Source organism: Galendromus occidentalis, unplaced genomic scaffold (genome assembly GCF_000255335.2).
Source record: "Galendromus occidentalis unplaced genomic scaffold, Mocc_1.1 scf7180000077533, whole genome shotgun sequence".
Taxonomy (NCBI): domain Eukaryota; kingdom Metazoa; phylum Arthropoda; class Arachnida; order Mesostigmata; family Phytoseiidae; genus Galendromus; species Galendromus occidentalis.
In genome coordinates, this window is record NW_003805521.1 from 613,915 (window position 1) to 683,637 (window position 69,723).

Here is a 69,723-nt window from a genome sequence, read left to right on the forward strand (position 1 = left end):
GGCGAAAAACTCGCCCGCCAAACGCTTCCCTCTCGCCCTTTCGGTGTGGTGTAGTGGGAGAGTCTCGCAGTCCCTCTTCAAGAGAGCTAACACGAACTTTGTCGTTTGCTCTTGGCGGCATCATTTCAGCTCCCGGCGTCAATCCTCTATCTACTTCCAACAATGGTGAGTGTCCATCGGAAATGTGCGTGAAAGACGCCGCGATCTCTCCGGGACCGTGTCGGTGCGACTGAGTTGCGTGCTCTCGCTACCAGGTCCGCGGACGCGTGAGGCGGTGACGCCGAGGCGTCGTTAGGTCAGGCTGGAGGTTGTCCTCGAAGCCAATGGCGTCGGCGGGGCGTGTGCATGGCGCCGATCGAAGAGCGTCGCTTTGGCTTCAGAATCGAGATACCTTCGCGTGCTAAAGCATCCCGCCGACTGAGAAAAGTCGAAAGCCGCGTCTACGTGGCAGCGTCCTTGAGTCGAGAGCTCGGACTCACGCTGCTCGATTGCCTCAGTCCCGGGGCTCGCGTCGAGGGAGGCCAGGGTTCCGCCGTGGTGATCCTCAGGCCTCGCGTCCGAACCCCGGAGTCTCGCCATATTCAATCGCTCCGAGCCCTATCTGAGGAGCAGCGTACATTTACTGATCGTTTTACCATTCGTTCCAGTCGTACGACCGATCCCGAGACCAATCAAACCGAATTTTCGTCGGTGGCCTGACCGACGGCATCGTCAAAGAGGATTTGGAGCGCGAGTTCTCCAAGTACGGGAAGCTGAACCATGTTTGGGTCGCACAGAACCCTCCGGGCTTCGCTTTCATCGAATTCGACGATGAGCGCGACGCCAGCGAGGCTTGCAACGAGATGAACGGAGCCAACGTGAACGGATGCACCCTCCGCGTGGAACCCTCGCGAGGACGACGCTCCGGTGGCCGGGGCGGTCCGAGAGGAGGCCGAGGAGGAGGAGGAGGAGGAGGAGGGGGTTTCCGCGGTGGACGCGGAGGCTTCGGTGGCTCACGCGGAGGAGGCTACCGTGGTGGCCGAGATTCGTACGGAGATCGTTCCCGCCGTGGAGGATACGGGGGAGGTGGTAACAACGGAGGCAGAGACTTCGGACGTCGAGATGGTGGAGGCCGCCGCGACAACGAGAGACGCTACAGGTCCAGGTCACCTGTGAGCCAGAGGTAAACTACACGTAGCGAGGAGCTTAAGAACTAAACGCGTTCATGATCATTGTCGCTCTCGTGTCGCAGCACGGAGGTCAACGAGTAATTAGAAGCGACTGACCGACCGACCGACCGTCATCGTGAGGTGGCGGTGGCAGCGAAACCAGCGACCGCAGCCTCGCTCTGCGAATTTCGAAGAAGTGGGCCGTCATACGATCGCCATTCGACATCGACAACACTTCTCGTATGAAACACGCTTTTGTCCCCCGATCACTCCGGAGGACGCTGTGACGAGCACGATCTCGAAGCGCTGGCGGCGGCGGTCGTGGTGGTAGTGGTGGCGGCGGCGACGTTATCGAAGGCTCGCTTGTTTGAATCCATCACACGATCTGCTCGAATCGCGGAACATACTCTCGAAGAGATCGTGAGCGCCCTGTTTTTGCGATTTCCACTGATGGGCGAGCAGCATCTCTCTATAATGACGAGTGATCGTTTCTGCTGCATCGTTTACACGAGCTTGCTGGAGAGGAGCCTCGGCTTCGATATTTCGTCTCATTCAGACCGACCGATACGCTTCGATCAGGCTCGAACGGATTCAAATCCCGTCCCGATGCGCGATTTTTACTCTTGAGTTTAGTTTCAGGTTTGGTTGACTTCGTTATCGTATAATTATGATTTACGTTTTACTTCTCGCGTCCGATCTTCGGTGTGTCCGAGCTCTATGGGTTTTCGATGAGAACCGATCGGTCTCCGTATTCCACACCGGTCTTGAACCAGCGAGAGCGAGATATCCACGGGATCCGCCAGACGGAGGAATCGATTGCTTGGTTGATTGATTGACTGATTGATTGGCCGACTGACCGTCCGACAGGCAGCCAGACAGGATGGAGTCGTCTCAGATCGCCCTCGTTTCGAGTTTGACCTCGTTCCTTCGTTTCTTTACTTCCTTCATGCCTCGCTGAAGAAAAAAACCAAAGATTCTCTTACCGAGGTCGTTGGAGAAGAATCTGCTTTGGTCCGTTCATGAATCCATGCCTGCGAGAGAAGAAGAATTATGAAATTCGAGTTTGAGAAATGGGAAGAAGATCATTCAATGAACGAATCAGAAGTAAAGGCCGTACTCGATGCTAAGGAGGAGGACGCGTCTCCCGCGAAATTTGAACCGATTTTCCTTCCGCAGCCATTATTAAACAAAATGAGAGACACACTGAAGAAGCTAGACGGCTTATCGAGGCAACTTCTGAGCGCACGTACGCACGCAATCAATCTTCACACCGTCAATCGCCGTTCATCAACCAACCGTACCGAGAGAGAAACAGAGCCATACCTTCGAAATCGTCGACAAACCGAGAGAACGTCCGAATTCTGTCATCGTGACACTCATCCGACAAGCCGCAATCAATCAGCAACCCGACCGTTCAAACGTACACCCGCCCGCCCGACCGATCTACCGACCGACCGACCGCTCGCTCACTCGCCCGTCGAAACTTCGAATCATCTCTCCCGGTATTAGTAGACTTTCGATGTGAACTATTCGACCTTGCTTCATATGATCCTACTAGCGCGCGTTGCTTGTCAATTGAATCCACGATATCTCGACCGATCGATCCTCATCTCCCTCCATGAACCAATCATACCAAACTCATCAGCCAATGCGTGCTCGACCTGAAAGCAACCTATCTTAAGCTCCAGCAACCAAATACCTCCCAAGTCTTGCCGTCGGAAACGCTTCGAAGCGTGTGAGTCATTTGATTCGACAGTCGATGAGTCCCTTCGCTGGAATGCTCTCACATTTGATCGGATCATCGGAGAATTCTCAAACCCGCCTCGATATGAGCCTCTCTCTCTCTCTTCAGTCGACTTCAATCATCTTCATACAGCAAGCTCTCCATGAGAAAAGAAAGACGCGAATCATACCGAAAAAAGAGACCACCTTGTCGTCGCGACCAGTGTACACACCAGAGTAGAGATCAAGCGAAGCTTTTCCCGTTTCTTTTAATCTCAGGCCCGACGGCGTTGATCGGATGCAACGTGACATCCTACGAGTTCAATCTGCGAGCGGCTGGCTCCGAGTCGTCTCGAGCTTTCTCGACAGAGAAAGAAAGATTTGACTTGGAATCACGCAACTTTTTCATGGTTTTCCGCTCCGTGTCCTCGAACTGCTATCTCAACCGTTTGGCGTAGGTGCGTTCCTGGGATGGAGTTGCGCTTGCCGTAACATTTTTGTAAAGGAGCGGTACAGAGAAATCCGTGCGACCCTTGTTCGTGAAATTGAGGTCGAAGCACATTCGATCCCGGCTCGTGTTGCGAGGCGTTGAACAGCGCATGGGAGAGAATATGAGTCTCTGGATTGGAATCCTTTCCATCGACCAGAGTGCTGTCTCCGTGCACCGACGGACGAATGACGGTCTCCTGATCGAATGATGCGTTTATCTTCTGTAAATCATTAGTACGAAACGTTGATCTCGCCGAAATCAATCCACGCAACGTTTGTCAACACGGGAGTTCACGAAGGATAGACTCCGATGTACTTGGGCCGAGTCGTCCCGATTCTTGCGCGTATCCAAAGCGAGTACTGCAGCGATTCCGGATCGGTGCCTCGCTCGAATGCGCGCTCGTTAGTAACTACATGACTCGATATGTTCACAAGGATTCGGAAGTACTTCTCAGCATACCTACTATGATTTGAATGATAATTAAAGCCCTACAAGTCTCAGACAGCAAAGATGTGCGACAGACACCACTGGTTATCCTTCTGCATGATTCGGTATGGCATCAACTCCTCGGCTCAGTTTATCTCCGCACGATTGGTCTCCTAGCGCAACGACAACGCCTCGATCTTCAGACTTCGGAGTGCTCTCTGCCGTGAGTGACTTGGCTAATCTCCGAATCGGGTAACGATGGAAAATCTTCGGTCCCGAGCATACTCAGGCCGATTGTTCCCGCGACAAACCCCGCCTCTGCTGCAATTTTACCGCCATTTTATCGTGTCGTTGACTCGCCTCCCTCCGACTATCGACGTTTCCGCCTTATCCGCGTAGAGTCTCGAAATCACCATTGCATTACATCATCGCCCTCATCATCATATTCTTCACGATAGAGATTCTCGCTACGTTCCGAGAGAGCTTCATCCAATCCAATATATTCGGGAATCTCTTGGATGACACGTGAATAGTGAATTTACGGAATTATCGGAAGCTTATTCGCGCCTCTACTGACCGCCTTCAAAAGCGTCTAGTCTCTGCGCCGCCCCGCCCCTCATCCTCATCTCGAACCGCCAACCTAGAAAAAACGTCTCCTCCTTGACCTCTCTCGTTCGCCAGCGCAAACGTTCGCTTCGCCCATGATTTTTTTCCAACGAGGGGAATCGATCCTCCTCGGTGCAAAATTAAGGCTTTTTCCTCTTGGAAAAGCTTCATAGGATTGAGGGAGCTTTTTGGTAAGTTTGCTTCTTCCCGTTACGATTTATTGACAGCGTCCATCATCAAAGGGTTCGTACGCAATAAAAAGATATAGTCTGATCAGAATGTTGTCATTATTAAAATCGAGTGCTTTGAAGACCATGAATTCCAGCCTTCTGATAGAGACAAGACGAAAAGCTTCATCGTCTTCAGACCCAGCGGATCTGATTGTCTGAGGATATACGTACATATGTAGGGGTGTGAGAAAACTGAGCGATGTAGGGGGCGTCGTTGAGTGATGACCCTGCCGACAAATTAGGGGTGGCGAAACCTCCTGGTCGACCTCCGAGAATCTTAATGTTCGATCGAGGGGTCTCTCACCCTCGTTGTTGGAGTTATAGAATCTGATAGCAGTCGAGAATCTCATGAATTAGGAGGGTCGTCGAGTGCTCGGCACATTCGAATTGCACTTTGACCACCTAGATCAATCAAGCAGATGAATCTACCCGTCATTGAATTCGGGCCATACAAGGTACCGTGAAATGCCCTCGCCCCTGAACCTGATTTCTGCCGGATTTGATCTAGATATCTTATCCCTAGCGCCATGTTTTTCGGCTCCCCGACGGATTCAAATAGCCCACAGGGGCCTTTCTGTAAACACTCGTACATCCTCGTACATAGTTATGTTGCTTGAACGGCCGAGTGAATGTAGATCCCGATGATTCGAGCCGAGGCTCTGAACGAGATCCTTCTTCCCAAAATACGTTCTCGTCTAGATCACTGATGATATGCCGACTCGAGACTTGGATATGGGACCAGAGATTCCACTTCGGAAAACTCGCAGATTTGATTCGTAAGCGTTCACGCGTTTCGAAAATGCGGCCTCGAGTCGACAAAAATGTTAGACACGTAAATTCGATCGTGAAGCTAGACGGATTCCAATGGAGAGTGGAACACAATTTCGTTAAGGGAGCCAGCCAAGAAAGACCGATTTGCTCCATAAGACTCGAACCACACGAAAGCTTCACCCTCATACTCACGAGTCGACACCATCCAGGCGCGGTGATCGGGCATCGCGAAAAACGGAAGTAAGTACGTAGAGATTCCGGATGGGTGTTTTCTTAATCTGGGGACGGGTCTCAGGAGCTCGGTTTCTGAGGTCTGCACGATTCTATCGTGTTCATGCGTTGCACGGTGAAGTTCCGGCAAGCCACGGAACTCGGGATTTTCGACAGCTGCGCAGCAGACAGCGTTCATTCGGGCCAGATTGCGATTTATCGTGAAAAAAATACTATAACGCTTCAGTGTACGTGAATTACTTCTCAACGTTCAATGCAAGCACACGACGTCTGGCGTTGTCGCAGTCAGACTTTCCTCCGGGATGGATCAATAGAATGATCTGATGTTGCGCACCGACGATTTCCGCCTGCAATGCTCGCGGTCCTGACGCCTTAGTCTAGACCACGGAGTTCTTCGCAGTCCTCTCGGGATATTCGGTGCCCTCTTCAATTGAGCCGATTCCTCCGTGCAGGAGCCTCAAGTTCATCAGTCCGCCTCTATGCCGACTGATCGAGTACCGGAATTCTTCGGGACCAGGTCCAGGCTCTGCACGCGCGCCGAATTTTTTAGGCTCGACGAGGAACAGCAAAGAGTCTCTAACAGATATTAATTGAGAAGACTTCCTCTTCCTCAGATCGAGAGGTGATCTGTAGGAGCTGATATTTCGACGAGTCACTGATGCGTTCTGCATGACGTTCTCAGAGCCTTAAGGCCTAAGCCTGAACGTTTTCGATATTTTTGCGAGTTTTTTTGTCCCGTGCGGTGGAATGGAACCTTGTCTTGAGAGGACAGCTATTTCCTGTCCTGTGACCCAGAGCCTAGAACTGTCGCCCGACAAGTAGGTATGTTCATGGATGACCCGTGACCTCGCACCAATAATTCTCAAAAGCCGCGCTCCAGATAATCGGAGCTATCTTCGAAATGCTCAGAACTCGAACCTCGAGTTCTTCTATTATATCGTCAAACCTCAGAGGGGAATGTGGGAGGTTGCTAAACCGTCAGCTCATGCTGCAATCTAGGGTCTCGTACAGGCTTTGCGAAGAAACAGGTCGAAAACCGTAAGTGCGGCTACTACGTTCACCCCGCTGGGATGAGTATATTCTGACCGCCCCGCCGAAGGAGGGGATCCAGGTCGGATCGTTGCGTCGATCGAGCGAACGGGAAGAAGCCGTGAGACCCGAAGTTGGGTAGCTCCCGCTCAGGCTCGCTGATGGGTATACCTATCGGATTCCGACTAGTAGATCAAGATTCACGCGACTGAAGGCTTCTCCGCGGCATAATGCAATCTAGACGAATAATCTGTCTCCGCAGGAATCTCCTGCACGACATTCAAAGCGCTCACGACATGCAATTCCAACGGCGATAGTTCCTCGGCGCGTCTAATTTATCGCTTTCTGTCACCGAGAGTGTCATTATAAAGATGCTCTCAGTACCCGACTCGGAATATTCTGTCGAGCTTTGATGGTGGCAGACGCTTTCGTTCGGGCCCTCTGAAGCTGAAGTACGTCGAATCTCCGGCGAATCTCGCGGGATCCAGAATGAGCTTCATTTTAGCGATCTGTGCGAGGATCCTATGGGTTCTGAGGGTGCTGATCGTGAAGAAATTGATCCTGTGTCTCTGAGAGCCACTCTGAGTGCCCCAGGAGTACTGTACTCTGACTTCATCGCTATGGTAAATTATAGATGATCGCCGCCACGTTACTGCTTTGCCTTGCACTGAGCGGTGTGGGTTCCGCGCAGTTGGTCATGGAGCCCCCATACTTCACAGTGTGCAAGTCCGAAGACCTCTGGGATGCGATGGAGACAACATGTGCACATCCACCGACCGGGGCTCACCTTTATCGTAAGTGGAACTCCCGTCACTCAACATCCGTGTATAAAATTTCTGTTAGGCGCTAGACTCGCGCTCGATGGACTGAAATCCTCCGGAATCCGACCATGATGTTCCACAACGTCTGTGGCTGAGAGCTTCTCACGCAATTCGTAGTCTCCACGGAAACTTTTTCCAGTCGGCGTCAGTTCCTTGGAGGAATTCGGGAGGAAATGCTGCCAGTCACCGTGCTCGATCCGGTATTTCACCCACCTGTGCGACGAGCCTAGAGACCGTCGGCGGGATCTGGCGTTCCATGGATACGTTGTGGGGCGAAGGAAGCGAAGCTATAAGAGGAATAGATACCAATAAACAGCCCGCATATGAGTCCTGAAGACAGACATTCTCAATCGGTTCTTAATCACCGCTGTATATGCCATATCTCGGATATTGAGTGGAATACTGCTCCCGGATAAAGTCCAGCGCAGGCATCCCAGGTAGACCCGCCCGAACTCAAGCCGCACAACATCTACGGGAAAAATCAGATTAAGTACCTTTGGACGATTCTTGGAGTCTATAGAGGTCTCCCTCAACGATGAGAAGCGATTCTCGCAGACTCCTCGAAGGCAACTGGGGAGCCGATGGTCGTCGACTCTGATTAAGATCATCGATGGAGAAGTTCCCGCTTGAATACCAAGCTCATGAGTTTCGACAAAGTTTCGCGATTGTTGACGCGCAATCAGAAGCTCGCAGGGGTGGCCTGTGAGCTCCGAGGTCACGATTTACGCCGAGAGAGGACGCCTGAAACAAACCTCTTTGGAGCGACCTCGAGATCGTGCGGAGTAGCCATTAGAGGTTCGGATTCCAACGTTCGCTATCTGTCCCGAAAAGGATGGATGGAAATTGATCGATCAGGGCTGGGGAAGGACTCGAGGAAGACGAAAGCGCAAGCCTTGAAAATCACAGAGGAATCAACATGAAGCTTCACTCGGAACCAGGAGTCCCCACAGAGTTTCCGAAGACATGGGGATCCACTTCGACTGGCGCGGAACACGCTCTACAATGGGAAATCAAAGTTAGATATGCTCCCAAGAGGGAAGTTTTATTAAATCCGTAATCTCGACGTCCCGTACAAAATATTTGAAAGGTACAAACATTCTACATTAATATTCAGCCAGCGGTATTGAGTAAAATATTCCAAGCGGTAAAATATGGGTACGCGTCTTGCCCGATCTATCCAGCACTACAAAGGAAAAATATCGTTGATTAAGAACCGCTGTACAGATGATGATGATTACTCAGAGGAGCTCTATTCAGTCACGGTTCATCAATGCAGCCTAAAAACCCCCAGAACGCAGCATTTCCCCTTCCCGAGAGCTGAGATCAATTGACGTGATTGGAAGTTATGTTCTGCGAACGACAAAAGCACTGAATAAGACATGGACCGAGAGAGGATCTTTCGCGTGGGTTCACCTATGTAATGTAAATACAATTAAAAGACTGTGTAGATCCCCGTCCCAAACACGCTCAATGAGCCCCTCGCAATGCTCCTGGAAGATTGTTCTCGTAAATCATCAGGTGCGTAAAGATTTCACATCACAGAACAGCTTGTGTCGTCGAGAGTGGCTGTCGGAGCGTCAGGCTCGTCTTCCATCACCGACTCTACGTCTTCGTCGTCGAAGTCTTGAGACTTCTGCGAATACCGCGACGAGAATGAGCGGAGGCGACTGACTCGTTTAGCCATCCTCTTGCCCTGAGGGTTGAAAATCGTTGTCGACAGATCCACGTCTCCGGGTCCACTCCAAGGGAAAACAATCTTTCTGAGAACGTAATCCTTCGGAGGACAATGCTGCTTCTTCGAGTTCGCAGACCACAACGTAATTCTTTGCTTAGCTTTCATCGAGAACTGCAGCGGGAACCGATGACATGCCTGCAACGCCGTCCAGATATCGCGTTAGCTGAAATTCGACCAATATGAATGATTCAGGGAGCGAAACCAACAATTTTCCATCGACACGGGGAGGAAAGCTTACTTTCTGTTCTCCACTCCGCTGGACGATCCTCCATCTGCCCAGCGCCACGTCATCGTCGGTGGTGTTCTCGAGAACGATGAATTTGCCGCTACCGGTGTCGTGATCAGCGATTCTTATTGGACCCCAACAGCCGGACTTGGTTTCGATATCTCTATGCTCGCAGCTACCTGCGCTCTCGAAGCCGGAGGACAGTCTCTTCCGCTTCCGCGTGGTTGAGGCTTCCTGATTGCTCGAAGTGCTGGGCGCGCTCGATGAGGAACTCGGGAAGCTCGCCGGAGTACTGGGCGAGTTTGAAAGACTGAAATGACCCGAGCTCGCGTGTCCCGAGCTCGCGGAACCTGAGAGATTGAGGCGACCTTCTTCTCGCTCTAGGAGCACTCTGTAAAGTCATCGGCTAGAATCAAGGGATCTGTGAAGAAGGCTCCAGAATCGGAGAATATGTACGGAAGACTTTATTCGGCGTCGTCAGAAAAGGGGCCAAAAACTTGAAAGTCTTGCGCGCTTTTTCCCGCTTGGTACCGACCTGTAGACGTCGAGCTCGTTCTGAAGGTCTCGCTTCTCATTGGACAGCTTATCGTAAGACTCCTTCAGATCTCTGAATCTCTCATTGGCTTCTTGTATCACTTCATCCTTCAGACGCAAATGCTCCGTGGACCATGAGCGCTCTTGATTGAGGAGTCGCTTCTTATCATCGAGCTCTTTCTGCAACTCGCGAACTTGGGCCTTGAGGGATCCCGCTTGCTGTCTGACCTGGTCGTGGATTTGCTTTGAAACGAGCTGCGACAAAAGTCGCTCCTTTTCTTCTTCGAAGAGCTTCCTCTGCTCTTCTGCTCTCGACTCGTAGATCTTGCGAAAGTCTTCAATTTGCGTCTGCAAATTAGATTGAGCACGAGCTTGAACCCTGCTGCTGACTTCGACGATCTCGCTTTCGGTTACTTTACGAATTTCTTCGATTTGTTCCTCGTGCCTCTGCATCAGATTCCTGTTTTCTTCCGTTACTGGAACGGAGATCGGCTCATGAGATTTAGAGCATCGACGTGAGCTCGCGCGACGAGTCGACACGCAGCGAGAAATTTAAATGACTTGCGTTCTTTCATGTCGCGGCGCAGGGTTCAATACTTACGGCTGCTGTTCTTCTCCTTGAGCGTCACGTTCTCGATAAAAAGTGTTTTCATACGATTCTCAGCCTCGGCTAATTGCTTTTGCGATGCTTCGAAGTCTTTCTGCCGCTGCAAACTTTGTATCGTGGCGTTTTGATGCTTGGATCGGAGATCCGCGTTGTCTGTTTCTAGAGTATTCAATCGACACGTAGCTCTGTCAAGATCTTGCTTCAACGTAGCGTTCCTTTAAGTGATTGACAAGAATAAATAATCATGATGAAAAAATTCCCGAGAATTCAAGCTCTGGTCATCACTTCCGAGCAGCTAGACGGGTGGTAAGAGTGCAGCACAGCGAGGAGGAGGAGGTCTGCCAATCGATCCTCGCTCCGGCCTCTCCGATTCCAAGAAGTGATCCGGGACTTACCATGAAGTCAGTCGCTCGATCGATTTCTGCAGTGCCTTCACCTCGGCTTCAGCGGTGGCTCGGAGTTTGGCTTCGTCGCTGATTACACCCCTTAAGGTTTCAACCTGCTTGTGGAAGCTGTTCTTCACCGACGTCGTCTCGATCGTTGTCTTCTTCTCCACACGACGGAGAGTCTCGTGAAGATGCTGGTTTTCGTGTTGCAATTCGTTCACTCGGTGTATGTAACTTGCCAACCTGATACAATCAATGACAGATTTATTCTTCCGAAAGACCTACAAATTCTCATAGTTGGGGGGAATAGAGCATCATCGGGACCAGGGTCGTCAAACATGCTAACCTGCTATTGAGACGAGACAACTGATGTTTCTCATTCTCTGGCTGAAATCTGGAATCTCCTCCTTGCGGAACTTCGTTTCCTCCCTCCATCAGACTATCATCGGAGTTTTCTGGATTTGATGGGCCCGGGTGAATTTCAGAGCTTCTGGACGGCGTTGAGGTCAATGGGGTTTGGACATTGGGCGCCATGGTTCGTTCCTGCGCGCGGAGTTCCATATGAGACACGTGAGGGATTCAGAACAGGGTATTCTACGGACAGCAATTAATATTTTGGTAGCGCTGGTGCACGTCATGTCTTCGGGGCTTGAACATTCCATTCCCCTCGTCTGCCGCTTCCACCTCGAGGTCCGAATGTTTCCGACATTCATACGCTCGACGCGATCCCTGATATTTCTGGGGAATTTTTGGTGCCGCACTTCCGAATGTCGCGTCTCAGGCAGCCGGACATCCAGTCACGAGATGAGCACGGTCGACGGGCAGAGTCCGAAGTATTCGATTGTTTGCGATTTCGCCGTCGACCGAGCATAAGCAGCTCAGCCATGCGAGAAGTCAAGAGATTTCGGCGATGAGCTTACCATTTCGCTCTTTGAGTTTAGGTGGAGCAACAACGATGAGATCGCTCACGACTTACGTCCCAGACAACCTCCTGAGACCCTGCTTTGACAAATGATGAAATATGAAATGCATCCCACGGACTCTATATTTGAGTCAGAGACGACCGAGGCCGCAAGCCGAGTTGCGAGAGTTCCGTCTCCGGAGAAAAGGGAGCGTGAAGCTCGACTTCGCGAAAGACGACTCCATGTAATAGACTTCGGGAGCGCATTAGCAGCAACCACCATGCACGTCCTCGAGCTGTGCTGACTAAATAATAGTTTCGTAGGAGGAGAGTTTCCACGCCGAGATATCTCCGAGCTCATTATGGATTTCTCAGAGTTGGTGGATTATTATTCCAGTAGACAACGAGCATCATCCTCGGTACATTCTCATTGCTCATAGCCTTCCGAATGGTTCTGGCTTTCACCGATCTCTGGATACGAGAGACCGAGCTCCACGATGGGTTCGAGTCTTTTAATTGGACAAGTGAGTACTGATCGACTGACCGAAGACTGAACCATCATTTTATCCAGTTCTCCCGCTGATCGCTTATAAGATCGAGCCCCGCTGTTTCCAGACGATTTCGATGCATACCTACAGAACTTATTGAACCTCTCGCGGCAGGATTCTCAAGTGTTGTCGCGTCTGAATCCTCTGAAAATCGACAGTATCAAGATGACTCATGGTAAGGTGTTCGATGTAAGTGTGCCCAAGTCACTCCCTGCGTCTTGTCCATGCATGTGCGACTTGACCTCGAGTCTCGAATGAACAGGGAGCAGAGAGTTCTGATTGTCGGGGCGTATTTCAGCTTTCAGTTTACGGTCTTCTCACAGCTAAGCGGTCCGGCAACATCGAGTTCACCTTCGCGGGGAACGAATTTCACCTCTCCTTGAGTTTCGCCCTCGGACGTATCCACTGCTATGGCATGTATGTTTACTGGCTACTCAACTTGACGCCTATCCATGGTGCGTTCGGTGTTGGCATCGACAGGATCGGTTGTTTCGCCGTGCTGGAAGTGAGTCTGTCTTCTGTTTCCGCTCACGAGGCTAGATCCCCCCCATAGACCTTGCCATCCGAGACCCATTGGAATCCGGAATTCCTCCGGAGCATGCCTTTTATGGAGTGACGATCGTTCAGCGTCCGTGAGAAAAGTTGTTGTTGTAGGCCAATGAAAAAGCGATACATTTGGACCGTTTCGAAATACTTGAGATGGAGAACCTTCGCGTCACAAAGATCACTGGGGTGACGCCTGCATTCAACTGGCTCGTGCGGAAGTTTCTCAATGACTTCTTGCGGGCCCGAAAAAGTGAACTCCGTGCGAAAATCGAGCAAGGAGTTCGGCACGCGGCTGAGAGCTTCTTCCAGAAAATAGACATGTCCACTTTTTTCGAGTAGGGACCGATACCACATTTACCAGCTCTCGAGGAAATCGATGTTCTGAGTCGTCTCCTGTATTCCGCTAGGCGTCTGGAGCCGAACTTGATTCGGACGCGTCGGAGCTATTTGTTCGTATAGGAAGATGCATAAATAAAGAAGACTGCATTCGAGCCACCAGATTCCGTACGCCATCAATATATATTAGAATGGTGTATGCCCGAACTGACGCGGACCAACAGTGCATACGCCCTGTCTCCCTCTGGAATAGGGGTATTTATGATGAGCGGTAACTCCGTCTCGATTGTTTATCCGGTTCGACCGCGAAAATCGAGTATCGAGCCTAGTAACTGTCTAGCTGGGAACGATGAACCAAAATGATGTTCATCGAGACGACCCTCGAAGTGAGACTGTACTCTATTCTCCTAAAAGTCGAATTGTTGAAGCTTCTTTCTATCATACATATTCGTCCACCGGCATCGTTATCCTATTGGGGTTTCTATTTACCATTCGCTATCTACACCTTTAGTATTGATTCTGCCACCCGAGCCATTCATTCCTATTCACTGGGTGCCAGTTCTCAGCACGAGCAGCTCTCTCGCATCAGGACGATGTTAGGCCTTGAGGAATACTTCATCGGGGACCTTCGCCGCGAACTGGAATTCTGCAAAGGTAAATAGAATTTGAGGGAGAATCAGCTTGCGTTTCGTCGGATCGACCCGATGCGATACTGAGAAATTCATGGAGTCCTGACTTTCGCAGAGTGTCTGGTCGTATTCGTCTTCACTTTGATCCTCGTGACCTCCTGGCTCTATTTCATGCTGTTCGGCTTCACTGAGGATGTGCAAGCTCGAGGCTAGAGCTCGGGAACACGTCCACGGGAAGCATTTCCTTGGCCAGTTCTCGCGATGGAGATGGTGGGTTCCGGAAGTTTCGATGTCTCGCCGATGTACCGGAGATTGCGCCAATCGTATGTCGTATTCATAGATACGTCCCACACTGCTCAAAACACGTCCAGCTGATAAGGGACTGATCGGGTTGTTGAATTTCATCGAGGGCCCAAAAGACTCGGCTGAATTTCTCGCACCTCGCTCCGAGTCTCTCCGGAACCCGAATTGATTCCCCGTTCACGGTGAACAATCAATGGCGAAGCGCCAAGATTCCGAAGACTTTCAGTCTCTTCCGTGTGAGGATATTCCTGATGACGTTTTCGAAAATTTGAATGAATCACTCATCCCGAGCCGGGGATCAGAATTCTCGAGGTGAGTTTCTTTCTGTAGTCGGTCTTGCGATCGAGACTCCGAAGTGAATATTCCTGACACCTACCAGAGCTTGGAGTCCTCCTCTTGCGATGATATAATCAAGCAGATTCAACGCCATGCGCCATGAGGATTCCTGAACGAAGAAGCGATTGGAGCGTCTCTCTGTCGAACATTCGACGACGGACGATCGATTCGAATACTGCTGTCTCATCCTGTCGATGTCGACAGGCAAAGAGCTTCCATCCTTCTCTACCTTTCGGGGAGAGATTGTTTTGATCTCGAAATACCCTGGATCGCTCGTTCCAAAGCGTGTTTTGCTCATCCAGCGACAGTTGGAGCACCCGATCCTTTCGACTCATGCATGAAAAGCGTCCCTGAGCGGAGCAGAACCGGAGCGGTTCGGGGAAAGTTTGTGCTTTGACATGACTTCGGAAAAGTCCAGCTTGTTGCGGGTCGACAGGTCGTCTCAGCCCTACGGCTCCGTGGAAGCAAACAAGGGACCATCACGATCTTTTCTCACCGAGTGAGCTCAATTTAGTGTGTGGAGTGGTGCCGCGGGCATTGGGACTGTCCGTTCAGGCTCGTCGAAACAATTCCCGAATCGTCCGCAGTCTGCGTCTATTCATCCAAAAATCTTCTCATTTTCGAATGGTCGGTCGAGCCTCGAAGAATAACCGTCTCTGCACCTTTCCTGCTTACAGAACGCACTTCACGAAGTCAGATGCTGCAGTCGTTGTGATTTTAATTATCTTAGCGGGAGGCTGCATCGCAGCCACGCTCACGATTGGACTCCCGAAGCTGCAAGCACATCGCGCCGAATATTTTAGTTTGGAGACTCCCCAGTCTTTGAATCCACTGCATAATTTCACAAGATATGCAATCACCTCAGATGCGCCGTATTGCGCGCAAATCGGATCGTGAGTGCATATCCGCGGTGCATTTACGATGTGGGTGTGACGATTCAATGAAGGAGCAATGCTTCACAAAACATTTCTCCGCCTCCTTTGCAGCGAAATGATGGAGAAAGGCGGAAGTTCGGTGGATGCCGCAATCGCTACTCTCTTCTGTAACGGGGTAGTCCACCCTGACACCATGGGCATAGGCGGCGGAGTGATTTTCAATATCTACGACAGGTCTGTCCGTTGTTATTCGCATAGTCGCTCCGGATGACCGTGTATGCCTGTGGGACCCTTCAGGGCAATCCGTATCGCGGCTCATGGCTTGTATCTTCCAGGAATACACGCAGAGCCACCATCATCGACGGGCGTGAGGTAGCCCCCGCCTCTTCTGAGCATACGCCCATGGTTTGTGTGAATCCTCTCCCGAAACTCGGTAATAAAGATGGGCGATATCGATGAGATATCTCACGCGCCGCTTCCAATTCAGAATTTATTGGAAACGGGGCCGCTATCAATCGCTGTTCCCGGCGAGCTGAGAGCCTATGAGGAAGCCCACAAGAGATTCGGAAAACTATCATGGAAAGATCTGGTACAGCCCGCCATCGAGCTCTGCAGGAATGGTTTCAATGTGAGTCGTTGTCCCCACTCGAGAACGTGCGCAGAAAAACACGATTTCCTCCCGATCCTCTGATTAGAAACGGAAGGAAAGACCTGTGTTGATATCATGATTATGTGGGGATTATGATCATCTGGCCGCGAGACTTCGACCCTCTTGGGCACTTCGCTGGGCCTGTACCGAATACGAGAATTCCTCATTTCAGGTCTCTAATAATCTGGCGACAAAGCTCGCAAAGAATGAGAAAGCGATCGGCGCTTCGCAAGCCTTGAAGTAGGTTCGATCGCTAGTAGGCGCTGTTTCCTGATTCCGGACTTGAGCTTCTTGATTAACTTATGCTTTTTCGCCCTCAAGGGAACAGTTTTTTCATCCCACCGAGAATCGACTCTTCCATGAGGGGGAAACGATGTTCTGCGGACCGTTGGCCTTCACCCTCGAGAGCATCCGTGAAGGTACAGAGCTATCAAATCGTTGGGTAGAAAGAGCCCCACTTCAATTATTATTGGTCACCACCCAAACGCAGAGAAAATTATCGCCGGTCCGCGGAGGACATGAGAAGCCCGGACCGCTTCGATATCAGACTTTTGAATCCATTTTTTCAGGGGGGGTGTCTGAATTCTACGAGGGCTCCGTGGGCAGACAACTCATTGAAGACATCCAAAGACAAGGAGGCACGCTAAAACTCGAGGATCTATCGAACTACAAAGCTCGAGTGAGATCGCCAGTCGAGTCGTCGCTCCCTCTGCGAGGGGTAACCCTATTCGCCCCACCCGCACCAGGTCCGCTTAGTTGCTATAATAATTCCTCGGAGGCATTCCTCCCAGAGCTCGCAACCAGAATTTTGAAGCAAGTCAGACAGCAGAAACGACAGAGAACTCAAAGTTCGATTTCTTGCATCGCGGACCCATCAGCCAGTGGAGAAATACTCTCATTGATACTCAGGATAATGGACGGCTTCGACCAGTCACCCACGGATGCTGAAGGCCTAGAAACAGCTTCGCTGATGAATCATCGTCTCGTTGAAGCACTGAAGTTCGCTTCAGCGGCGAAAACTCATCTCGCTGACGAGGATTTCCTCATGAAGAGAGAAGTGTGTCGATGAATAATATCTCCAGTCCAAAAGCGGATCTTTGTAAGAGATCAAATCACGTCTCCGTGATAAATGAAGCTAGTTCGAAGTTCCCTCCCCCAGCTCCTCCGCAAAATTGCGTCTTCTGAGTTTGCGAACGAGATCAGAGCCAGAATCGACAACGTCACACATTCTCCCGAATATTATTCACCTGCCAGTCCTTTACCCGAAGACTCTGGTACCTCACACGTCAGCGTTTTATCATCGGACGGCTTAGCGGTGTCTGTGACGAGCTCAATCAATGAGCAGTAAGTGCCATACAGCTTAGTTTTCATGTTGGGAGCATGATTGTTCCCGGCCATGTCGGAGCTCATAAGCCTATGTTTTCTGAATATCAGGTTTGGCTCCCGGATCCTCTCTCCGAAAACGGGCATTCTCCTGAACAATCACATGGCTGACTTTTCCGCCAGAGGACTCCCAAACGGCGTGGAGGCGGGGAAGCGTCCCATGTCTTCCATGGTACCCGCGATCGTGGTGAACACGGAGACCCTGCAACCTGTGCTTGTTCTCGGCGGAGCTGGGCATACAAGAATCACCAGTGGAGTGGCTCAAGTTAGCATGAAACCGATGCTAAGGTTATAGTGCTGACGCATAAGTCTCGGGGCGTCACATAGAATTCCTTCCGCCAGGTCGCTTTCCGTCATCTCTACTTGGGAGCTAGTGTCAAAGAATCCATCGACTCTCCGAGACTGCATCATCAGTTGAGCCCGAACACGCTTTATTATCAGGAAGGATTTCCTGGAGTTCTACGCCGGGAACTCGCTCTTCGAGGTCACGAGGCGAGTCCTTGTAGATCCCTGGCGAGAATCGTCGTCTAACCACACGCTTCGTACATTCTTCGTCGGTGTACATATTCAGAGAACTCTCGTTTCAGATCGAGCTGGACCAAGAGCTCTCCGCTTTCTCGGCGATTTCAGCTGGCGAGGATGGTCTACACGCCAACGCAGACTACCGCCGAGGAGGCACGAGCGTCGCCGGGGCTTGAGAGCCTGCCTCGAGCAAAACCTCACTCCCGTAGGAACTTCACTCCTCACTATCGAATTGCCCTTTTACTGACTGCTCGTTGCCTAGACCCGAGCTTTTAAGAAGGAAAAATGACAATATTTTTCGGGAAATCAAAAGAAGATCCAAGAGATTTCTATGTTCGAATGCCCCGATGCCTCGCGATGGCGCCAGAGGACGATGACATCTCCGTGAATAAATTAAAGATTTCTTAGATGACGAATTGTTTAATGCCCTTGAGCTCAGGAATGAATGCCCCTATAGATTCAGTCGGCCCGCCTACATTTATTTCGAAGTTTCACTTTGAACGATCGAGCATCGATGGCTCTTTTGACAGAAATAATGACAAGCTTGGTCGTCCATCTATTAGAAAGCGTTCGTTACGCTCAGAGCCGCTCAAGTGTACAGAATGTTTCACAAACCCAGCCACATCACCCATGATGGGTTCTATAAGAATGAAAATGAGCGAAATGAAAAAACGGAATCATCAACACAAATCTCATGAGCTCAGACTGACCGACGTACACAGCTGCAGAACCACAGGATTCGTGGTTATCCGACGAGCTTCCTCGGATAAGGCTCATCTCCTGGTTCTGTAGAACTTCGACTTCTGAACCTCAGAATTCAAGAGTACGTCACTCAATGTATGTACACTCTCATGCGTCACATGAGCCCTCTTCAGCTCCTCTATCTCTTCGAGTTTCTTCTCGCGCTCCACCTTCCTGAGATACCTCTTGGCTAGCGTGGTTTTCGCGATTTTCTTGTTTTCTGCTATTTGGGAATAGGTTTCGGTTTTCCCGTTCCTGCTCACGGTTAATTTTACTTCGAATTTCCCTTCGTCTTCACCTGAAAGAAGGCGACGCGATGTCTGAATCTCTGGAGTAGGACGTGATGAAAAAATTCGAGGATATCCAAGTGGAAGAAAGTATTGAACGCTGGATAATTAATTTGCCCGGCTTACCTTCAAGTATGGGCACGGCCTTACTGAAGACCGTTCCAGGGAACTTCTTGCAGAGCTCAGTGGTTGGCGGGATGGGCACATTTCTCGAGAACAGGGCGATCTCGTGACCCATTATTCTGACGAGTATGCGCCAAACGCTTTCGAAGCTCTTCCCAGAGTCGATGAAAACGGCACCGAGGATGGACTGCAGAATCCTTGCGAGGGGTCTCGGGACTTCGGCTTCCTCGGCGTCGTCGGTCTCCCAATCCCCGAGCACTGTGTTCAGTCGTAGACCGATGTCGTCGATATTCTCCAAGTACTTCCTGATGGCCGAGAAGAGCTTGCTGTTTGTGTAGAGGAGGACTGTGTGCAGTTCGGCGCGGACGACCGCGTAAGCCGTGACTTGATTGTTTATCAGGGCGGATCTGAGGTCGCTAAGCTGGCCCGGATCAAGGTTCGAACTCAGTCCATAGATGTATAACGTAAGAAGATAGTCCGCGACAGCTTCACCGATGAAAGCTAATCTGTTGTAATCCTCGGTCAGCAAATGGTCTCTGCAGGAGTGGTGGGTGATCGCTTGCAGGACGAGACCTTTACTTTTGAAAGTGAAGTCGATTTGTTTTTCGACCTTCTCGATGAGATATTGGTAGGATTTCAAGCATTCAGCGGGAATGTTCTGTGCAGCGCTGAAGTCAAGCTTGAACGCATCGAGGAAGTTGTTGCTCTCCGTATCCCCGAGATCCATACCAATCCACCGGAAAAATCGGAGCGCACCGATAGGGCCGCATTGCTCGAGGTAGGTGCCGGCTAACGCTTCGACGACGTCACCCCCAACCTTCGCCTTGAAATCGTGGAACGACCTCACCGGAACGTCGTGGCGTAATGGCAACTGGTCGTCCTGAAGGAACGCGTATTTTGCCTGAAAAAGAGGGGACAAGATCCTCGTAAAATAATTGCTCTCGAACTATTGTGACTTCCGAGACTCGGACATTCATCGACAAGCGGATTGATCGACGCGTGACGCATGGAATCGGACATGGGAATGAGATGCAATTCAAAACTTGCCATTTCCTGGAGGTTACTCGGTTGTTCTCTCGCGAATTTCTCGAGAAGTCGGCGGATGAACTTGCAGTGACGCAAATTCTTCAATTTCGGTGTGAGATCCTCATCGTAGTCGAAACATTGCACCAATAGGCACAGAATGTCACGCCGGAGCAGTTTTTCCTCATGAGGAATGGGTCTGCATCCAAGCGGTAAAAAGTTGTGCGTCGCCTTGAAGGGATAAGCTTCGAGGACACTCGTCAGTTTTTTGTCGTGAGCCCGGCACAACAGATGTCGATTGTTGACTTCGTATTGGCGGAGAACGTTCAGCTCGCTGATGCTCATGTTTGGATTCCTATCCAGAACGGAGAATGTGGCTACGATTTGCAGAAACGAGTCGCCCAGTAGCTCGAGACGTTCGAGATCGAAAACTTCTTGAGAAGCTTTCGTGGTTAAAGCTTTCATGATGTCACAAGGTGACGGCCCCAAACAGTTCCTTAGATCCGGTTGACTCACGTCAGGAATTCGCAGATTTGACGCATCGAAATCCTGTTGACACTGACGAACGAGAGCACCGAACTCCCTGGCAGGGGTTTCAATCAGTTTCTCTTTGACGCCACGTTTGAACTCCATCGGCGACCATTTCTCGGGGGACGGGGTCGGTGGCTGTTTCAGGCGACACGCGACGGAGATTTCATGCCTGATAGTTTCAGCTGTGAGGAGTCGGTTCAACCGATAGAGGATCGACGGAATCGAACAAATCTTCCGCCAGAGACTTGCTTTAATCGAGTGCACGGCACAGAACTGCGGGAGAAGATATTTCGTTCCGAAATCACTGACATAGTTCTGTCGACGTTCCTGTTGATTTTCGAAGCGGGAGTACAACATCTGCAATCTTTTATGTGCGTGTTCCACGGTCAACACGGGCTGGTGTGCCTTCAGTAATTTCGATGGGCCCGCTCGCAGGGTCTTCCGGAGGGCATAGTCGGCGAAACTCATGGATTTGTTGAATCCGTAGTATCCTGTGGTTTCAGGGGTCAGGGCTACGCCTTTCTCGTTCGTGGCGATGGGTTTCGTGACGTAGAATCGACGATAGATATCTTGAGGAACTTTCGTGTGTGCGTCCCTGCTAAGTTTCTTTTGATTCTCATCTATGTGATAGAGGAGCTCGACCACGGCATCCTCATAATCTTCCTCTTTGAACACGAAATTCTCGAAGTCAGGAAGTTTTGCCGGGCCGAGAGCGAGGAGGACATCCATGTCCAGTTCGAAAGTCCCGCCGTTGTCGACCTCTTTCACGGGAACCAGACAGGGAGTATGGAAATTCGTCGCGAGGTCCACCATTTCGTCGATAGTTTCCAAAACCACGTGGAAAGCGTATCTATTGAATCTTGTGCAGAGCTTCTTCAGCTTGTCATCAAGACCGATTGGTCCCGCATCTATGAACGAGACTCGTTCCTCACCCGATCTGGTGAAGATCGAGAACTTCGGTACACTGAGCAACTCAGAACTTCCGGATCTCATGATGATCGCGAGCCAGGTCGGATACTTGGAAGGGTCGAAGAGATCCTCTCCCCGCCAGTTCTGTAGGTTTGACGCGAACGCGATGACATCGGTCTTGATCACGTACAGTTCATAAGAATCGCGGGGCTCGCAGTCTATATTCTCTTCGCGCAGTTCGAGGATGGCAGCCTGTTTCCGCGGAAGGATGTAGCGTTTCTTCTGATGACTTTTCACACCATTGAGTACCATCACCTGAAAGGCAGCCTCGGTCAGGGAATTTCGAGTGGAAAATTATTTTAGGGAGCGGATTGATCTGTCACAACAATGATGATTGATGGCATGATCTTCGAGCCTTATGTCGGGATTCGACTCGGGTTCGGAAAGGGAAATCGTCCGCGGCCCCGGGTTCCAGGACCTCTCGAGAGCTCGTGAAGATGTAGATATCCAATCGAACTTACGGCTCTGAGTTCCTCCGAAGCTTTCACGTCTTCACGCTTCGTTGGGAGCTTGCAGAAGTTGATGAGTCGTCTACGCGGCAGAAGATTATCAGAGAGTTCGCCACAGGCATGCAGACGTTTGCACATTTCTAGCGCGACGAACATTTTAGCCTTGTCCTTGCTCTCGAACGGACGCGTCGCATTCGAAACTTTCTCGCGTAAGGGACACACGATCGGCATAGTGAGTGTGCAGATGTAGCCTCCGGCTGTTTCTTCAAAGTCGAAGAACGGAAAAACGTTCGGGTACTTCATCCGCATGAATTGCTGGCAATAACTATGAATGACGCTGATCGCACTCTGCGCCGTTATCCGAGCTCTTGCGTGCTCAACGACATACGGGGGAAGGTCGGGGTCCTCTTTCAAGAACTCCAGGCTTTGCGATGCCGTGGGAGGGCTCCTCTCGATCCCGCAACAATGCATGACGAGCTGCTCGGTCTCTTGGTAGGAATCCAGGAGAGCCTTGGTCTTAGCGAGTTCACTCTCGGAGCTGAGCAAAACGTACAGCGAGGGTTTCGCGCGCGCTCGGCCTTTCGACTGCGTGTACGAGCGGACGTCCATCGGAGGATCGAATCGCACGATCAGATTGCACGCAGGCACGTCCATTCCCTCTTCGATGACGGATGTCGCGAACATGAGATTGTAGATCCCCCCGCGGAAATCTCTCATGACCTTCTTTTGGGCTTTGGCATTCATTTTCATGCTCTCCTGATCCACGTCGCGACCGTATGCGCCCTGGTTCTGACCGACGATGAAGGAACAGTTCACGAAACTGAATTCGTCTTCTCTCGATAGATGTGTCATCCAGATGTATAGGACGTAGGCCACCAGACGTTCTTGCACGAAGACGACGGCAGACAGGGTCTTGCCTTCGAATTGCTTGATTATTTGAAGAAGTGTTTTCATTTTTGGAGGCACATCGTGAATCGAAGGTTTAGGTCCGAAGAAATCATTGAGCGCCTTGTAGATGTCGCGTTTCACATGAGCGTGATCTCGGAAGCCCTCGGCACAGTCGGGAAGATTAAGAGCTTTGTCGAGTTCACGCTCTCTGAACTCGAGTAGCTGCTTGGCACAGAAGGCGCCGCAGGACACATAGGTTTTGGCGAGGTTCTTGATCATTTTCCTGAATTCAGCGAAGTCCGCACAGTCTTTCAAGAGGGCGACTTTCTCCTCGTCTATGGGGAGGACTTTCTCGGCGTCGTGATCTTCGTGGGAAACTATGATCTCGACGGGTTTCGTTCCGAACCGCACGACGTTGTGGCTGGCTGTCCTCGCGGTAGAGAACAGGCACGCTTCTAGATCCCGAACTTTCTCGCGACTTGGAAACCTTGCACCTAAAATGTCAATGAGATGAGCCGACGTCGCGTCGCATGAGCGGATCGATATAGGTACCTATCGAATCGACATAGGAGATCAACCCCAGGCCGGATGAAGTCGAGAATGCGGAATTATAACGAGGCTACTCACTTGGGCGTTCACCACGGACGCGGTCAGACCGAGAATTCTCGGTCGATCGTTAGCGTTCAGATTCTTGTAGTTCTCCATGATCTTCACGTATGGATCCACGCCGGTGGCTCGATGGCACTCGTCGAGAACGAGCAAATTGATGTTCTCCAAGGGGATGAAGCCGTGGTCTACTGCGATCCGGCAAACTTCGGGCGTCATTACCAAGACCCCGTGTTCCTGGAGTTCCTTGTTCCAGTGCTCCGAGGTCCAACGGTCCGTCTAGAATAGTCGTCATTCCGTATCGAGGCAATGGCGAAAGTCTGACCGAGTTCTCGGTTCCCGATGAATACGGGGTTTCGTAATCGGAGGAAATTTCCAGGATCATGGTCGAATTTCCCTCCGTGGAGGATTTCCGAGGGCACGGAGCTGGGAAAGTACTCACATTCATAGAGCCGACGTACGTTCCTACTTTGACGGTCATATGACAGGCGAGTACGGCACTCTGCTGTTCAACTAGCGGCACGTTCGGGGCGAGGAAAATCGTACGTTTCCCGACAGGAGTGCGGCCCGACTCGTCGAGCCAGGGTCCTGTGACTTGATGTTCGAGGTATTTAATCAACAAGACCGAGATGAAAGTTTTACCCGTGCCGGTACCCAGACAGACAATGGTGTTGTGTTTCTTCGCGTACTCGAATAGTTCGACCTGGTACGAGCGAGCTTGCTCCTCGATGAGTTGCAGAGAATCCTTTTCGATCCTCGCCATCTGATCGAAAAACGCGCCTTGAGTGGAAAAATCATCCCCATCCATTCGATCCAAGAGCTCCGCTCTCATCGACCGCCTAGTTCGAAAGGGGCTGCATGGCTGCGTTGGACTTACCGCGACATCATTCCTGATCGAGGAGCCCATGCTCGGAATCGGCTGCCCTTGGAAATCGGCGACGCTATCGAGTAGCTGTGGAGATGGAGTTGAGTATAATTTGAACGTGCGAAGCACCCTGTGAAGCTCCACCGCCTCTTTGATTTCCGCCCGGTTTGAAGAAAACTCGTACGAGGGTACGAGGTCGAGCCCCCGCGTCGGAGCCAGGACGTCGATCAGGTGGGCTCTCGTGGAAGAGATGGAGAATTCGAATCATTGAAGAACCAATCATCCTTCGATTGTGATGTTTACATACCGGTTCCGAGAGGAGAAAGCGGGACTATCGGAGCTTTCTGAAAGTCTCTGGAAGCTCTCTGAGAACACGAAACACGCTCTCTCATCCAAAATCGGGACAAGCTTCGCACTATTCCGAAAGCTTTCGATACAGAACGGATCACGCTTTCTGGGAGGAATCGAATTTCACAATGTGCGCGAACGAAATCTCATGTCGACTGTCGACCCGAGATCGTGCACGTTTTGAGGTGATGCTTTAGTGCTCTTTGTGCAAGAGAAGAAGACGAAAACTCTTTCTCTAAGACGAAAATTCGTTCCGGACATTCGGAAGCCGCAGAGTTATTCAGAGAGGAGGCGGCAAGACCGTATGAGCGGTTCCACGATGTCTATCGATTGAGTAACGGAATCTCTCTCTCATGTAGAGTAGGAGAGAGCGAATGTTCGAGAGCGAGAGAGGCCGGCAGCGGCAGCTCCGGCACCGGATCCATGCGCCGTAATCCGAACTTCTAAAGATTCTGCCGCATCCTGTAAAGAGGAGAATTCAACGAGCACTGAGGACTGAGGAGGGTTCTTTCTCGCTAATTTCAGGAATACTCAGTGAGGGGGAACATGCATGATATTATCGAGCGAGGACTTCGGATTGAACTGCACTCGTTAATGGATGGAAAATATTCCGATCTCTCAAGGTCCTGTAAATGTCCTTCGGAGAGTCCCATTGCTTGCCGTCTGAGCGGATCGAAGGCAGATATCTCGGACCTTGCGAATAACACTCCCATGGCGGGTCTCGGCGATTGCCTCTTCCCGGCCGATAGCGAGCACTTCGTCGAATGCTCTTCCGCGGTCCCGCGAAATTATAAGCGGCTAGAGAATTGCACTGCTCGCGTATCTTCCCGGTTTTCTGGATGAGGGTGTCGATCACCGCCAGTTGTATGCCGTGAGCTCCTCGTCATGCTCGATGCTGCATCCGACGTCATGCCAGATATGTCCCCTACATGCAGCCCGAAATCGCAAGCGCTCGGCGCGCCGCCTCCGGGTGAGTGATGGCAGAAGCCTCGTTCCGGAAGCGAATCATAGGCTCTATCTCTTTGGAGCCCCGTCCGGGGATCTCCCTCGACGTAGGGAGAAACACGGCCAGAGAGCTTTACCTCTGACAGGCCCACCTGTCTGAGTGAGACGCGTGCGAAGCTCGGACGGTTTCTCTAAAGACTTGTCTTGGAACTCCTCCGAGAGCGTTTCTGTGGCCTGACAGAATTTTCGATCCCTCGTGTTTCTCGCCGAAGAATATCGGTGAACGGAGCTTCACCTGTTGGTGACTGACGACCACCCTCTCCCCAAGTTCCCGGGGGAGGTGAAAGACGCAGCTTCCTTGAGTTTTCCAATATCCGATATCTCACGAGACAACGGATCGGATTTGAAGGCATCGAGGATCGCCGATAGGATTCCCGATCCGCGAGCATCATGATGGGATTTCGACCTCGTCAATCGAACCGAACTGTTGCTTCACTTCTGGAGGGGCAACGACTCTCCGAGGCTTGATAGGGGGGCGATGTAGAAAACGATGCCGCGCATGGCTTTGGAGGGGGTCAAATCAGGAAGCTCATCGCTTGATTTTTTCTCAACAAGCGGGGACTCCCACCTCGGCGGGCTCATCGATCAGTCTATGCGGATGCATTGCTGGGGAGCACCCATCAGATTCCCATATGGGCAGAAGATTTGGCCTAATTTGCGGCGAAGTACAAATGCAGCTACACTCAGGGTATGAGCGAATCGACAGACATCCTGATCGTGAATGACTTCATTCGACACATCGTACAACTTCGAAATAACCGAGCCGAATACAGCGGACACTCGCCGGTACGATCGCTCGGTCCCGGACGAGCCTCAAGGACCTTGAACTCCAAGCGACTCGGCTCTCGGCTTCAGCCGCCCCGATAATAGATTCCCGAATGTGAGAGACTGATTTCAAGCCCCCGGTCTCATTCCCAGCCATGCTGATCAACACGGTCATGACGGACCCATCCTTGTCGGTGAGAAATTCGGAAGCTATAGCCTAGTGGACGATTCGCGAGATTCTCACACGTGTGCGCGTCGCGAAAACGGTTGCGGTGGTCTTCCGGGTCATTTCCACGTTCCATTCTGATTCAGAACCCATGTTCGGATAAAACGAGCTTCGGGTGTAACGGACCGTTCCAGCCGGTCCCTCGAAATCCGCTATAGCAAGGATCCCCTTGGAGCCGATATTTAATCTAATCGACAAGTTCCGGACCACGCATTGCGTCGGAGGAACGCCACGGTTCTTCGACAGCAGTCTTTTGCCTCGATAATAATGAAGCATCCTCAAACTCCTCCCGACGTCGTGCAAGAACTCCGTCAAAAGGAGTAGTGAAACAGAACCCTCCGACAATCGATTTGGAAAGCCTGCAGTCTTCGAGAGCACTAGATGTAAGTAGCCCGAAATGCGACACCATACTGGCCCCTCCCCCCATCTTCAAGACGACTTGCTCGTCTGTCTGGATTTCGATAAATTCTCGATGGATGCATTTTCGCTGTTCAAAATCACCGGGGCTCAAATCACCGGGGCTCAAAACGAATTTTGAAGGCTCAGGGCGACTTCTCCCGGCAAGATCAGAACCTGTGGATTCGAATTGATCGAGTAGAACCTCGTTATGGCGGACCCGGATATAAGGACCCTCGGTTATAACGGACTTTTCTGGCGGTACCGACCAAGTGCCTATAGTTTACCATTTTGAGAGACCAGGTTGGAGCGGACTCGGATGTAACGGTCTCCCGGTTACAGTGGACCTTTTCCGGAGTCTGCATTCTATAGTGCTCTTTATATTTAGTACGGTTACAACGGACCGATCCTCCGGTATTCGAGTGTGAAAGCCGTTGCAGTCTTTCAGTGCTCGAATCGTTCCCATCATAACAAGTGCACATGATGCGCGAGTGCAAGGGTCGGCTGGCTCATACATACAAGCGGAACGCGGAATCTGTTCACAAACTGAGAGCAGTCGCTTATCGAATCTGTCGATTCGAGTTGGATGAGTTCTCAGGATGTCCGATAAAGTGAAACGGAAAGCGCCCAGCATCGATACGAAAATTTCAGTCCTTGATGAGACGCTGCAACGATACGTTTATATTTTGAGAGACAGTGAGATATCACAGCAAAAACTTTTGGACATTGAGAAATTAATCGAGTATAGAAGCAAACACACCCGACAAGCGAGTATTCGCGCTTTCTCCAACAATAAAGAGTGAGACCGGTCTGTGCACTTCGTGGGGAACCCCTTCAAGGGGATCGCTCTGCTAAAAAGCTCGAGAATTTCGACAGATTCTCGACCCACCGAGACGTTGAACGAAAGAGCAGCATCCAAGTACACTTCCCCTTCCGTGAACTTGTCAAGGATTACGGATATCGAATGCACCATCACGTCGGGACTCACGACTATTGAGATCGGCATGAATGAAGCCCGATCCTCGGAAACAGTGCATTGGAACCCTTCTAGAATTGTAATTGATATTCTTCATCGATACGACGGCAACAAAGTTCTCGCCTGCACTTCTGGACACAGGATATTCTCCCACAGTCCACTCAACATTCGTTCTCTCCTGAATGTACCAGCACTACCTACACATTTGTAGTCGGCCAATTCGGTGATCCTCCGAGGAGAGATTCCATGTGTTTCTCCCCATTCCGCTATCCGATATTGTGAGTTCTTGCGCGGAGAACCTTGACGATCTGTCGAGCTGACATCCTGATCATGGAGTCGACCGTCGCGAATGAATATCCCCGGTCGTCGCTTCCGAGTCTCCATAAAGGCCCACATAATCGTCGTCTTCGATCATTCGCACAGCATTGATTGTATGTACAAAAATCAGCAACGATTCGCTCCTCTATTTAGTAGCTCATTTGAGCGTCTCCTCCTGACTCGAATCCACAGCGACCACCTTCCGCCGAAGTTGAAGATACAATGTCCCATGTCGGACCCACATCGCGAATTCGAGCTCCGGAGCTCACTTCGTACACTTCGACTTCTTCCCAGACGCGGACCAAGGAGACGTTGGAGCGCGTTAGGCGCAGAGAGCAGACGAATGTCATTAAAGGCGAGGGAAAGCGCATATGACACTTCGAATCGCAGAACGATTGATAGCGCCAAAGTCGAGGGCTTCTTCCTCTATCACAATATTAGCGCTCACGCGGGAAAACTGCAGAACTCATTGTCCAGCGATCCGCTCCGCGAGGGCCTCAGCATTCTTTTCGTCCTGCTCCTGTCACGGCCGAAGATTATTTCCCCTCGACTTCGTGCTGTCTCACCATTTCCGGCACTAGGAGTAAACCATTCCTCTGTTGGCTCTTCGGAAGCTCCCCCAAGTTATCCAGGAATAGCAGGATCGTTCTGAGAGGCACGGACTTCAAAAGAGGTTCACTGCGTCAGACAATGTTGGCAGAGGAAGTTTGTTGGTATTGGTATTGGTGTTTATTTATCCTCATTTAAGTTTCTTAAATGACACTTTCACTTCAGTGGCGAGTAGTCTCAGCGGATATTGCTAGTTTCTTCCTCCCACCGCTGTAGGAGTCTCTTGGTGTAGCGTATCATCCTCGAGGAGGGATCTCTGTCAAGTCCCAGTCGTTTCATTTTTTCCTCTTCCTCGAAGAATGCTTCGTTGCATTCGCAGATGACGTGGCCAATGGTTTCCGGTACCATTCCACACTTGACACGAGTGGATTCCAGTCCCGGCTCGGAGTAAGACCTGTTGTTCCTCGTCCTCAGCATCCCTGCTCGACTAAGAGCCAGTAAGGCGGACCCTCTGCTGCTGTCATAGGGGTTCTTAGCTACCCCTCGTTCCGTCGCATTTGTCCTGTATCGGGCCGGGCTAGTTTTCAGTCTAATCGAGTTTTTCCAATTGCTTGTTTCAACCTCGCGAATTCTTCCTTTAATCGCTCTGTCGAGAATTCCTTGGAGCGGTTTTCCTTCTTGCGTGAAAGTTAACGTGATGTCGTCACATTTGAATTCACGCTCCAGCTCCTGCATTCTCCGATATGCCTATGTCCTAACTCCGCATTGATCCATCATATTCACTATGGCCTTCGGCCATCTGTGGTCGTACATGGATTTCACTCTGTTAAAATATCGCAACTTGTTTTGGGCTTCTCGCGCCCTGAAAGATGACCAGACCAGTTCTCCTGTGACGAATTCCGTTGCCACAGTTGTTTTAGAGTCGGCGTATGACCGGTCACAAGCATGGCTTTCCAGGCGAAACGGGAGCTTCTGCTGAGAAGAGTGGGGACTGGGGACGCACAAAATTCGAATGCTTATTGTGTCGTCGACGTGAAGCTCGATCTGCGCTCCCATAGCGCTGAAAGGCCGAACGTACATGACAAGATTGCCCAATCGTTCCATTTCAGCTTTGGATCCACCGCGACAGGAGCTCGAGTCTCGAATACCCGGAGCCTGAACTTGTTCTTCCGAGCTTCGAACCGGAAGTCCCCCTTCTTCGGCGACAGAAAACTTCGGAAAGCGCTGGAACTGAACGACGTGTTCTCATCATTTCATCACACATTACTGACAATAGGTTGGACAGATACGATTCTGATTTTGAAACGTCCCCGAAACCGGAGTACGAATAGAATTCGCTCTGGAGGGCTGTTCCGGTGGAGAACGCGGCCATCCGGAGCGCTTCTCGCACGAATAAGGAATATCGGTTGCGAAAATTTCCTCCCTGCAACCCAAGGCAAGGCGGTACCTAATTGAACGTCCATAAATGTAGGAAAATACCAAATTTTATTCGCTTCGATTTAAGTCATCCATTCGTCGCCTCCATTATCCTTCACTATCTTCGATATCAATGAAATATAATATGTATGACGGTCGTAGTTCTTAAATACAGCTCTCTTGTTTCGATTGGGTGTCATTCTGTTTCACAAGAATCCTCATTTGCTCTCATGTCCTCAGCTCTAATTACATATATTCCATGGTGTCCTTGATGACCACTGTTTCCGAGGACATTTCTCTCATCTCTTCCGTCAAACATGCTCAAAATCGTCATAGGATAATCTCTATGATGGAGGATTAGCGAGAGCGCTCAGAGTGCTACAAGGCTGCGAAATTAACAAATGACATTCCTTTGTTCGGCGAAATCGTCATCGTTCCTAATTTCCTGTTGTGGCGAAAGTAAAAGTTCCGTAACTTCGATTCTTGTTGCTGTTGACGATCGTGGAATCATAAGGCAATCTTGCACAAGGGTATATGTCACCGATTCTGCTGTTTCCCTGCTGGTTTCTGAGGCTCCGAGGGAGAAAGCTGCGATTGCCAGCACCAAAACCTCGCTCAGCTTCCATCGCTTCCAAGATCTTCTGGTAGGTACTTGTGATGGTACTTCGAGTGCATAGGATATGTCAATGCGGTTCTTTGCTCGTCACTCCTGCTCCCATTCGCGACTCGGTGAATTGGGGGAAAGGTGGTTGTTGAATCTCCGAGTGGGATTCAGCTCTTACGAACGTCGAGTGAACTGGGGGGAACTGCGTGGGCTGGGTTTGCCGGTACAGTGGATGGTGGGGCGGGCTTCCTGACAGGTAGGTAGATTCATTGGCAGAAGGTCAGTTGGTAGCAAGGAGAACACTTTGTAGTTGTCATGAGATCTAGCCACCGTAATATTTGTCGCTCCGCATGGGGGCTGTCGCCTTCGGTGAGCGCTTTTCAGGCTTACGCATTGCGATTCTTCAATTTTCTTCTCCACAGCTCTTGCGGAAGTCGGCCCTCCTAGGAAGCAGGAGTCGATCCCGGGGATGGGTGGAGGGGATTTAGTCCCGATCATTTCGTCCGATTCCGATCCGATATGTGATTGTTAGATTCATTTTGCCGTCGCGACCTCCCAGTGTAAGCGTCCCCTGATAGTTTTCCGCCGACGTTCGTTGCTGGCGCAGATGACAGAAGATTGATGATTTTTTTTGGAATATCACACAATATTTGGTAAGCTTGAGGGGTTCTGGCACACAGCATAAACTCTTGCTCGTCCCATATCACATTATGATACACTTCGCACCACACGCGTAGGTGTGACCGCAGCGACGACGACGATGACAGCGTTGACATTATTCTCCACGGAGGGTTCGGTGTAGGACTCGCTGTTCCGCTTAGGAACTCCCGATAGGGGCGGATGCGCTCACAGTACGATCGAGATTTCAACTGATGAAATTCCGAGTCGGCTATCCCGCGGACGTTAATGGAGGACGCTACGGGCGGCTTTGATATGCCCGGCGTAAACCATGACGCCACGCCACACGCTGTTACGAAGTCATACGAGAATTGTCATACCTTGTCCATTTAGAGGTGGAAACTCGTGGGTCTTTGTCGTCAAGCTTCCCAGCATCGTCGTCGCTGTTTCGTTTTAAGGCAGGCGTTCTTTCTCGATTGTACTACGTACCTAATTGCATTTGCTACAAACTAAATGTTCGCTCAGAACATTTTCTCCGACCGATCAAGCGAATTCAATCGTGCTCTTTTCTGCACGGATCACTGATTTGCTGGAGGATTCGCTTCGCAATTTGTTCTGTTTATATTTACAGCAACATCAACAATATATTACACGGAGAAGAATTAACACATGACGGGCGCTTGCATGGTTGCTCACTCACTCACTCGCTCGCTTGCTTGCTTACAAGGGCTGACTGCTACACTGGAGTGTGTCAGTTGGAGCCCGTAGAAGTAGTCACGACTCGAGAGATGCGATGAGGCTGTGGTAAACCACGGAGTCCAGTACCGAAACACTATCTTCTAACCTTCGGAACTGGCTGGCGCATGTGACCGATGACTGTTCTTTCGAGTCGCGCGGCGAGGTCTGACAATTGAAGCCGCCCGAATTGTGAAGCATCTGTTCCGCGCTCTCGTCTTCGCTTTCACTGCTCGACGATGAGGACGACGACGAGGACACGCCAGTGGGTTTGGGAACCGATACACGCACGACGTCTGAGCTTACGCCGAAAATTTCTTCATCGGACGACTCTAGACGTTCGGCCTCTGTTTCTCTTCTGCGTTTGCTCGGCGGCTCCATCGCTTCCAAGCAGGTCTCCTCGGCGACAGGTCGCCAGGGATTCCGGACGTCGTAGAATCTTTGGGATGATCTCTCATCGCGGATTTCCTTCTGCAGCTTTTTGAGGGTGTTGTTCACCAAAACGGATCTCCGGAGGAATACTTCAGGGTCATCGATCAGCCTCAGCTTCGAGATCGAGATCTTCAACACCTTGCGACGTTCGTCCTTCCCTAGATTTCCGAAAGAGAACATACGTTAGACAATGTCCACTTGCCAATGGTCTCGGGGGGCGGGAGAAGAATTTATGTCGTCATCGAGAGCGATCTAATTTTATTCGGAGGCATCGGTCGTAGTCGATTGAATTCCGTTCATACCGTACATCCTCTTGTTTCTAAGTTAAAAGTAGTCGAGGACTGAATGGCTCACCTCGGAGACGTGGGTTCCACATGAGTAAGGATCGTCTACGGGTCGGTGGCGAAGGAATGATGAGGTCTTCCGGCATAGTCTGAGTGACAGGCTGATGCGCGAGTGGGGGCGAATGCGTTAACGAAGGAGCCAGAGACGGGAACTGGTTTTCTTGAGATTCAGGGAATTCTTGACTATCGGCCAGTATTCTATTCCGTTTGCAATCCCCAACAACAGCAGCCGAAAGATCGTCTAGAGGTTTTCTTCTCTTGGCTGTCAGATGTTGCTGCGATTGTTGATGCTGTTGTTGTTGAGTTTGATGTTGGAGTTGCAAATGTTGCAGCTGCATCTGCTGCTGCAGTTGTGTCTGTTGTTGCACTTGAGATTGTTGAGGTTGGGATTGTTGCTGTGATTGATGCTGTCCCTGAGTTGGTTGGAGTTGTTGTTGAACGCTCCGAGGAGGCTCCCCGCCTGGAAAGAATAATTTCTCTTTTAGAACTGACGTTCGATGGTGAGTCGGATACGAGATCTTTTCATGAAATGTGCGACAGGGACGGGTGCAGATCAACTCCCGGAACCAGCCGGTGAGCCGGACGATTCGGTTTCCTGAGAGAAGAAGGAGGGGGGGTGTCGGTGAATGAACAGTGAATCTCGCCGAATCAACACCGTCCTTTTTGACAAGAAATGCGTAACTCTCCGACCTAGTCTACTTCGCGCGAAGCTGTCCCCGTTTAGAGCCTCCGAGCGGCGGACTCGATGGGACGGGACGAAATCATCATCATGGCAAATGGAGAGAAACTTCCACGATGAGAGGGAACAGAATCGAGCTCTGGGTCTTGCGGCCCGAGTGCCATGGCTCTAAGCCGCTCAGGTCATTGCAGCTGTATCCTTGACGCACTGGTGGTCGTTCGCGGACTCTATGAGAAGCATCTCAACTATCATTCATTTTAATGTTGGCGTTTATACAGTACGGCAGCGTTCTCGCTTTCCCTTTGGCGGGGCTTGAGCGTTGCTCTCCGTCCGGGGCGTGCTCCGGGAAGAGAGAAGGGGTAGAAGGGTCAGGGTAAAGGCCCTTACGCTAGCCGTCAGGCGTGACAAGACTCTCGAGCATCAGTCCGACTCCGTGAATGAGCCTGCCCGCTCCTCGACGGAGATTCCTGGTCTTCGAGCAAGGAAAATGAATTCCAGAAAGTATTGCAGCGTACAGAGTTCACAAGTAGCCAGAAAAGCCCGGGGAAGTGCAGCTCGCCCTCAATGAGAAGAGGACAGCTGTTCTCCAGAGCGTAATCATTTCTTCCCGATCCGGAGCTGACTATCGACGTCCAGCCACGTGGAACGAATGCGTTCCTCGCCGATGCACGGAGTCCGATTTCGTTTCGTTTGCGGCACTCCTCATCGCCGATCCTCAAATCTCATCGTCCGCTGCATGCTTCCCAATTTTCCCGTATCTCTCCGTGATGATTGTTTATTCACTGCTTTCCTCTCAACAGTCGATCACGAATTGGGAAGCAGCTTGACACGGCACATCGCAAGATTTTCCCTCGACGAATCCAGCTCTGACTCTACGCTCTTCTTTCCTCGCCCGCCCCTCTCCGGGCAGCCCACCGCAAAAACTCTCCCGGAAAGACTGCGTCTTTTGTTGGTTATTTTCCCTCTCGACACCTAAACAATCACCTCCGGGCCACCGTGGACCAACCACACCCTCTCGTCGAAGCACGACGTCTTTCCTCCGTTCTCCATTCTCCCTCGGAGGATGTCAAGCAGCCACGGATGGGACCGAGTGAGCGAGCGGACGGGCGAGCGAGCCTACAGGAGCTGTACGAGAGCTTACTGTCGAGCGAAAATACAAATTCGTCTCTGCTCCGGGACCAGATTGCTTTGCGTTCCTTCTTGAGCGCCCCTTCTCTTATTCGTTTTCTCCCTCGTTTTTCTTCCGAACCGTGATTCTTAGTTTTTCTCCCCACCGGAGCCTGTGACCCACCGCCACGTTATTTCAAGACGGCGGCGCATTGACGCCGTACCCTTCCCCCGATTCAAGCGCTTCAACGGGGGGACCGTGGAAGACCCGAAAAACGGACTGAATTCATTCCCTATGTCATGGCGTGTAAACAAAAAGAATATCAACCCGCAAAGTTTGAATTAAGAGCCGAAGGATCCTGGCGCTGGACAGGTTCGGCTTTTAAATGTCTTAACTTCTTCTTCTTCTTTCTCGTCGTCTCTACGGTGTTCGTCGTTTTCTCGTCTCCTTGTGATCGAGCGCGTGTGTGAGTGCGTGCCTGCCTGTCCGCTTTCGCTACCCCTGAGAAGAACGGCGTCCCTTGAGCGCGTCTCCAGAATATACATTCACATGGCCCATCTGGTAGTTGCGGCACTGTGCTCACTTGAACCGGATTCTCACCGGAACCCACTCTGCGCTCTCTGCACACGAAGAGGCCTGCTCGTCTGGGTGAACGAGTGACTGACTGCCTGCCGGTCGGTTGGTCGCTCGGCCTGACTCGCTGTTCGACGATGAGCCATCCATGCTCTGCTTTCAACGTAGGTTCGTCGGCCTGACTGAATTTCTGCCCGCTCGCCCGCCCGCCCGTCTGCACACCGGCCACCGCACGAACAAAGTTCCGAATGGTCGAAAGCCAACCCCTGAGGTCGGTTCTCCATTCGAAGACCCATTTCTCTGTCCGTCGGGGCTGAGTCGCTTCGCAAGCCCCCGTATCGACGCATGCCTCCTGCTTGGATTGGAGCGCTGTGATTAAGCGATTCCGGAGCGGTTCATCGACGATGATGACGATGAGTTATCAGAAATGCGGATCCGACGTTTCGCACGAGAATCGAGTTGGAGAACCCTCGATGCCAATCAATTCGGCTTCAACCGACTCCGAGGCTCCGAGCTAGAGAGCTCCATTCGTTTCTGTGTATTCAGAAACGTTCCGGAACGATGAGGTCCATCCGTTCATCGAGCTCGTGCAAGTTATGCCTGGATATTGCGTCCTGAGCCTTCTGCGTTCTTGCCCGAGCGAGGCCAGTCGTCGGGCTCGTATTCAATTTGTTGCTAAGCGTTCGTTCTTCGTCCATTATGAAATCCCCCAAGACGAGTTATGACAAAGCACGCAACAGCCCGGAGTCTGGACCCGGAGTGGAGCACTTTTCTCGTCCACTGTTTTCAGGCGACAGTGCTCATTTGACTCGCTCGCTTTTCCTCTCAGGACTGTATATAGCCCCCTCTTGGTCCCCGTATTTCGATATGGATGATGATGATGATGATACCGTCGAGCGTCTCTCAACAACACTGCTAGACAAAATCAACGGCGAGCAGACTAGCTGCTTGCCTGGATGATCAGATGGCTCTGTGGCTGACCGCCGAGACTCACTAAGTACAGTCTTGGCCGCCAGGGGGCGCCACTTCGGCTTCGGCCCGCCGAAAGTTTTGCCAATCGCGGAAACATATTCGGAAACAATCGCTGAATACTCACATTGCTGCCAGCACGAAAAGTTATCAGCGATGCCTAGCGATAATTTGCTCGGAGCATGCGGCAACGTGTCTCAACAAATTTCGATAACGCTCCAGAATCCGTGCTCAAATCGAGTACGATCTATGAAATCAATCACAACACCGATCACCAGTCCGCGATTCGGAAAAGAGGTCGACTAGTTGCTACACAATCTCGTATGTCAGATCCGAGCGATGAGTGTACGGGAAAAACAGTTACCCGTTTCGCTCTGAGTCGAACAGCTTCGGCGCCGCGACACCGTTCACACACACACATGTCTTGCGAGAGCCGATTGCGAAACGGCGATTGTGAAATTGAGTTGCTTCTGCAAAGATTCTAGACGACGTCCATTTAGGCCAGCCTAAACCCGGCCGAATCGCACTAAGCCGAACGAGCGAGCCAGAAGCTGTATTGTCGTGATTATCGATATCGGAGCGAATAGAAAACTGAGCTTGTCGCTCCCCGGTCCCCCCGGTTCCGCAATGAGGCATCCGACCCCGATTGATCCGGCGAGAAAACCGAAGGTTCAAACCACACCGTGATCGAGCCGGGTAGGTAGTCCAAGCAGATGGAGATCTCTGATCGATCTCCGGAAAGATTCCGATTCCTTTTAAGCCATCCGTCAATTTTCTGATAGCGATGAGATTATCCTACACCAGGGATTCATAATCGAATCGAGAACGGTAATCGGCGGCTAGGATGCCGGAACTCATCGGTCCTTAGCCGGTACCGAAATTCCGAGAACGCGACACGTAAAAGTTGGACGCAACAGGATGATGTAGGCGCAGCGATTTGCTAACAGAAAATTATTCCGAAACGGTGTCACCCGCACACAGACCAGACAAACGAGGCCTTGACCAGAGCAGCGCCTCAAGGCCCATAGTCGTCGTTGTTGCTGTCGATGCGATCGTTGTTGTCGACGTCAAAGTGGTTGTCACTGTTTCTTGAATAAAATGATTCAAACTGTCTTCCTCTGAGAAGAGTAAATGTCCGCGCACGCGTCACCACCTCAAATTCAATACTCGCTCTGAGACAAGTCGTCGATGGGCGATCAGCTCTGATTTCAATAGATAGCCATCACCGCAGAATCTCAATTCCGCTCAGTATCTACTCCGCGCTCGGATACGGGCCAATCTAAGAATCTCGAGTCGCTATTACGACGCGTTCGAAGCGAACACGACCGAATCGGCATCGCACGCATATCCGGAAGTTATCCGAAAGTTTCACCCAGAGCGATCGGAGCGCCATTCGGGCGAAATTCCCTTGTCAGAATCGAGGAAAAGAGCTCAGGCGTCGAGCGAAAAAAATCCGCGGAAGTTCGACGAAAATTCCCCGAAAGACCGGCTCGCGAACTCCGAGAGCACGAATCAGCTGATCGGAATGTGGCAGCGGCGGCGCGGCGGCGGCGGCAGCAGCTGCTGCTACTGCGAACCGTGCTGTGTACGCAACCGGGATAACCAGTGTCAGAGCACCGATACCGGCCCACTGGCAGGCTAGTTTAGACTTGAATGAGCGAGCTTACCTTCGTTGTTGGTCTTCACACACATGTCAATCATTAATCCGTCAGTCAATCCGTTTGCACAAGAGCTGCTACTGCTGGTGGCGGTGAACCGATGATGATTCCAAGTAAGAAGTGCACGGGTGGCGGGCTGGCGGCAGCAGCGGCACAGCAAGCAGCACCAGCGCGGTGATGGAAACAAATCACAAACACAATAATTCGAATGTAGCGCGCAACAAGTTTTCACAGGTGTTGTCAACAACAACAACGACCGCACGGCACAGTGTTTTTCCTTTTAATTATCAATAAGTCCTGAGTGCAGCCTCTTGCGCTGATAACGCTGCTGCGGTCAACTTATTGAACACACGAAGTAATCCAAGAGTGGTGATGTCGATGGCAGCCACAGCAGCAGATAAAGTTGTTGGCGAACTTGTCAACGTTGTTGCTGAACTTGTCAATGTTGTTGTTGTCGCCGACGACGATGATGAACAAGTTGTTGTATTCAATGTTGTTGTGGTCGACGACAACTTGCAAAAAAGTCATGAAGTCGTTCACGTCGTCGTCGTGTAACAGACCGCTTGCTTCCGAACGAACAAAGTTCAAGGGGAGGATTAATCGGCGGTTGTTAGAAAGCGCCCGATGGAGCAGCTCTGAGGAGTGAGTAGCGGCAGCGGCAGCAGCGGTGGCAGCGGCAGCAGCAACGGCATGACCGTCCCGGAGCAACTCTACTTTCACAATGACGATGGCTCGCTTGCTCGCAGCCGCCACCGTCGTCGTCAGCCAACTCGCTGCTTGACTGGATTCCTGTTCGCCTGCTGCCTTCCCGTCGTCGTCCACCGCTGCCTGCCTGCCTGCTCGACGAAAGGGGGAGGGAGGAAACGAGCGAGCAACGATAGGGAGCGAGCTTCCACAACAGCGGCCGCGATGGGCGAGCGGAGCGCTGTGAGCGGAGGCTGCCGCCGCCGCCACCGCCGCCGCGCTGTATGTGTGCCCGTTTAGGAGAGTGAGGCTGGATGTGTGTGAGTCCGTCCGCGTGTGTGTGTGTGCGTGCGTGCGTGTGCTTGTGTCTCTGGATGTGTGTGTGCGGGCTGCGAGTGTGCGAGCCACCGACTGAGTGCCATGTCTCGCTGTGTGTGAGCAGCCCGCCATCCAGCGAGATGGCTGGCGGCCTGCTTGCCCGGTTCCTTCCTCTGCTTGCTTGCCTGCCTGCCTGCTTGTCTGCCTACCCGCCTGCTTGCCACTCTGCCTGCTTGGCTTAGAAACAAGGATCTGCTCCTTACCGCCGCCGCTGCTGACCGTCTTGTGGCTGGCGGCAACAGCCTCGGTGAAGACACTGTAGATCGATGGATGCATGGTTTGATGAATGAACGCTTGGATGGACGAAGGGATTGACAGACTGACGGACTAAACGAGGAGACGGTCATCTGCACAGTCAATGAGGTGGCCGAGCAGTCGTTTTGTGATCCGCTTGCTCGTCGGTAAACCAACAGCATAGCGGTCCGGGTTCGCGCTCATTTTCGGGCTCACGCGAAGGGTGGCAATCAAATCGTTTGCAAACACACCTTCCGCAGATGCTCACTTCGATGAAGAGCTCCGATTGGAGTGTTTGGGATTTTTCAGTCAAATCGATATTTTCCAATAAAGCAGAAGACTCGTGGTAGCCTCCGCTGCGACTTCGAAGGGGGATGAGAGGGAGAGAGACATGATAAAAAAAAAATCGTCCCTCGAGGTTCGGGTTGGCGTCGATGACTCCGATCGGAGACCATATCCCAGCAAGAGATGGGATAATTTTCGCTATTTTCAATCGTAGGAGAATGGGATTGGGAGCGATGGTGATGAGGGTGATGATGGCGCCAATGACGATGGTGGTGGTATTAGTCGTCCACGATCGTAGTTGCGGTGGCGGCGGTGACGACGACATCGGCGGCGGCAGCAGTGTTGTAGCATTCCGCGGAACGCGAGAGAGCGAAGAAGCGGATTACTCTCGACTTACGAGCCGACAATCTCATCGGAGCGGCACCTAGTCATATTATGACGCGAGAAATTCGACGGAAATGATAGAGGTCTCGAAGAATCATGTCCCGAGTGTACATATCAATAATTACAAGACGCCTACCGCCGCATTATCTGACCGATTGTGAGGGAGGTCCGCATCTATTGTTGATTAAGTAATTGATTGATCATTATATGTGATGATGATCAATTACCTTTTGATCGATTTAGTGATCGATATATTGCTCACTCAAATGCTTGATCATTGGATTGGAAAAATTCATTCCGCTACGATAGCGACGTCGGAGCGCTCCTGGCGATAGCTCCGCGATCAAGAAGTCAATTGGAATCCACAATGGCTCATTAGGAATCTGACAGCCCGACATTGCGCAATTATTTTCTGAGAACCATGACAGTCATCTAAAGCAGCTTTCCATGGTACAAATGAAAAGACCTCCTTTTCAAATTCCGAAAATCTCGATCGCTTCAATAAATCCGGTGTTCTCGCAGAAAATCCAGCGTTTGCTCAAGTCGGGCATTCCGTTCCGAAGCACTCGACTCAGTGAGGCGTTCTCGAGTTCATGTGTTTCGCTTAGGCTGGATCTCGGGAGTGCATCTCGCCGCGTAACTTGCGCTCGGATCCGGGGGCTTATCCTCGACGGATCTAGCTGCTGCTCTGTGCGGTTCTCGAATCAGAATCACCGAACACGTGCGATTCGGGAGTCCAGCTCAGATCATCGCGTCGCCCTCGAACAGTAGGAGGCGACCTCGAAGGTGCGAAAGAAGCCGAGGCCACTTTACCTCGCATCAGATTATTTCGGCTTGGGAAGCCTGCGCAAGCGTTTCGATTCGAAACAATGGGGGTTCGAGTATCAAGTGAGCAGGGAACGAGTTTGAAGTGATCCATGCGGTCGATGGGCTCCTGGTCGATCTTCAATAAGCTCATCGTTCCACGAAGAGCCGTCAAAGAGCAGCGAGTCGGAGTTCTCTGCGACCCACCGAATGGGGAGTTTCCTGGTCAGGAGATCCCGTCTCTGAGAGTCCTTGTATAGCGAATGATCTCGGAGTCATTTGTGCCCGGCGTTCAGGACGAACACGTCACGAATTCGTACGGGAGCGGCGCATGCTTGACTGATAATACGAGAGGATTCCAGTGGGCTCGCCAAGCGATCCGAATGACGAACGGGGCACCGAGCGAGCGGAAAGAATCCGGGAGCAAGCTGCAGCTTACTGCTGCAGTTCCACGTCTAACTAACGGTTTCCCCTTGGAAGAGAATTTCGGGGACAAGTTGTGCTTTTGTGCTGTGGCATCAGCACCAGCAGTAGCGGCAGCAGCCATAGTAGTAGTAGACACAGAAACGGCTACCAAGCATCTTTCCCGTTCTTCGTCATTCCGATTCGAACAGCAGTCGTCTCCGCCGCTGCCGCCGCCGCCAACAACAGCAGCATCACCACTGGTCTTGAGCGAGCGGGCAAGAAAGAAGAGCGCCAGAGAGGATCCGACGGATCCAAAACTTCGTCCCTCTTCTTGTCGTTCCTATCTGATCGCAGTAATGAATCTGTTTGACGGTGCCATGCCTTCGCTATTTGTACGTAGTCACTCAACTTCGTCGATTTTCCGCTCCTATATGTTTGCCGATTCGATCGAGAAAAGCGAGCGAGAGACGAGAAACAAATTCAGCAAATGCTCTCAGGTGGTGGAAGTCCTCTTTCAATCATCATTATATTCAGGACGCATAAATTAGTTCGGAAGGGGAGAGGCATTGGATAAGGAACAAGATGCACTACTCCATTCTAGTGTCGCCTCAAGTATGGAGGTGGTCGTTGATGTTTCTCAACAAGGTGCGCATCCGGAAATGTCAGGGGGTGGGGGAGCAAAACGGCACCGGTGCTGCAGAGCGAGGGATCGTTCTAATCGAGTGACACATCTATGACCCTCTGATTTCCCAGCCCGACTCTCCTTACCCATCCGAGCCGATCGCTCGGCGACTCACTGATTCCCCGGTTTCCTCACCGGCTGCCTGCCCGCCCGCCCGCCGACCGCCGGCTGAGTTACTGGCTGGTTGGTTCGCTCCCTCCCTCCTTCCCTTCTTCTTTGCCTCTAGGACAAACCCCAGTTGTGCCCAGATCTCCCCACCCAATTACCAACTGGGGACATTCGACGACTGAGAAAGATAAAAAGAGAGAGTGGCTTGCTTAGAAAGAACGACGAGGCACCCCTCAGTCAGTCACTCACTCTTAGATGAGTCACCCCCTTTGAGAGAAGAAGCATGGAATGCTGCCGCAACTTCGCCACCATCACCACCACGGCCACCACAGCATATAAAGGCTCGATGCTCTCCATTTCTCCCTCTCGATGCTTGTCGTCTTCAATAAGCAACTAAGCACCAACTGCAAGATAGAGGCCAGCGAATAGCAACAAACCCCACCTGAATTGAAGCCGGGAGCCAACAGAGCAATTCACTCATGAGTTTGAATAGCGATTGGGAAGTCCGAGCAAGACACCGCCTAACCTTGCCAGATAGACTTCTTACGGATTCATCAATAGGTTGAGAGAGCGACCGAGCGACGACTAACCACTGAATTCATTGCTACCCCTCCAGCCCCCTGCCTTTCGCTCCTCCAACGACATGCGGATCACAGTTCAGACAAGTCGAGCGGCAGTCAAGTTGGTCGACGATCGTCGTCTTGGTCTTCACAGCCGCCGCGCCGCCGACGCCTCTTCGGCTCGAATAGCCACTCATAGCGTCTAAGCGGTGGCGACCGGTGGTTGCGGCTGAGAACGAGCCTGCCATAGAACCTCAACCATGTCGACGAGGGACGAAGTCGCTCGCCTTGTTCATCGGAACTGTTGAGAATTTTCGTTCAGACTCTCTCGCTCTTTCCATCTCGTTGTTTCGTGGACCGACGGACTGTTTGACTGAGAGTTGCCGACATTCGTTGGTGGCTGACGATCATTCTGTGGATCAAGCCGGGGTTCTGAATGTTATTGAAAGCAATCATGCATACGAATTCACTCGCAGAATGCTGTCGACTATCATCTGGCCCAAATTAGTCAAAGTATCAATTATTGTCATGAGAGGGAAGCTCCTAATACTTGTCACAATAGTCAAATCCTCATAAGGGACTTCGAGGATTAACAAGATGACGAACGTATTGAATCATCGATGATAGATAGAGTTCCTAAATTTCAGACATTTTCATTTTCCGACTCTCGAATAGGGATAGATCCCGTTGCGGCATTCTTATTCTAGCCTTTCCCACATCGTCCGGCGACAGGGAAAACTCATCACAGGCGATTCTCTCGTCGATGCGGTCGTCGGTCTTCGCTCATGCGGATTGGATAGATATGAAATGTCCGAAATTTGGGAACTCTCATGATAAAGCGTAGGAATATCCCGCCAAGTTTTTGTTGCCTACTCCCGTTGTCGTGAATAGTGGGAGAGAAATAAGAGAGGCCGGAACAAGGAGGAGCTCGATATAAACTATCGAATCGGATTTTCACTGGGTGCTTCACCTCTAGCTCAATGGAGCTCGTTCTCCTCGCGACCCGCACACCCAACGAGCGCTCCCATCACTATACCCACCGACGAAACAACCCAACACCGGCTGCGGCGTCTCGATAGAGAACCTCATTCAGGACGATGAAATATGGAGGTGTCCTGGAACGGTTGCTGCCGTTGCCTCCGGTACTCTCTCGCCCTTTTCTCCCTCGAGGAAGCGCAGTACCCTCCTGCCGCCACGGCTCAGCTGACTGAATCGTCGGTTGGTTGACCGGCCGACCGATCGACCGACCGACCGATCGGCTAACTGAGCCGTCTCCTTGCCAGTTCGTAGTCCTGACCAGGGGGGCTTGAACCGATGGATATTGGGACTCGCATCCGCGTACTCATATGCCCCCGCTCGAATGGCTGATCATGGCAAAGAGATATCGTGAATACCTCGATGAAGACTGCCCTTTTTTGCCTCGATGTTATACGCCCCAGGGGCTTCCAGCTCTTCTGGTCGCTCTCAACGACTCCTTCCGTTGGCGTTCTACGGGGCGGCATGCTTTTTGTCGGTCGTAGTTTTTCTTTGGGTCGTCCCTCCGCTTCGACCCCTCCGCCCCACAGGTTGAGCATATGTAGGTACGTGTATAATCATACCCACAGACACACAAAGCTTCTCCCATAGCTCTTAGCGGTAAATAGGCTTTTGCCGAATGCTGTATCATCCTCTGCGGGAACTCGACAGAGATCGGCTTACCACTAGAGGAGCGAGCCAGCCTTTCAACGAGCTCGCTCGCCCGCCTGCTCGCTCAATGATGCACATCTTTCGACGGCTAATTATCTGTTGATTGCTATCTTTTTATCGTTCGGAACCAGTTCGTGGCTTCTGACTTCTCGAATTATTCAGCCGAATTCGCGCTCTGCGAGTCTCGCCTCCGAGTCCAGAATTCTCACCGTGAGCGTGAGGAAATTGGGCTCGTCTTCCGTTGTGATTGTACTCGTCAGTGAGAACCCCTACCGTAACCACGCTTGGCAGCTCCTCCGCGTCGAACTGACAACGCTTGGCGTTTTGATCGTCACTGTTCACTATTGACAATCGTTTTCATTCGTTTCTCGAGCGAGAGGATCGATATAACATACGCATGCTTGCGCATGGATATCGGAAACCTCCCAGAAAGAGTCTCTCGGCGACTCGGAACAAATCTCTATCTTCATTCCCTTGCGACTTGCGACCCTTTCTTTGTACCCGAGAAAATCCCGTCACCAATGTGAATAATCCAACAATGAATAAAAGTGGAAAAATCCCTTGGCTGTCATATGTCATTCGAAATATTTATGAGCCGTGGAGAACTTATTGATCTTTTGGCTCGATCATTGAGCGTTTCCCTGTGTATACATCGCTCGCGGAATGATCCAGTTTGTCAGCCCGGCAATGCGGCTAGCCCGCTAGTCGGTCAGCACGCGACGCCACTCACAGACTGCCGGGCGAGCTTTTCTGATGGTTTGCCACTCAGCCGGTATGTCAGCTCGACGGCTAGCTAGCGAAAGAGCTAGTTCACCGGGTGGTTAGCCTACCCCGATTGCAGGCAGGCGTAACATCGATCTTGAAATGGTGATGCTCTTCCTATCCAGCCGGCGGGCAGGAGAGCGAGCACAATCGTCTTGATTCTTGATCAAAAAGATCGTCGTTAGATCGATGACGCTTCCTATCCGGTGCTCGTCGTGGCTCCCCGTTTCACAAAAGTACGGTGAACCGGGCCCTGGTGTATTGATTACTATTATTTAGCTCCGGTGTTAATCTTCGAATTAAAGGATAGATCCGCATCGCCTCATGGCTCCGAGCGTCAACCTGAATGTCTCTGCTAAGGAGAAACTCGCCGCGGTCTTCGGTTTTGTCTAATCCATTGTAGCTATACCGATACCGTCGATATCGTCGCCGAACTTGCCTTATCCGTGGGAAGATACTCATCGTCAGCATTTTGAGCACGGAGCAAGTAGTTTCTGGAAGTTTCAAGTTTCAATCTCCAAATAGCTTCTAGAATCACAGAATGTCTTGCCATGCAAGCTCTCGCACAGTTAAGGAGTGCTAAAAGGAACATCCTGCGTGAGGGGGGGGATGACCGACCGTGAGACATCCGGAAAAGACCGCTCGTGTGATTCGATGATTTCAAGAAAAAGCTCAGCGGAGTACATCTTTGAAATTCGACGCAAATCCCTACATCCGGATGTACATTGCGGTTGTTCTAAGCGGTTGGATGGTGGTTAACGGGTTGGTCCGGTCGCTCTTCCATTCACTCGCTCGCTCGCGTTCTTGACGGTTTTGCTCTATCACTTGGAGCGCTGGCTTGTCTTCTGACTTACTTGCCTGCCTCCTTGGTTCAAATATCTAGCGAGAAGATTGAATGTGACCCAGAAAGCAAGTTGTTCGGAGCCGCACTTTCTTCTACGGCGGCAGACATTCTGTCAACCAGCTCCACCGGAATAATGGAAGAAGAAGCGAGTGAGAGAAGCCGTATGAATAGCCGCCATGATAAGCTCCATCTGATGAATAGGCCTGCTCCATGAGTTCGACGCTGACCGCTACCGTTATCTCCTATGATGGGAAAGATTTGCACTCAATTTGAGGTCTTCTCCCGACGTAATCGACGACCCTTCCGCCCCTGGGCTCGAAGTTCGATGATTCGTTTCAATTCTCGCGGGCCGTATAATCTTTTTTCATTTGGGAATCGGACTGAAGGAGTCAAATCGGGTAGCGCGACAGGGAATTCACTGATGGATCGAGTATCCCCGCCTTAGAGACCGAGCACGACGAACTCGGCATGCCCGCAATTCATAGCTACGGAAATGTGACGCAACCCGTTCGTTTTTACGCAAGCGAGCAGCAGTGCCTCTGTCAGGCTAACCGGTAAAGAACAACGGCACAGAGCAGCCGCGCTGGTCGCACTGTCGCCGTTGCCGCCAATGATAACAACGGCTTACGAATTGACATCCTTAACCATTCGCTCGGCTGCGAAAGCTGCCGGAAAAGTGTCCGCATGTCATGCATATCGACGATCGTTCCAACAGAGGAAGAAAAGGATCAAGATGGCGCGGCGACGAAAGGAGTCATACGCGCTGAGTGTCTTGCTTTTTATTTTGGAGCCTCCGCTGCCGTGGCGGGAGTCGATGGCGAACGCCGAAGTCGAATGTCTCAATGAGATGGAAGCACAGAAGCCGCCGCTGCTGCTACTTGCTTGCTCGCTCGCTTGAGGAAACCAAGCCGAAGGTTACTCGAAGGACTTACACCAACCAACCAGCGATTCCAGCAAGCAGCCAACCGACGAAGCAACCAGCTGTTTTGACTTCACTGAGCGGATCGTTGGCTGAAAAGCGCCAAACTCCGTGTTGCGAATGTAACTTCCAAACTCACTCTTCTGATTGGTAATCTTAACGCGCAGAAGAGAGATTGCGTACGTGCGATTGAAGGGTCGTAATCTGTCAATCGGAGCATCTTATCTCGATCATGATGAAGATGATAAGGATAAAAAGCCTGACGACGTCGACGAAGGATCGTGTTGGTGCCCATAATGGGCTGGCTGATTAGATGAAGGGGTTCAATCCTGCCCGGTATGCTTCCCTCCATCATGAATATGGAATGGAGTGATGTCTTCAGCCTGTGGAGAGTCCGATCCGGGAGGGGAGCGGTAAGAAGCGGACGTGATTGAAAAAAAACGCTCCGCGAACGACAATTCTGTGAGGTCGCGTTTGCTGATAGGCGAAGCGAGAGCGTCACAGTTCCGGATGTTCTGTCAACACTAATCTAGCCCGGGGGATCACGGGGTGGGGGCGGCAGGTGAGCGTTACGGAGAAACAGCTGAGCGGTTTCGGAGAGGATAGCAAGCCGCTCAGGAGAAGGGAAGCCAGGAGCCGTGCACCAACCTGAGCATCATTCTCTGAGTGGGAGACATTCGGCACCTTTCGATTTTCAGCGGAGGGAATCAAAAGCCACAAGGCATGGAATTTCGAATAGCTATCCGATGCAACCGCTCCTCGAAGGACATCGGGTTCAGAGACGGTTTGAAAAACACGCGATCCAAATCAACTGCGTTCGTCCATAGATTCCGCTTGAGTCATACCGTCTCGCAGTTCCACTAATTGAGCGTCCCGATTAAATGTATAAGCCGCAAAGCCGTACCAGTACAATATTGGTTTTGTCTCCTTCCAATGGTGAGCACGTCCTCGATGACGTCCATCTGTCAAATCGTTAGGGACAATACGGGGAAGTCGCGAGCATGAATGCACCGGAACCAGCATACGACTTTTCCTTAGCCTCGATTATGGAGCATAAGTCTCCATAGATTGTCAGAGACTTTCGCTATTATTTCTTTTCTCTGATTGGGCTCATCTGGATGTCATCTGGAACTGAAGATGGATATGTAGCGGCACACCACCCGGACCTCTCAGAAATGCCTGACGGAGTCCGATGTTCAACAACCGCGAATTACTGCGAACTCTGTCGAGTAGTTTCCGAATGCTTCATCTCGAATCAATGGCTCTTCCGACGAGTATGACACTCTATTAGGCTCGCTGTTCGTTCGCCGTGTAACCCGACTGCGCGCCTCCAAGCCAATCACAACTCGTGGCGAACCGCTAAACGAATTCCCTGACTGAGGTGGATGGGCTAAGCGATGGAAGCAAGAATGAACCGGAAAATGAAGCAAACAATGGAGCGCGGGCGCAGCGCATACGTATTTCTTCTTCGGTGTCTTCGATTCTTCCGGAAAGCTTAGCGGATCCGACCAGTGGCCCGGTTGCTTTTCCACAAATGGAGGCGGCAGCGGCGGCGGGACAGAGAAGTTGGAGCTATTCACTAACGTTCATGCTCGCTCAAGTTTTTTCTTCCGCTGCCCCAGAAGCTGAGCCGATGAAGCTTCGCTATATTCTTCCCGACAAGTACCTGAGTTCCTCTCGATTTCTCTGGATTTTTCGCGGCGGATCGAGGGGGAAGGTCGCCCTTATGATAGAATGTAGCAGATGAGGAAAAGGATTTTTTTGAACATTTCAGAATCGACGGAAGTCTTTTGAAGATAGATCAGCGCATTTGTGCATGACTCCATGGTCAGTGGGATCGAAGGAACTGATATGCCGAAGCCTAGGTATTGCCCTTATACATGCGGGGTCCTCTTTTCGACCGGCCGTTCCCTATCTATCTTGTGTGATCCGGGGAGAATTTGAAGTGTTGCGAATGTGTGAAGTCGCATTTCCGTGGTGGACGTTCGAGGATCATCAACAGACGTCGCCGTCCGTTCGCGGCTCGTCTTTTCCATCGGTCTGTCCGCATTCATCGCAGCGGTCTTCTTCTAACTGCTTGACTCCGCGTGGTACATTTCGATCTTGACAGTTGTTGCTGTCGCCGCTGGTCTTGCCGTTGGTGGTGACGACTACCGGACTAGCGACAGATGACGTCTTCATATCTCGTTATTCTCCCCGTCCAGCTTCTCCAGCTAGACTTTGGTAAACGCTCGACTCGTCCTGGATTTCTTCTTCCGCCTTTTTTGTAGCCCGTCGTTCCTCCGCTGCGCTCAAGCTGAGTCTCCATGGATTCTCGAGGTTGCTGTTCTGTTCTCAATTCTGATTCTCACAGAAGAAAATCATGATAAGAACCTCTCTCAGCTGTCGGTCAACCCCTCATCTCGACGATTCGCTCGCGTCAGCATGGATCACACCGAACTTTAATCTGTTCTATCACTTTCCAGCTCGATAACACTGGCGATTGCTCAGCTGATGAATGGGTGTTTGAATGTGGGCTCAACACGTCATTCGCACTGAGCAAAGCAAACTCTCGAAGTTTCACGAAACAATCCTCACCGATTCAGTCGTGACCTTTTCACCGCGTCTCTCATGCTTGCTCACCGGTCGCTCTCGAGCGCAGTAAGCGATACATCGCAGATGATCCCAGTGAGGCCACTGACGAGGATGGATGCCGCTAGGGTGACGGCTTCGCTAAAAATTCCCATTCCATTTTTCTCATTTCATTTTTCTCAGCGATATGACAATCTTCGGGATCCGAAGAAGGGGATGGAGAAGAAACAATGCCCCGCCAGATATGAATTAAGCGCTCGAGGGGCTTCCCTGAAATGTTGGGGAGGAAGGGGGTAGGCAAGGTAGACGTTGGGAGGGCTATCGGTCGACGCGCTCATTTCCGTCGATTCCGCCAACGAGCAGCCATGATCACTATCGCTTAGCTCAAGAGAGTGAAAGGAGAGCATTTTTGTTGATGATAGCTCCTAATGAATGGACGGAGGAGGAAACCAATCGAGAGACAGCGAAGCCGACCACGGTAGCACTTACAGCCGCAGAAGGGCCAGAGACAGCATTCGAACATTGCGCGGCGGCCTTCAAAAGGAGCAACGGATGCCGCACCATCGCAAACAGCCAAAGTCGTCAGTCATACCGCGTATTTCTCCTTCTGTTTGGCCAACCCACAGAATGTTATAAAACAGAGTAAGGGCACGTGTGTGCGGCGGCCTTGCAGCCTTCGAGGAAAATACAATTTCCCTACGAATTGGAGATGAGCTCAGTGTCCCATCTACGAGGCGAATGGAGGAGCAGGGCGTCCCGACGAAGGAGCTCTATCGAGACATTGTGGAGCAAGATGCGAAGATGAAGGCTGCATTGACGGAATCGACGAGAACAAATCTTTCAAATTCAATCCGGGCTCCCGAATCACTGGAATCCACGCCGGAATATCTACGACGGCGAACAGAGTATTCCTGCACGACAATGGGGAAGTCCATGAGAGTATCCTGCCCCGGTTGCGAGGGAATCATCTCAGTAGGTCATCGTTCCCGCTTCTGAGCCTCGAGCTCTGGTGGCTTGGGTCCTATGAGTGCCGAGACGCAGGATTTCCAATGAGGACCTTTTCCATGTAGAGGTATAGTGATTATTTCAGCAAAGTCCACGGCATTGATGGGAAGCTTGCGCTCCCGAAAAAAAAGTGAATACTCTGATTCAATCCCTTCAAAACATATCCGTCACGAACTGCGATGCGTGAGAACCACGTACTTCGCGGTCGTCGGTCGGAAGGTGGTCGCCGTGCAACTCGACTCTCGGCTCGATCTCTTCCTATCGATTGCCTCTCTTCCACGACTTCCCGCGGACTGGTCGGATTCGAGGGTCACCACTCGTCGCAACGCCGCGCCGTCCCACGTTCGCTATTGATTAAATGCTGGGAATAGAAAACGAGAACAGTTAGCGACTCTAACGAGGAGAGCTGCCGTGAAGCGAGCAGACCTAAGCAGAAATGATCATTGGGAAGAATGTTGTGCGAAAGAAAAAATGCAGAGCAGTAATGGTGGCAGCGACGACATCCTGGAAGCAAGCCGCACAACAGCTACGCCTCAAGTTCTCGCTCGGAAAAAGCGACGCCGACGTTCTTTCAGAAAAGCACCGAAAGCAGTCCGAGCGACCTAGTGGCTCCGTCGAGACGGATGGATTGGGAAGATTGGCCGAGAGGGAGACTTTGAAGAAACGACAATGCTCAAATCGATCGATGCTCAAAACAAGAAGATGGGATCGATCGCTCTGCAGTCGCGATAGCCCTAGTTCGCCAGTCACTCGCCGCTTCTCCGCCTTAGCTTCATCCCAGGTTTTTCCAGTCGATTCTGGAGAAAAATGCGCGTGTCTAATCTGGGCAATCCCTCTTGGCGATGCTGACCCGGTGTTCGCCTGTCGCAAGGGTTGGCGATGAGTCGAGAGGGAGCGGGGGGAAGAGGGTTCGACCGTTTCCATCAGCCAAATCTTTTATCTGTTCGAATAAATTCAATTCTCATAAGAGCCAGTCAAATCTAGAAATGATGCGACGTAATGACTCAGATGATGACCACGACAATTATTGACATCATTTATCATCGAGAGTGACCGAAGAAAACGTCACGATGCACATTCGCGCAGGACAGTAGCCTACGATTCTCGCGGTACCGGAACTGAGCGTGATCGATCCTCGAGCTCACAGGAGTCGTCGAGACCTTCGGGAGACCGTTCGAGCAATCCTCTGTTCGGGAGTTCATGTCCCGACAGATCCTCAGACCTTTTCTTGTCGACTGTGGCGGGACATCAGAGGACGAGTGGCGGACGTCCGCGAGAAATGCGATTTTCACCTTCCCGGAATGAGTCAGCGAGACCAAGTCTTGCCTATTTTTGGGTCGGAAGGAGAGCTTCAAAGAAGAAGTTGAAGAATAATGCGATACATACTCCGGATATTCGAGCTCTCGACAGGGAACAAGGCTGTCCGTCATCGATCTCATCTGGGTGTCGATTGAGATGTGGCTCAATGTATTCAATTGAAATCGAGCCTCGAGCTCTGCCAATAGGCTCGAGGTCTGCTCTCACCACCCGAGGATGAGATGACGCGGAATATCAATTCCTTTCTTTGCGAATCTCAGCTCGACGGTCTCTCGACAAGATAACCCCATTTTTTCGTCCGCCATTCATGCCTCCTAATTCGGCTCCTGATTTATGGAACCAAATGGGGACGAAAGTGTTCATTTCGACCTCATCGGCGATAACCATCGGCGGCATCGTATTCGATGCGGCACGCTCTCTATCGATCGGCGAGCTGAGCCACAACCCACCAGTCTATCGGCCGACTGAGCGAGCGACCGCAGTCGGAGACATTCAATGCCAAAATGAATCAGCTACCCAGTCGGTCAGAGTTGCTGTCACTGTCTCATGAATTCCGTGACGCGGCCGAGCTAGTTAAGTAAGCAATGTGAAAGAGTGATCTGGAGTGTGAGATGCACCTAATTGCTCCCGGCTTCGGGAGTTGAAAACATTTTGGGAACCGCTCCGCATCATACGAACGGCGGCGGTCGTTTTGATTCGGGAAAGCAGGCTCATTCTGTAATTACAGAGGGATCGCACTCTCGAGTTTCCCACTGGAAGATGAAGGAGAAGAGGGAAGCCACTGTGTAAGCAAACGAATACTCTTGCTGCAGGTCACGTGACGGCCAGCTGACGATCTGGCGACCACAGAAACAAATCGAGCAAGCAGCTAGCTGGCCAGCTTGCGCGCCGAGCCACCACCCGAGCGACCGAACGGCTAAGAGAAGCCAGAGAAACCGTGCGATCCCGCCTAGCTGGCTCACGAGCCTTTGAGCTCAGTTGCTGGATCTCTCGCTGTTCTGGTCGTACTTGTCGACGTTCCGTGATTCGGTCGACTACAACGCCGTCGTCGCTGTCGAGACGTCGACAGCCGTGATGGTGATGTGGTGGCGGTGGAGCTTGATGATCTTTAAAGGCAGCCCAACGTTAGCAAGGCTCCCGATAAAAAGATGTACTGTTCCACTTGTCTTTTATTCTTCGATTTCCCTCGGATTCTTTCGCTCTCAAGCCCATGTAATCGACGCTCAGCGCTGATTTGTTGAGAGTGATCCGTGGGCCTTCCATGATGAAGCCACTCTCAATGACTTCCGTTGATGAGCACCAAGGCGCAAACCGAAAACCGTAGGGTATATGAATGCTCCAGATCGATGCATTCAAGCTGGCGATGCGGAAAAAAATAAACTGCAAAGTTTAAAAATTCTTCAATGATTCAAGAACTTGTTTCCGGCTTGTCCAGATGGTGAGACGCTGCGCCGTACAGATTCGCAGCGGCATCGGATGTTTTTACCGACTGGACAGTTAAGAGAAAATGTGAAGAAGATAGGTATCGACTGATAGTGAACCAGCCAGCCAGCCAACCACCCGCTCGGTCGCTCGCTCGAGCGGCGGGTCGCTCTGTCGATGGGTCAGTTTGTCGAAGACAAGCCAGCGTCGGAGCACGCAAGTAAGCAGATACGGAAACAGTAGAAATTGTTCTGCGAGAAATCAGCGCCGCCAAAGTTGAATGACACCGGGCATCAAGTGCCCGTTCAGCATTAGATGCTGTCGCTGGCAATGTCGACGGCGACGTCCGTCATCGTCGATGTCGTCGTTCTTCGTATCTGATCTTCGTATACGCGAGCGAGTCGCGATCTGTATACTGAGAGAATATCGTGTCGAGCTGCCTCAGCCGACCGAATTTACAGCGGGCATTTGAGCTTCTAGCAAACACTCGTCAGGGAGGGAGAAAAATACCAAAAACAACACCGGCGGCGAGTCACTCGAAATGGGCGAAGCAAGCGAGTAAGAAAGCCGAACGGAAGAAAGCGACGCTCCCAACACTTGCTCCAATGACGGATACTAATACCGGCGGCGCGGCGGCGGCGGCGGCGGATGAACTGGCGGACAGCCGCGGCGAGCCCGGCACGAGTATCGTCACATTCGCAGCCAGCTCATGGTGAGCGAGCGAAGTGGTGAGCTGCAGAAACAGCAGCACTGGCAGGCAGGCATCAACATTTAAAGTGATTCCGTTAAGCTTCCACTAAGCGATGACGTCATCGAAACCCTTGTCAGTCGACCGTCATTGAATACCGCTTTCGGCTGTCGAGAAGAGTCCTGGAGCTATTTCGAGCGTAAAAAGAATGTCTACAAAAAAGCTATCTGCGCTGCAAGTTCGTAAAGTCCATCAGACGGATTCGTATCGACTGGATCAAACGCTTCCTTAATGAAACGATTATGAGTTGAACGTGCCGAGCAAGGTACAGGTAATTCTAGGTCACTGATGTGAGGAAGACAGCTCTAAGGCCTAATGAGTGGCTGACCGGCTCGGGAGCGCCAGACACCGCGAATGATTGATTTCGACTGACTCCTACTTAAGTTCGACGTTCGACCTGCTAGATACCATCGCTTCATCGAAATCCGATCTCTGGGGCAATTCATGAGGGAGAAAATTATACATTTCCAATTTCCATATGATTCACCATTGAATTCAGCTGTTCAGGCGACCCAATCGATGAGTGGTACATGTGGAAACACGGATACGAGGAAAGAAAAATTCATGCCAGAATCGGTCGCAAGAGATTCCAAATGCCTCAAGGGAATCGTACTCTCGTTGCTCGGTCTCGACTCGCTTCCGGACGACCGCGGACGGACGGACGGCAGCGATGTCGGCTGCATCCTGACGTAGGGTCAACAGTTAGAGCACCCTTACTGTTGGGATCAGCGACAGCGAGTGGCTGCTTGGGCCGCAATAGCATCCTCTGGTGATCATTGTTCGGAAGTGATCGTTTCTGGCGGTCTTGGAAGCGATCCGAACCAGAGCCACGGCTCGTCCCGATTCTCATTCTCTCGATACCCGTGCGAGCCACGCGGCGGACGTACTTACAATTTCATATCTGACATTCCTTCATAGGTCTAAATGTTAACAGCGACATGCGTGAGGACGTACGCATTCATGAAGGTATGAATGCAGTCCCTGCTCGCGAGTCGACTATTAGTCGGAGCGACTTGCACTGTGTTTGCTGCAACGAGCGTGTTCTCCCACTTTATAAATAGATTTAGCTGGATAACGGTGCCAGTGATCGAGCCGCCCACTCTCTGAGCGGGAAAGGTTACCCGAATACTAACAGAAGAGCGTACCTTGACATCGGCTGCGTATTAAAGGATTAAGTTGCTGCAGACAGGAATCAGAGGTAGATGGAGGTGGACGACCCATGGAGAGGGAATTCCAGACAGACGATCCTCATGTGGTCGAGGCTGATCCCGGCGTTAGCATTCATCCAACGTGCTTTCTCGACGCTGCGTGCGATATCTCGACATAATGCTCGAGACCATCCCGACCGGCAACCGCGTGCTATCTGGGCCCAAGAGCTGCATGGCACCGGAATCGTATGATGAGTTGGACACTGTTCCAGTTTGTTCCAGAAAAGAGCCCTCGTCCTCTTTCGTTACATGTTCGACGACGGATGACAAACAAGTTGACATTCAGCGTGACATTTGGTAGCTCTTCCCCCGCTAGCGATTCCGAAAAAAACGCTGCTAAGCTTGTGGGTATATACTTTTTTTCACGTGGGCCGGAACTTGCACTACCGTTTAATCTCATATCGACGTCCGGACGCTCTCCATTCACCTGTGATACTCGGAGTCGAATCGTGCAACCGCAGTAGATCGGAGTGACTCTCGGCGGCGGAAAACAACAGCAATGAACAACAGCCAGAAATGATCTGCTGCTCGCTCGATTCGCTCGGCCACGCTTTATTTGGCCCGGTCGGTTTTGCTCGCAGCGAACAAGAGCACGAGTGAGCCCACAGCTTGAGAATTATAATTGTTTCTCAGACGTGTCACAACTCGAATGAAAATTATATTTTACTTGGAGGCTGCGGTGACGTGAGATTCGCCATCTCCGGCGACGACAGCGATGATGCTGTCAATGAAGCATAACTGGTTCGGTGCGTAGTCAAAAACTGCCGCTATCCATGATCGCTTGAGCCGGACAAAGCCAGTGGTAACGACGACACTTTTCGACGACGTCATCGAGCGACCGCGTCGCCGGCGTCGATTTATCGCCGACTCAGGTGGACAGGGTAGCGCGTTCCATTTCCCTCACCTATCGTTCACACATTGTGATGTTTTCAGAAATGCGGCAGCACTTAGTTTCAAACCATTAGGGAATGCCCTGATCCAGCTAAGCCGTTGTAAATCTTCCGAAATGATTCTCTCCCAGGACGTCGATTGCGCCCGAATCATCCAGGAATCTCGCGGAAGATTACGCAGCATCGGAATTCGAGAGCTCTCACCCAGCCTTACGGACAGAGTCACGGCCAAAGGAGGAACTATGTTCACAGAGGGTTTTGTATCCCTCCGAGGGTGAGAGAAACCCTCCGCTTTGATCGTTTCCACCGTAATCGTGGAGACACGCGAATCCTTCCGAAGTCTGCGCGGAGCTCTCCAATGCTCGAAGCGCTGGACTGCTGGCTGGGCGAGTTCATCTCCTGCTTCCGCCACGGGGTCAACACAGTTCTCCGGATTCTGGAGCAGCTTCTCGATGTCGTCCGACGAGCAGAAATTCGTTCATTGTTGAATACCTTGGACGCTTGTTTGGTCGGCAGCGCGCTTTTGACCGAACTTGGTAGCGAGCCAGAGGAACGCCAAAGAGATAACCGGACAACGCCGAAAACGGAACATCTTCGGAACAACGCGAAACACACTCTCGGAGAACGAAGAAAAAAAAACAAATGTATTTTACCAATCGAGAAAAGTAATCCGGTGGTTTTGCGGGAGCCGGCAAACGAGCGAAAATCAACTTGATAATCGCGTTTCTTATGTCTCGACATCTGATTCCGATCGAGACGGCGAGCGGACCAGGCGGACGATTGTCGACCGCGGCGCGGGATAACCAGCCGGAGGACCCGAAGGATATCATTGAACCGAGCGGAGTACAATAAACTGTTAGAAGCGAGACAGTGAATTTGAGATCATTTTCGAAATCGGACAATACCCTTTGCTGGCCCTGTCCCGTCGGCTGGCTCGCGCGCGCGCCCGCCCGCCCATCAGCCAAGTCGTCTGCTCGCTGGCCTGGCTGGCGGAATTCGTTTGCGATCAAGGAGTCGTGGAATACATTATCAATCAAAATTCAACGCAGAGCGATCCAGCACACACGACTCTACTGCGACCTGATGTGAGGTATTCTGAGGCGCTTAGAACAACAGGTGGAACTGGGCCCGTCACTGTTCCACGCTTGATTCCGCGGTTTCAAAGCTGGCGAGCCGTTTCCGGGAGCCTCCCCTTGTTTCCGATGACTTCTGAATACGACTTGCAATTCACCCCATTCCGCGCTTTTGAGACCGCCGCTTTTGTCGTGAGAGATTCCTCCAAATATTCGACTGAATCCAGGCGATATCTCACGCGCATCAAAAAATTTCTCAGAGAATTTCCGTCTGATGACGACACTTGGCATTCCGTGAAGACTTGAGCAGCGACCACGGCATCGGAGCTCCGATCGCCTCACTCAGACCTAACTATCCTAACTCTTGGGAGTCATCGATTTCGCGGCGCGCCGTAGCGCCCGTCCATCGACCGGAATGCTCGTGCGCTCAAAGCACTGGAGAAACACGAACGACGTCGCAGCAATGACCGCAACCGCAAAGACAGCGCTCGGATCAAGGCAACGACGAGTCTATCAACGATCCCTCGTTGACGGTCCGGCTCTTGAGGCGCACGCATCGATTCGTAATTTGATACACCGGACACACTTGATGAGCGGAGCAGAAGCCTGAAAGTGGCGCAGGCGATGTTGTTGTTCCGCTAACAGCGGAACGGCATCTATTACTCAATGGGGAGGCGACAATCGGATTGTTCTGTCCAAACAATTCGCATGGATCTGAGCTCGGATTAGAAGTCGAATAATTACTATTTTATTGTCGCTCATTCGAAATCCGAGTCCCATGAGTGTCGTATGCTATGGTCTCCGCGTTGGAGCACGTTGTGAAGTTGCGCAATGATTGACAATAATTGCAAAATGTCGATCCGTACCTAGATACGTTCCATTTAAGAATTTTCTACCCAGTAAAGAGATAATCTGCATGGTGTCGCGCAAATTCCGCGGAACGAATCATTCATCGCGTTGGCTGCGGTTACGTCCGTTCAACAATCGTAGTTCGATGAAACCCACTTATCGAACGGAGTCAGCCAACGACGCGACCAAAAGAGTGAGTGTTGAAGCAAAAGTTGTTCTTCTTTCGCTTCCTGCGATATTTGGAGCAGCAACATCAACGGTGGTGGTGGCGGCGGCGGCGGCGGCGGCTCGGCAGAAGTGTCCAACCGGCGCGGAATCCGCAGAGGAGGTCACGGGCGCAATGTGGGCGAAGGGATACCGCCGCAGATTTCGGCTTCAGATCGCCGCCGCCGCCGCACAGCGAAGCAAAGCAACACATAGTAGACCGCAAAGACAGACGACCGGTGTAGCGTCAGAACCTACTGTTCGAGCAGAGCTGGGAGTTCTCTTCTGATTTTTCCTCCTGTTGGTCGGCGGGTCGTTGGTTCGTTCGTTCGACCGGTTGTCTCCGTTGCTACACTATTGTACAGTGCTCTGGACGGGGTTACCAGAGCAGCTTTATCTCGTCGGTCGGTCGGTCGGTCGGCCAGGCGGCCGGCCAACTGCTAAGACGACAGAGACGGCGACAATATCGAAGATCCCGCCGCTGTTGTTCTAGATGTCCAGCGATCAGCGAGTAATCTCTTCGAACGCTCCACCCCACATCAGTCTTAATTGAATGGCTCGCCAACATAGTTCTCGTAAGATTCGAAGAATGCCTTGTCTTCGGATTTCCCTAAGAGTCGGCAGCTGTCGCCATCACGCGAACGATCCGGTCGAATGTTCGCAAGACCGTTTCCAGACTCCCGCTCCTCGGACCGGGTCCCATCAATGCGTTCTGCATTTGCAATCAGGTTCCAAATTCCTTGAATAAAAACGGAAAGTCCGCGGGCTCCATTGCGGCTCCGATTGTGTCCCTGAAAACCTCGATTCAGCTCAGAGGAGTAGGCGAGCAGTCTGTGTCCAGGGGGATCCTCTCAAGGAACCCCATTCCACCATAGAGCCCGGGATTAGCATCGAATCGAGTTGAATTGGGATCATTTAACGGTGACCGGCAGTCTATTGCCACCAAGCTCGACAAACAACGAGGATGGAAGGCAGATGTTGAGCAGATGGCGAGGGCATTCGATAGAAATTGGTATCGCGAGCGACCCGGCGGCAGAGGAGGGACCGAGCCAGGGGAGTTTGTTCACCCCTGGCTGACGCGTATTTGGTCCCTGCCTGGTGGAAGAAATTCTCGTTTGTTCGCTTGGCAGCCAAGAGCCTTTCTTGTCAATGACCACAGCACACAACACCGGTCCGCCGCCGGCTCGCTGACTCTTCAGCTGACAGACAACGGCGGCTCGCTTGCTCTGCTCGCCCTCAGCCGCGCTCCGTCCCAAGACAAAGCTCCATCCGGATTCACGCTTATGCGATTACTTCTTCCAGTTGTCGCCGGTTTTCCGTCCGACCGCCGGGAGGGATTCCCAATCGATGACATCTCTTGTTCATCCGGGCGGCACCGACATCGGCTCTTGGATTTGGCACACTTCGTTAATAAGCTCAAAGTCTGTGAGGGTTGACGTTGGGAAGAAGCGAATAATGAAAGGGGAAGGATCAAATCTACCCAGAACATTCGTCCTTCGCGCGAAACGTCCCGTCAAGCTAACAACACTTCACGACGGGTGCCTGTCTGCTGTCCAATCGCCTGCTTCGCTGTCGAACGGTTCGCCGTCGTTCCTGCCGCTCCGATCCTGATTGGGATTTTTGACCGTGATGGCCCTCGGACGAGCAGGAAAAAAATCCAAAAAGGCTATGGGAGCAGGGAGCCGTACGAAAAAGAAAGAGATGAAGGAGAGAGAGAGAATGGGATCTCTTGGTGCAGGGAAAACTGTAACAAGAGTGAATTAAGGATCTCGGTGTTTGTGTGAACATTCACACACGACCGAGCGACTAGGGACACAGAACAGGCAGGAGAACAGACGGAGGAAACAAGAAGAGGGCGGACGTTAGATACAAGCTGCTCAGAAGCTTAGAGGAAATTGGCTTATGTTGCTTTGAACGGAGCTACGATCCCGGCACGCAGTACGGTATGCCGCACGGGAAGATAGCCGTTGCGCTCGCTGTGCAGGAACTCTCCGGTTACATAGCAGAAGCGCTCACATCCAGTGAGAGGGGATTCTTCTAGTTCATGCGAAAAAAATGAGATTGGAAAGAACGACCATGGATCGCATGCGCGTGTGTGTGTGCCGGGGTATTCTCTCCTTTGTCTGGAACATCTGCCATTGTCTGTGCATAGAAACTGGGAGTGACGAGGCCATTTGTCAATAGCGAATTCAAACGTTACATTCATCGGCTCGTTATCTTCTTCAACATCCGAACTTTCCATTGATCGCGCAAGGAATTGGTCACACATTCTTTAATTACTCTTTTGAGATATTTTCCTCAGAGTTCGTAAAATAAGCTCCGGCCGTAAAAACGAGCTCCTACAGTCGAGACGCGGACGGAGAGGAATTGTCAAGTTACGGCAATAGAACGACCTTCGTAAAAATGTGCGCAACATAGTTTCAAATAACGGTACTCCAGAAACTCTGTCGGGGGGACTCGTTCGCATATTCGACGTCGAGTCAATTTAGAGAAATCCCGGGTCGCGTGTTAAGCAGCAGCAGCAGCAGAGCTGCAACTAGTGATTGTAGTCGGATGGACGCTGGCGGCGCATGCACGCGTTTCGTCGTCGCCGTGGTCGCATTCCAAGTGACGAAAGTCAGGTAATCTACGCTAGAATCGCCATCGTTTTCAGTTTGGAATTGGCAAACCCTGAACACCGAGTGAAAAAAAGAACGTGAACGTATTGGTCAACCGCTAGGTTCTTGGTTCGGTGCTGCTGCCTCTCATGCCACAGCTGATGCCCGGCAACACCGAACCATCTAGAACTCAAGCAAACAGCGCATCCAGAAATTCATTGCTAAACATTCACTACGTGGCTTGGACCTCAAACGAAGCTTTCCTATCGAACTGCGGCAGGTGAAGCTTCATGTGCGGAATTCGGGTCCTACTTCGCGTCCCTGACACGGGGGTCGTCCCTAATTCCACCTTAGCAGCGCCTTGGCGATTTTGTGCTCCCTTCGTGGCTGTTTCGACCGGCTTGAGCCTACAGCCCGCGAAAAAAATGCTGCGGATACTCACCTACTGCTCCTTCCAGATCCCGATGGTTGGCGTCAGAGACATCCAATCTGTGCATATAAGTACAACTCATTCTTATAGAATGATAGAAATAAAGCATGGTAATGAGGCGGTCGACGCTTCGCGCTCATCAATCATTGGTCGAGGATTGACGAGATGTTTGATTGTTCGAGGCTCTCCATTTTTCTCATCGATTTCAACATGATTATCTCAGTTATTAATTACGGTGTGCTGAGACTTCTGATCTGCGGGAAATCGTTCCTCCGAAAAACATTCCGCCGTATCGGAAGGTCCCAATCGGGGATTATTGGCCGAAATTACTTTTGGAAATACTTTCCAGTGTTTTTCCGCTCCCCAGATGGTACGATTAAGAGTGCTCGAGCGTCTCGGACGCGCTTCCCGGACCGACTCCCGGAAACATGACTCGCAAGCAAGTTGGAAGTTTCCACGCTGTCCGCACCGTCCCGTCTCGAACCGAGGAGGCTCACGATCCATCACATGAGCGCTTTATCGATTCATTAGGCACCTCCATAGAATCTTACGGAGCCGTATGCCGAAACTGAGAGGCAGTCCACGCTTCGCGACGGAAAAAGAATGGACCGATTGTCAAATAAACAAACTGAAGTTTCGCCAGTGTTGGCGTTGCCATCGGTGATGGTATCCTTGATTTCCATTGTCGTTCGCTAGCTAGCTAGCTAGCTCGCTCGCTCGCTTGCTGCGAATCGAATGTGCGCCGGATTCGAAGGTCTAACCTTTTGACTCATGTTGCTGTCGACGCGACTTTTTCTCACTTTGCTGCCGCGATCGCTACTCTCCGTCAGCAAATTATCAATGGCCAGCGAATTCCATCCGCGATTATCTCGGCTGTAGGAACGATATGACGATCGCATCTATCTCATCGGACTCGTTCCGATTCGAAGGCCGGAAATCTCAGAAACGCTCCTAGCGAGCCTTAATCTCCGCCGGAGTGCATGCTGAACACTCGAGAAATTCCACGATGGAATCAATTTCACAAATCCCGGTGAATCGGAGCCAAAGCGATTGTGCTTCGCCTCGATAATGAAATATGTTCGGTCCGCCTGCAAAGTGCATTCGAGCATTGTTGGCGTCGACGACTGTCGAAGACGGCGGCAGCGGCGGTCGCCGTCTGTAGTTTCGTTGTTGCGCCGTGTTCAACAGGGCCAAAGAGGATCCGTCCCAGCGCCGCCGCTGCAGTCGGCCTGCGATCACCGCCGCGTTCCCTGCCGCCGCAAATCTATTTCATCGCGGCAGCGGAGGAGCTAGTGAGCAACATCGACGTCGTCGGTGTAGTCGGTTCGTCCGGCGGTGTCTAAGTTGCATCTGTCTTGCGTTCGACCCTAAAACGTCTACGTCACGCGTTCCTAGTCAGTCAGTCAGTCGGCTGGCAAGTAAGCAAGCAAGCAAGTCGAGCCGGCGGCGCAGCGGCTCAACCCTCTGTCCGCCGGTCGGGAGCATCGGCCAATGTCGTCATGCTTATTCTGATGACGATTAACCTCTCGAACACAAAAGAGCCGCTGTCGCGAAAAGCGCCGTGGATTAGCGCTGTCGTGAATTTCGCCCAGTTTCGTCTCTTCCGTTTTGGAAAGCTCCTTACCCCAGCGATTCGGCGACGACTGGAATAACGCACGGACCCCATCGCTGTTTGTCCGTGGGATCGTTTGTTTTACTGGACATTTTTTTTTGCTTCCATCCGTGCCGCATAATTAATAGAGAATATTATTGATGACATCGGAGGCGACGGCAATCTTGATGGCGCCAGATAATAGGTTATGTAGATTCTATCGATACGCGTAATGAGGAAGCGGCCAGGTCGGATGCTCATTCAGAATTCTCCGGCATCGATCCTCGATCCTAAGTGGCTGCAATTTCTGAAAGAGATATGTGTAGCGATGTTGTCGTTGAATCAACAGTTTTAACGAAGCTAACCCATACTGCTCAATAGATCAATGAGATCTTGCCACAACTCGGAAGCAGCTTCTCCCCTCGGGTCCGGCGGATCAGCGCGGACGGCACCGCCGACTTCGCGTCCATCGCGGGAGAAGTCCCGAGGTATTGAATAAAGGGAAGGGGATATGACGGCAAAAACTCCAGTTGTCCCCTTCGCAGCGTATTCGACGAATTCGATGGCGGCGATGGCTGCAGAAAAATATCATCTCTCTCGATCCCCTCATCCAGTGAGATATTGAGCGTGTTCCGATCCTTGTGGATTTGCTTCGAAATCATTCTTCCCTAAGTTCTCGGTCGCTGGCTTTGAAATAATTGCCTGCCGGATAAACTCACTCACGTAGGTAGACACGCACATGCGCGCTCTCACGCACACCAGCTCTAGAGGGACTCCTATTGCGCGGCGAGTAAACCACTTTTCCATTCGACGACTTGGTCAGCGATTGAGGAGTTCCTCTTAGTTCAGGACAGAGATCGGAAAAAACGCATCAATCGTCAACGAGGTCCGGATAACGGCCGATCCTCTCAGAGTCCTATCTGGGAGTTCGAAATTATGAGGATGCGATACGGGTCGCCTTGCGTCCGATGCGCTACCACTCGCAGCTCGCGGGCTGGAAGTTTTCGGCGAAAAGCAATCTCAGGTCGTTCCCAACCGTAGCCCGAGGGTGAACGAGACCTAACACCAAACGGAGTCTCTCGCCAGCGGACGAGAACCCGAGAGATTGTCTGCCCACTGTCACAGCGGGTTGGTTTGTGGACCGGTCGACACGACGAGCTATTATTGGTGATCAAAACAATTCCGACTTATTGAGGCTTCTCCCAGAGAGTACGACGTTATTGACGGAATTGTGAAATTATTATGAACAGCCTCATTGATGTTTCAGAGCTCAACTTAGCCCAGTAACTCGTGCTGGCCATATCATCGAACTGGTTTCCGTGACATGGCCCGTTCATGTAGAAGCGCTGTTAGTGTTGATGCGGCGTCGCCGATGCATTTAGTCCAATCCAGTGCCTAGGTGAACGAACAGCTGAAACAGGTCCGGACAGGAATTGATCATCATGATCCCCTGAACAAAGCGTGTCTAAAGCTCAGGCAGATCTATTCAAGCTCGGCTAATCTGATAGCGATCAACAATTAGAGATGGCTGCGCACCGCTAACCCAATGGACTTTTCGGGCGTGATATGGAGCGCCAGAGTGGTAACAAACGGCATTTGTTGATGGGATGTTCAATGAAGTTCGTGGACGGTTGAAGTCGAGAGTGGAAGAAACACGAATATAGCGACAGTACTTAGAGCGTCCTATACACATAGTCGATATTGGTCCCGAGGATGCTGTTCATCGACGCTCCGATATTTCACTCCGGTCTTAATTTGAATTTGGTTCGTTCGGTGAAATGGAATCCCGTATAAACAAAATACGGTCGGGAGGGACGACAATGACGACCGGAGAACGCGCGGGCGGATGGACCAGCAAGCCAGCCGACCGACCGAGCAACCAGCCGCCCGGCCGGCCGAACACTCGAGCGAGCGGACGAACGAGGAACACCGGCAAACGAACAAATCTCATATGTCCACAAACTTTGTTTGGTTTCCAGGACTCACGCTGTGTGAATCCGCCATAAATTTCGCCGAGGGCTCTGAGAATTGTTCTGCGAGTTGTGGCGACTTGACGAGCCGCTATCAACGGACTCGTTCGGGAGAAGACCTGACGATATATGGAACGAAGCCTAAATAGAGTAAAAAATCCCCGGCTCTCAATTACCGTGTTTTTTTCATGCCTGAGAAAAAATAACTCGCCAGCGCTTTCCTGCTACGCCCTGGCTGTTGACACTGATCAAGAAGCGTCTCCCCCACTATTGGAAGGCCAGGCGAACATACGATTCACTATTTAGTATACAAACGTGGCGGCCCTAACATGAGTGTTCCGCCGAAAGGAATGTTGTTTCGCTTGTTCCAGTTGGCCATATTGTCGCACTGAATCGCTCGCTCTGAATGGAACAGCTTCGCCGAGCATGAATCATCGAGAATTGAGCTCTGATTGTTAGAATGCAGCAACGGGTCCAGCTTTGGATATGATTCCGATATCGCCACGGGTCTCAGGTGGGTCAATCAAACACGATCGCTGCCACGGACGAATGAGGAGCAGCACCCCGAAAGCCCCGCGCCGCATTTGAACTTTTGGGATAACAGTCGGCCATGGCCCGTAACAAGTACATCTGCATCGGTCGGAAGGGAAAATAAGAACCGTGGAAGCTCTTCTCGGACACCGTAGGGAACAGCCAGCCGCCTGATTCGAGGCAGCTTGAGGTGGTGATGAAGATCTGCCGATCTTATAGCAAGATCGCTCAAAGCCCACGGCTGTCCGTCGGCTATACCTCGCGCGGATATCCGATTGATGATCGGTCCGAGGAGTTACGGGAGATTCGTTGGAGATGCCGCCGAGTTCTCCTGCCCCTTCATCGGAATTGGAATTACGTCGGAATCGGACTCGATTTTAAGAAGTCATGTTCCGGATGTAAAGGACAGCGAAAGCTACGACATTCGGATTCCTTGGTCGGAGTTCTCCTAACTATAATAAGTAGGCTATCAGTTGACTGCTGCGACTCCCTCTCGAACGCGACGTTATTCTCCATTGTGACAGCTGCAAAACACATATTGTGCGACTTCCTGACAGGCTGTCGCTGTGATCACTGCGCTTGCTGTGAGTTCGGCGCGAACATCCTCGGTCTACGAATCTTAGTTGCTAGTGAGAACAATTGAAATCAGGACAAAGCCGCCGAGAATTCTCTGCTCTTAAAAGTTCGCCCGGAGAGAAACCAATTCATGAAGATCCGGAAACTCGATACGAAATTAATCTAGCGCGAAAACAACGCCGCGAAGCATTTTTTTCCGCCATTATTTTCCGACACCATAACGACGCTTATAGTGCCTGCGCCAAAATGTCGCAATATCCCAATACAGCTGACTGACTGAGCTGTTGGCTGAACGCCCGCGTTTACTTTACCACCAGTGGCAGGAACTCGTTTCGATTCCGCGGGTGAAAGTTTCGACAAGTATCGAAATAGAAAGCAGGGATAAAAAAATATGCGATCAGCGCCGCGGCTATGGCTTCACAAAAAGAAGATGACCCAGGGAAGGCCATTCGACGTTTGCGTCAAGTCGCGACCTCCCTGTCGCGCTAAAGCCATAGCAAACCACGAAGATTCAAGGGAAATCAAGCGATGCACATGCATTGAACAGCGACAAGTTGAGCAAGCCCTTGGATTGCGGAGACGGATTCCGAGTGGGGCGGTGGTCGCTATATCAGAAAGTCCTCGCGGAGATTCCTAGTGGAATACAATCGCTGTGCGAAAGGCTATTACGTTCGACGTTTCCTGCTTCCCTCCGGCCCGATCGCGATGGATCATTTCAGCTAATTGGTCACTTTCTCCTCGAGTGAAGTTTGCGAGTATTTCATGCCGATCTTACGGAAAACGGACGCCCGGAACAACGACGGGCGACGTGGAATATCACGAGTAGCCATTGTTCCTTTTATTGGTATTTCGACATCGTCGTCATCATCATCATCATCATCCGGTCTTCCTCCTCAGGAATTCTGGCAACCCCTCTAGTCAGATGACCGGCTTCCCCCATGCATCGTCAAATGCCGACCCATCAGCAGGAATGAAGAACCGTTTGGAAAGGAATAAGACGAAGACGACAGCTCGCTCCCTCGTCGGCTCTGTTGAGCGCTTAGATTCCTGACTGACCGACTGATCGGCCGCCGTCCAAGCAAGCCAACCGATCGACAGACCGCGTAATGGACCATGAAATGTCTAAAGAGTGCAGGTAGTACTTGGAGGAGCTGCTTACGCCGACGCCACCGCGCCGCCGCTCGCGTGAATTCAGATCGGACTCGAGGAGCTAGAATGCAGTGAGACCAACCAATGGCGATAGATGCGCTCGAGGAAAAGAGAATCCGTCCGGAAATTTCGCGTCAAGCTCAACATTGGAAGACCGCCAACGAAAGCCTTGCGTCGACAGACCGACAGATTTTTTTCCGTGAGATGGATTATTTGCCTTCGGTGTTAGGGCTGCTGCCCCCGACTATCACAACCGCGCCGGGAACAGGCGAGGAAAGCTGTCAGACGCGATCCAACACCAACTGACACCATCCAGCTAAGCATCGTTTGCCTCCGATATTTCGTCTCCTCATCGATGGCTTTTCTCTCGGGCAACGCTGCCCATCTATCGACGCAGTGGTTGCGGCGAGAGGGAAACAGCATGGGCCGTCTTGTGGGAATTGAATGGAGGAAAAGCTCACGGTGTTCTTCCCTCTAAGCACGGCGCTCTCAATTGTCAATGACGGAACGGATACGCTTATTTTGGCTCTTTATTTCCAACGGATTCCGAACGTATAAATGATTCTCGTCGAGAGTTCGTTCAACACTCGACGGAAGAGCAGTGAATAATTCGCCGTAACGCTCATCTATAATTGACGAGTGGAGACGAGGACAGTATGACTCTGACAACAAACAACCTTGATTGTTTGTATCTCGGAGCGTTGAAAACTCACGACAATAATAATTGTCGAATCAATCGGAATCCCCTCAGCGCTTCGGCCTCTGAGCCAAAGCTGACAGCGATAGGTGATGAAATGAGCTCTCGCTATGTCAATCCTCGATACGTCTATCTGCCGTGGACCGCGGTTCAGTCCATCTCTCGGTTCAACTTGACGTTGGTGCCGGCTTCGAGAAAAGCCGCGAAGCTATCAAAGAGACGGCCTTGGTTAAGTGTCAGTCCGTGTGTCAGCTCGTTTACTCGGCAGCCAGCGAGCGCAGTCAAGGATGCAAAGTAAGCGCGAGCAAGTGCTAGTCGCCCGATCACTCACTCATTCACTCTCTCAGCCGCCGCCACCGCCGCCGCTGCCGTTGAGTGATTCATTCTAAATAGAAGCTGCAATCGTCTCTGTTCGACAGAGAGCCGTCAGCCGGAATCTTCCGAGTAGAGAAATCATGGTCCTCTGAACTCGGCCGATGAAAGCAATAGCCTCCTCTCTTCGAAGCGGCCGCCTGAAATGGCTGGACCCGGGTCGGAAACGAACCGACATCGGTCCGCATGCGATTTCTCCATGCCTACAAAAAAAAAAACATTTTGAAGGCAATCGAAACTCGAACATGTAGGTATGTAGTCCTCGCGTTCGCCTGGGTCGCCAGATGGGTTACGATTCCTGCGTGTACATGTTCCAGTGTCGTGCACATGGCTGACGAGCAGATGAACGGGAGTTCGGACCCCCTCTTCCCGTCCACGAGGATCGAGTTCTGAGGGAAAGAGGGATCGACCGGCAGGATGCGGATTCGCAACGAATGGGATCGTTACAGCGAGTGCATCAGAGCGCTCTCGACTAATCTCAGCGTGTAAGTTGCGTGCATGTGCCCGGACGGATGTGTATGTATTCATACGGGTACAAGCATCATACATACCACCACGAGAGCTCAAAACCCAACACCTCTCAGAGCAGAACATGCACGGCCTCGTCGACACCTGTTAATCCCGAGGGGTATCTCGGTGGAAGGGAGGGGAAACCTGCTTCTGACGAGATTCCATCTGAATGGATTGTGGTCTCCTAATTAGAGGAGTCGGAAAACTCGATTTTTCCTCTCCCCTTGGACGTTTCTGTTCCGAAAACCTCGGATACCCATAGGCCAATCCTTGGTCGTTCTCTCTTCCCGGGTCCCATCGGCATCGCGTGATGTCCCGTCCTTGTAGGAATGCGGAATGCCGGAACCTTTCTTGTGGGTCGCTGCTGACTGCTGAGCTAGCGTACAGCAGCTCGCGGTTAGCGTGTCACAATAGTCATCCGAACTAGTGAACGAACGAGTGAGTTCGGAGAGAAGACAGCGGCAGACTGACTGACTGACCGGCAGAGCGAGGGAGCAAGAGACAAGTCGGCTTCGAGTCTGATTTGAAAGTTTAATTTGTTCCCCGCGAACATCACCACCACGGCGAGCAGCATCAGCAGCGGCCGCTTAAACGCCGTTTCTCCCCTCGTTGCCCAGAGCTGAGCCCTTTCATCGTTTGACGGCTTTCGGGATCCCCTTTGTCTCAATTCAATACTTCTCTTGCATTGTACCCGGAGAGTCACCTTTAATTATCATCAGGGTGATTCGATAGTGACGATATCGGAATGAGACCAGATTTTCTGGGGACTATCTCTTCAAGCTTGCGCTTTACACTGATCGAGCAAAATCTGGTCGGGGGGAGACAATGACGTCGCTAATGAATTACATAATTAGTGCCGATAACGGGGAAAGAGTGAATGTGAATGCCCCGCGCCGAGTTTCATCCGGAAATTCCTCAGGAGCAATGCGCATATTTAGATAGGAGATGTCATATTCGGAACCCGTTGACCTGATGATGGAATTTTTCCGCGAGGGCCAGTTTTTCGGTCCACAACATGAAATTTCTCGGCGCGGAAAGTCGAGTCCCATTTGGCAGGGCTCGCACGCCAGGGTTCTGCTCCCAAGAC

General features: G+C 51.5%; 5 protein-coding genes across 5 annotated transcripts; 2 read left to right on the plus strand and 3 right to left on the minus strand.

The window, feature by feature from the left end:
* The first annotated feature begins 345 nt into the window (after positions 1 to 345).
* Positions 346 to 1,166, plus strand: LOC100904296 (RNA-binding protein Rsf1-like). The gene is made up of 2 exons (XM_003748535.1): positions 346 to 537; positions 648 to 1,166. Exons 1-2 carry the CDS (start codon positions 346 to 348, stop codon positions 1,164 to 1,166), a joined length of 711 nt encoding a protein of 236 aa, XP_003748583.1.
* Positions 1,167 to 9,005: 7,839 nt separating this feature from the next.
* Positions 9,006 to 11,496, minus strand: LOC100904585 (lamin-B1). The gene is made up of 7 exons (XM_029112906.1): positions 11,309 to 11,496; positions 10,972 to 11,205; positions 10,571 to 10,791; positions 9,971 to 10,445; positions 9,717 to 9,826; positions 9,448 to 9,665; positions 9,006 to 9,344 (listed from the first exon to the last, which is right to left on the minus strand). The coding sequence occupies exons 1-7, from the start codon at positions 11,494 to 11,496 to the stop codon at positions 9,006 to 9,008; spliced, it is 1,785 nt and encodes a 594-aa protein (XP_028968739.1).
* A 4,055-nt stretch (positions 11,497 to 15,551) lies between these two features.
* Positions 15,552 to 18,399, plus strand: LOC100904731 (glutathione hydrolase 1 proenzyme). Its single transcript, XM_029112917.1, has 11 exons — positions 15,552 to 15,670; positions 15,772 to 15,847; positions 15,924 to 16,064; positions 16,258 to 16,325; positions 16,407 to 16,504; positions 16,655 to 16,831; positions 16,964 to 17,142; positions 17,245 to 17,429; positions 17,520 to 17,733; positions 17,811 to 17,960; positions 18,056 to 18,399. Exons 1-11 carry the CDS (start codon positions 15,552 to 15,554, stop codon positions 18,164 to 18,166), a joined length of 1,518 nt encoding a protein of 505 aa, XP_028968750.1. The 3' UTR covers positions 18,167 to 18,399.
* Positions 18,400 to 18,763: 364 nt separating this feature from the next.
* LOC100904876 (endoribonuclease Dicer) lies at positions 18,764 to 29,463 on the minus strand. Its single transcript, XM_029112907.1, has 9 exons — positions 29,324 to 29,463; positions 29,073 to 29,154; positions 24,485 to 24,559; positions 24,050 to 24,370; positions 23,625 to 23,886; positions 22,126 to 23,495; positions 20,175 to 21,919; positions 19,145 to 20,052; positions 18,764 to 19,023 (listed from the first exon to the last, which is right to left on the minus strand). Exons 1-9 carry the CDS (start codon positions 29,461 to 29,463, stop codon positions 18,764 to 18,766), a joined length of 5,163 nt encoding a protein of 1,720 aa, XP_028968740.1.
* Positions 29,464 to 31,465: 2,002 nt separating this feature from the next.
* Positions 31,466 to 38,225, minus strand: LOC100905019 (uncharacterized). The gene is made up of 3 exons (XM_003748540.2): positions 38,201 to 38,225; positions 33,215 to 33,664; positions 31,466 to 33,018 (listed from the first exon to the last, which is right to left on the minus strand). The coding sequence occupies exons 1-3, from the start codon at positions 38,223 to 38,225 to the stop codon at positions 32,468 to 32,470; spliced, it is 1,026 nt and encodes a 341-aa protein (XP_003748588.2). The 3' UTR covers positions 31,466 to 32,467.
* Between the last annotated feature and the right edge of the window lie 31,498 nt (positions 38,226 to 69,723).

Excerpts from the sequence above, each read along its gene's own strand:
- LOC100904296 (XM_003748535.1), top strand. The coding sequence starts at position 346 with ATGGCGCCGATCGAAGAGCGTCGCTTTGGCTTCAGAATCGAGATACCT. Across the intron at positions 538-647 it reads GAGGCCAGGGTTCCGCCGTG|TCGTACGACCGATCCCGAGA; the intron begins GTGATCCTCAGG and ends CATTCGTTCCAG.
- LOC100904585 (XM_029112906.1), bottom strand. The coding sequence starts at position 11,496 with ATGGCGCCCAATGTCCAAACCCCATTGACCTCAACGCCGTCCAGAAGC. Across the intron at positions 10,792-10,971 it reads ATCGAGCGACTGACTTCATG|GAACGCTACGTTGAAGCAAG; the intron begins GTAAGTCCCGGA and ends AATCACTTAAAG. Across the intron at positions 10,446-10,570 it reads CAAGGAGAAGAACAGCAGCC|TAACGGAAGAAAACAGGAAT; the intron begins GTAAGTATTGAA and ends TCTCCGTTCCAG.
- LOC100905019 (XM_003748540.2), bottom strand. The coding sequence starts at position 38,225 with ATGTGTGTGAAGACCAACAACGAAG. Across the intron at positions 33,665-38,200 it reads TGTGAAGACCAACAACGAAG|GCGGGGAGCCTCCTCGGAGC; the intron begins GTAAGCTCGCTC and ends TATTCTTTCCAG. Across the intron at positions 33,019-33,214 it reads GTGGAACCCACGTCTCCGAG|GGAAGGACGAACGTCGCAAG; the intron begins GTGAGCCATTCA and ends TCGGAAATCTAG.
- LOC100904731 (XM_029112917.1), top strand. The coding sequence starts at position 15,552 with ATGATGGAGAAAGGCGGAAGTTCGGTGGATGCCGCAATCGCTACTCTC. Across the intron at positions 16,326-16,406 it reads GGCGCTTCGCAAGCCTTGAA|GGAACAGTTTTTTCATCCCA; the intron begins GTAGGTTCGATC and ends TTCGCCCTCAAG. Across the intron at positions 17,961-18,055 it reads TCGCTCTTCGAGGTCACGAG|ATCGAGCTGGACCAAGAGCT; the intron begins GCGAGTCCTTGT and ends CTCTCGTTTCAG.
- LOC100904876 (XM_029112907.1), bottom strand. The coding sequence starts at position 29,463 with ATGGTACCGGAAACCATTGGCCACGTCATCTGCGAATGCAACGAAGCA. Across the intron at positions 20,053-20,174 it reads GAAATGGCAAGTTTTGAATT|TCTTTTTCAGGCAAAATACG; the intron begins GCATCTCATTCC and ends GATCTTGTCCCC. Across the intron at positions 19,024-19,144 it reads GGCCGTGCCCATACTTGAAG|ACGAAGGGAAATTCGAAGTA; the intron begins GTAAGCCGGGCA and ends TTTCAGGTGAAG.